This window comes from Haliaeetus leucocephalus, unplaced genomic scaffold, assembly GCF_000737465.1.
Source record: "Haliaeetus leucocephalus isolate CR32 unplaced genomic scaffold, Haliaeetus_leucocephalus-4.0 Scaffold616, whole genome shotgun sequence".
Classification (NCBI taxonomy): Eukaryota; Metazoa; Chordata; class Aves; order Accipitriformes; family Accipitridae; genus Haliaeetus; species Haliaeetus leucocephalus.
The window spans coordinates 3162743-3233791 of NW_010973052.1; the positions used below are offsets into that span (position 1 = coordinate 3162743).

Below are 71049 nucleotides of genomic sequence, written 5' to 3' on the forward strand. Positions count from 1 at the left end.
TCTTGTACAAAAACTTGCACAGTGGGAGTCTGGCAGGGACCTTGTAAACCATGAAGTACAAATGCATTGCATAAATACTGAATTAAATTAATAAAATCCAGAGGCTACATCCTTTGGCACTTTATCATAGGCTTCAAACTCAAGAGATCTCTGTTAATATTCAGGCTGTTAGAAACAAGCACAATGACAGCAGGAGTAAAATAGATTTAGAATAGCAGTACAAGGCAACGTTTTTAATAGTGCAAATGATTAACTATTGGAATGAGTTATTTAGAGATGTGCTGAAAGCTCCAACACTTTCATTCTTTAAATCAAGAGATGCTTTTTAACACAATAACAACTATGATAAAAGAATTGATGCTTCAAATGTAATGGCCTTTGTTTTACAGATAGTCAGTTGGTCAGAGCCACCTGTTTTGGAGAGGAAAGTTACCCACTTGCATGCTTTTCTTCTAGGTATTATTACTGACTTCTTTTTATTTGTTTGTTATATTTTATGTTTCCAAAAGTGCATTGCAGTTCAGTCAATGCTGAGAGCTCACTGTGCTACGTGCTACCTGAAAACAAGGTGTGAGACAGCTCCTGACAGTCTGCATTGACAGGAGACTGATGGGTGGGAACAAAATTAGAGGTACAGACTTGTTAGGCTTGCATCATCTCAGAAGAAGGAATGAGAAAGCCATAATCCTTGAGAAAACTAAACCTGCTGGCAGGATCCAGAAGCTTTAATCAAGAGGCAAGATAGCAGCCACACCCAGGACTGCCTGTCTCCAGTAACACCACTGTGTTTTGGAACCAAGGAGTGGAAGGAGTGAGATGTTCTGCATTAAGGGTTTGGCCAGACCCATTAGATGGAGGTGAGGTTCCAACCATGCCCCCTGGCTCCGACGCCCTCCGTGCTGCTGGATTGGCAGTGGAGATGCACACATGGAGCCCAGTCATCCCAACAGCCAAAGCAGAGAAGCAGGCACTGCAAGGGTGTGACTTCCATCACCCTATGTGGTCAGACGAGGCTGAGATGGCATCCTCCAGATGTGCCTTTGTCTCTGCACCGGCTGTAAAGTGAGCCCAGGATGTCCACAGCTGGTCAGACAAGCTTTGGGCAGGACCTAATGTACTTCTGCCACCACAGGGCTCCTTTCAGGCCTTGGCCTTGCTACTGAAGTACATACTGCAACTGCTGCTAGGTGTAAACATAATATATTTTCCACATATGTGGCTTCTTGGCCAGTACTGCCTGGGGAAAGATTCAGATGTGAATAACACAATCACCAGTCCTAGGATTCTGCCACTGCCATGAGTACAGGGCACAGCTTCTGCCCTTAGAGTTCACACAATAGCATCGGTGTACGACAGCCAGGACAAAGTATTTCCTCTAAAAAAACCAAACACAGCAGTGCTTTTAGTCACACTAACTGACAGCAGGGTGGGAGGAAGTACTGGCCTTAAATTAGTGCTTTAAATAAATAGGTGCCTGGTTGGGACTGCAGGTTAAATTACAATATTGCAAAACCCAAAGCCTCTGGAGAGCAGACCTAGGAGCCTACTAATTTCAAAAACAGCTCAGAAGAAGAGAAGAACTGGACTTTGCAGCATCTTTGCTGGGATCTGCTGCATAAATGTCTGACTTGACTGTCTTGGGAGATGGTACTAACTTGTCTGTGGCTGTGTAACACTTGTCATATATCAGGCTGAGGAGCAGCCAGTCCCCAAACACATGGTTCATCAGATGATATTCAGGGTGCACTCAGCTTCAGTGCTGTCGTGTCTCATATCTAGGTCTCCTTCCACTCAGTAAAACTCAAGATGTCAGGGTAGGCATTATGGCTCCCTGGAGGATGCAGCAGAACAGAAATCACAGAAGCCAGCACATTACACAGGGACCCTCTTAAGCTAGACAGTGACTAGTGACAAAATACAAGGCTTTGGCACTGCTTTGCAAAGAGAATTAAAAGTTGGCATATCCTCAAGATCTGTAGCCATGAATCCTCTCCCAGCTGCAGGCACTCAAGGAAAGGTAACTTTGTTCTCTCTCTCTTAAGCTCAGTATCAGCATCTAGGAGATTGAGGTTTTAGTCTTACCTCCATTGGGATGCAGCAGAGGTGTGGGGTCAACTGTCTCACTCCAGTAAGAGTGCTCCAGTCACTGTCCTGCTGCCCTGGGCTGCTTGCTATTGGACTTATAGTCACCTATTCACAAAGTCAGAATGTGAAACACTGTCTGCCCTTTAGTTCTGTAGTGAAAGCACAAGAGCAAGAGAGTGACAGTCCAGCCTGGACCATGCTGCTTACAGTCCCTCTGAGCAGCAGCTCCTGTGCCCATGCCATGACACAGTGCTCCCAGTCTCCTCCATGCAGCACCCAAATGAACCAGAACTCCCTGGAGAGCACCCCAGCCCTCTACCCTTCCTCCAGCACAAAGCCACTCCACATATTTCTAACTGAACATCCTTACACCTGATGGGGAGTGCTTTGAAGCCTACCTAGCACAGATTATAGATCTCATAGCTGGTAAAGACTGCAGGAGTTGGAGTTGTTGGAGTAGGCAGGCTCCAACACAATGAAAACTTGAAGGGGGTAGAGATGTGAACAGTGCAGAAAGCACATTCATCGCAGGCCAAACATTCTTGTGGAAGCCCTACCCCCACAGGCACCAGCTCTATGGGTGCTTCCCTCCACAGCTGCTCATTGAACCGTTGTGCTGTGGTGGGACTCCCCACTGGAGGGATGCAGCACCTTGCACAGGACCAGGACTCCTCCTCCTATTCCTGCTTAAAATTGTACCTGCAAGGATGGCAAGGCAAAGTTACTAAGGCACGCTAAGGTAGTACTGGATAGGAGCAATGAAGTCAAGCTGCTTCATGTGTGTGTTTTTGCAGGGACAGACATGAGATGTGGCTGCTTGCACCATGTTCATGGCAAGTGACAGGCAAAGGAGAACAGGAAAGGGAGGGAGGGGAATGCAAAGTTTGGTTTCAGTTACTAATCCTCAGCAGCAATGTTACAGAAACAGGCAGAGTCTTGCCAAGACGAGGCATGTCTGCAGACGCGTTTGCAGCACACACCTCACTGTGCCCTGAGTCTCCAGGGGAGCATGCAACGCCCTATTCAACAGGCCTCCTGCTTCTGCAGGTAGGGCTTTGCTTACACCCACCATGGAGCTTCATGTTCAGCTGAAGGAACCGGTCACCACAATTCCTGAACCAACCAACTCTGCTAACTGGGTTTTCATACTCCTAACGAGCACTAACCATTTAAACTTCAGCTGAACACCTTCTGCCCCTCTGCCCAAAGCCCAAAACACAGATCAAAACCCAGGAAGGGAACAAATTTTGCCAGGCTCATCTCATCCAGGAAGGGCTTCAGTCACGGTTACTGATCTTGTAGTAAAAGCCTGCCTCATCCCTAGTCTGTGTCCCACAGCAGAACTCAGTGTACAAGTCTAGCTCAAATAGAGGTGATGGTTCTGATGGCAAAATTACACGGCAAAGCCCTGTGGGCTTTGTAATACAGGACATCAAATTTCATAGCCTGCTCTTACATGGGATATTGCATCTATGGATCACAGAGCAAAAGCCTTTGGTCCATTATCCATGCTTTTATAAAGAAGGAAATGCACGGGACCTGGGGAGAGGGGGTTACTTTTTCAAGGTCCCCAGGCTAGGACAGTGCTGGGAAGAAAATACCAGTTTCCTGAGCACCAGCCCTCTGCACTGACACAGCCCCACATAAGCAAAAGGCTCCCTCAAGACCTCAGCAACTAAATACCTTGAATTTGCAATCAAGAGCTAAGGGAAAATCAACCTGGTTGATCAACTTGTAGGTCAAGAGTTCATTGTTTTCCAAGCTGTTGTTCTTTGTTTTCATCTGAATCAGAGTAAACTCGCTTCCGCCCACATCTGAAAGAAACAATGCAAGTGGTTAAAACTCTTCCAAAGCCAGAATTGCCTCGCTACTGGGCGAACCCTTTACACAGTGTGCTATTTCAGTAACTAAAGGATAACTAAGGATAACTAAAGGTTATCACAGTGGTTAAGAGAACTCACTGCTGGCTGATACCAGCTAGAATCCTCTTAGGTAGGAAAACACGATACATTCATATGGCATCTTTGCAAGAGGTGGGGACTGATCCTATGACTGACTTTCTTTTCAATTGAGCTTGAGGACTGCACTGGCGAGATGTTACTGGAGAGGAACCTCAGTTGGGTTTTAACTTGGTCAGGATGACACTTAGCTATTTTGCTTTTCTTATAAACCCTTCTTTGTATTCCTTGTTTGAAGACCTGAGATAAGTTACGAGAGTCTGTGTTTTCATCGTGGCTGCTCTATTCCTCACAGCCTGATTTACAAAACATACTTAGCTGCATTTTGAAGCTTTCAGTAACAGAAATTTTAAATCCAAAAGGATCTCATCTAACCTGACTTCATCTTTGGAACAAAACTATTTATATTGTTTTACCTCATAACCTTAACATCTTCTACCTGCCTTTGTAATATACTAATGTAATACAGGGCAGGATTCTCTGAGATTGCCCAAGATGAGTGAGTGAATCACATCCCAGATGAACCTGTCACTGTCCACTGAACAGAAAAGGAGCCTTAAAGATTTGCCTAGACTAGATACCTCACTTACCTGGAGCCCTGTGAGAGTAATCCTAAAGTGAAGGGAGAACAGCACATAAATTGAGGACTGACTCAGGCAGAAAATATTGATAAAGAGCTAAAACAGAGAAAAAACTTGTAGAGAAATGTGGGTACCGGATCCTGATGCTATTGCTAAAAGTTACAGCTGCAGCTGGCTCTTACATAGACAAGTGCATCTCCACTCCATCCCACCCAATAAGCTCACTTGTGGAATACTTCACAGGTGTCTTTGTTCCACATCTACATGGAGAAGACAGAGGGAAAACAAGCAAGTCCAAAGCCAGAGCCACCGTGGTGTGTGGACGACTGGCTCTTCCTTCCATGTAATGCCAGTTTTTCAGAGTCTGGGCACTGTGCTACTGAGACTCCTCCCAGCCAGACTGAGTCATCGTCAGCCAGCATTAAGGAAAGGATAAAATTAGCTTAGCTATTAGTAGAAATGTTTGGCTAATAAATAAAACAGTGGGACATTTTTGCTTAACAGTGAATGCAGCCATAGACAGAGGTATGTCCTGGCTGCTTGCCTGGATGTAAATACTGCATGGCTAAAATTATTTGCTTTGTCCAAGCTCAAAAAAAATAGATTCAGTAGAAACAAGAGAGCCTCCATGGAGCTGCGCGTGCATCCAAGACTGTGAGGCCAGAAAGCGTGAGCTGTGCGCGTCTCGCGGTGTCACTCATTCCTCCAGCACCCTCCCTCCCCACGTCCCTAAGTGCCTTTCGGTTGACATCATGTCTCACGTTGAAAGAGCACTGGGATCTCAGCAGAGAGCTGTGTGCATGGGGAAGCAGACAGAGGAAGACACAGTAAATAGAACATGCATTCAAAACCAGTATGTTGGACCTGCAGCACTGGTCCAGCCCGTTTAATGGCTGGCAAAGGAACCGCAGTCTGCCATGTTTCATGAAGGTCATCACTGCCTCGGGCAGGATCCAGGTCTTCTCACCCTGCTGACTCCCAGGATTTTCCTTCCATTGTGAATAGGTTACAAGGTTTCTCCCTCGCTGCAAAGCAGGAGTTCACACCCGCTAAATCCACCTGGGACCAGAGCACTGAAGGCATAAAGGGAGACAGCAGTCAGGGGGCTGGAATGGAGCACAGAAGCAGAAAATTGGAGAGACGGTGCAGTGGGAGGTGGCAGGGAAGAGGTTAAAGGCCAGGACGACTTTGTAAGCATGGAGAAGCAGCCGCACAAGGTTTTTACTGCCCCATGGCAGCAGGGAGGGTGTGACGGAGAGCTAAACAGTGCAGGATGGCCTCATCGGAAAGCAGCCCCCGCTGACTCACCGGCTGAGTCACAGCCTTGCCCGGCCTCTCTTCTTTTCCCAATCAAGGAAACAGCAACTTCCCACAAACTTCTTTTAAGGTTGCCATTCAGATGCTGAGCATTCCTGCACCAAGCCTCTACTCTTGACAATCCCCTGTGGCCTTCTCTGCCCATAACCCAGCGGGAGGCATGATCCTTCAAACAACACGGTGTCCCAAGGGAGGAAAAGTGCTGCGGCCTCTCCTAAGCAGAAATGGGATTTACTGCTGCTCGGCCCATGCGAGCTGTGCCCTGGACAGCAAAAGACAGGCTTTTACAGGAAGGGAGGTAAGAGGAAAATTCAAGCTGGGAGATTTCCATTCTGGCACTGAACCTCTGCCCTGCTGGGGGAAAATGCTCATGTTCATGGTACCAAGCTGCTTTGAAAGAGAAGATTGCACGCTCTGATGCTGTACTTTAAGACTGGGCAGAAGGTAGCCCCGCTGTCTACAGTGGGAGACACAAAAATTCAGGAAAGAAAATTGTCTTGACTAAATTCCCATCTGGATTCAGAAAAAATCAGTGAAAAGCAACAATTAAAAGTAATGTTACATATGGAAGAAAGGAGAACCAGATAGCAAAGAGCATAAATGAGAAGCTTTAAAGAACAAAAAAAATGACATAGGAAATGGGGAAAAAATTACTGCATTGACAAGGCTAAGAGGGAGTTTTTAAAGTCCTTTAGGAACATAAGAAATCTTCATAACGCTACAGGCCAAGAAGTAGTTGAGGAAAACATTAACAAGGTTCCAAACAGGCACAAGGTTTTTATAAATGTTTTTGTTCTCTTTCAGGACGCAATGTCTTTTGCAGCCTTGAAATAAGCTCAGAGAAGGACCAGCACTTAGGGGAGACCTGCATCCTAGAGCACTGAGATAACTAAAGAATGTTGGCCTCCTGGTGTGATCCACAAACAAATACAAAACTGCACTGAGAATATGTACAGGTACTATAAAGAATTTGAGATGGTAACTAAGAGGCCACACCAGCGACACCAGCAAGGGATTTCTTTTCAAGACAGATGCCTTTAACGCAGCCAAACAGGTTTATTCATCTAAGCTCAAAGTCTACAGGGAATTGTCTAATCCAGAAAGCAACAACCCTGATAAGGATTCAAGAGACACCACAGACACACATTTGGACTCAAACACCCGGTGTAGTGGTGTGGGTAAAAGTGGCTAAAAAGGCCAGTGGGATTCTCAGATAAACAACCATGTAGAAAGCTGGAGGAGGAAAGTGATTTTATCTCTCTAGTTCACATTAGCGGAGCTGATGTTGAAACAGTTCTTATATTTTTTATGTTGATAAACCAGTTAGAGAGCAAGAAAAAGCCCTCAAATAATTGGTGGGAGAAAGAAAACAATTCTAAGAGACTAGAAGAGCCCAATCTGCTTACCTTATCCAAAGGCAGTTGCAAGACTAGACTACAAAGTATAAATACCTGGTGAGAAAACAGGCTTTTAAAATTACCAGAGAAAGGCACAACAGGCACCCGTGGTTGGGAATAAAGCCAACTGAAATTAAAAATAAGATGCAGTTTTAAACTGTGAGGATAATTAATCACTGGAGGAAATGATCAAGGGAGGTGGTGACTTCTCCTGCTTTTCATGTTTTCCACGCAGTACACAATACCTTTCTAAGGGCTGCCACAGCCAAATTGCTCAGCAGAGGAATAACTGAGGGTGCATCCTTGGTGCCAATTACTGTGTGAAAAGAGATCCAAGGCTTAGCCTGCCACAGGAAGAAAGAAGTCTTCAGCCTTGAGCTGTTTTGTGATTAGAGCAGCCATGGGAAGGGGGAAGACCTGGGGTTTTGTTATTGTCTGCTTGTTTACCTTATCTGATGACATTTTAATGCATAAACTCCAGGAATTCCCACTTGCTGCCTGCACCATTGAACTTGACTAGTGCTCCCTTCTACATACATGCTCTCTTTTTTAAGGAATCTTTAATTCCTTCCCTTATGCTCAGCTAGTCAGCTTCAAAAACACGGGGAGAGCATCCCTAAATATCAAAGCAGCCTAGAGCTGCCTGACTGATGGGGCAAAAATTCTTCACATGCGGGGTCAGCCCTGCTGGGAAAGGACTATAGGATGTGCCCTGGAGGGGCTGAGAGGCTGATAGTGATATCCATGAGTCTGGACATGCTTTGAGAATTACTGGATGAAAGCTCTCTGAGCACTTGAGTTGGGGGATATATCTATCAGGCCCCAGTGAGAGCATGATGCTAAACTTCTTAGACCCAAACTAAGTCCAAACAAGTTCAAAACTGGGCAAAACTCTGTATGTTTAGAGATCTTTAAATCCCAAAGTTGTGGACCTGTGAAGGTTAGATGCCTCTGCAACAACACAAAGTAGGGATTTTCAGGAGTCTGGACTCAGGCACCTCTGCTCCACCAGTGTCCTTCTTCAGTGCCCAAGGCTTCTAAGGAAACCAAACCCTTGACCATAAAACGTGTCTGTAGCTATTTGTACTTCACATTGATACAGGCAAGTTGGGGGAAGGGAAGCACTTTGAGGAACAACTTTGTCCACAAACACTAAGCCATTCCTTTCCTGTTTGAAGAATCATTGTGTCTGTTCAGAGCAGGGACTGTGCCAGTTTTTTAGCTCTCATCTTCAAGTAATCCCACACACAGGGAATGCTTGCCATTTACTCTAACCCAATAGCAGAAGTCTCTTCAGTTCCTGAGGTCTTTAATCACAACTTGATACCTTCTGCCAAACGGATATTACAACTGAACAGTAGGCCCTGCCTTCAGAACAGGTTACTGAACAAAACCCCAACATTCTGCTGCACCACGACAGTCAAATTAGCATAAGGTGCTGATTTAAAGTCCACAGATTTATAATCTATGAATAACACCCACCATCATAGGATGATGCGCTGATTTCAGGCTGCCGTGATCTGTAGCTCAACACTACTCAATTCCCGACCGACCAGCTGGAAAGCCAGACTCCTCTGCGAGGTTTGATCTTGAGTCTAAACTGCCTGTAGTGAAAGAAATCATAAACCCATTTCACAGGGTGCGGACTGAGGCTTGCAGGTAAGAAAATGCAAGGGTGGATACTTGGTTCCTGACAGGTGTAGCTCTTAGGAAATGACACAGTAATTATTGTTACTATTTACCTGACTTCTGAGTGAAGCTTCACATTTATGACAAGTTAGTTAAAATAACTGGTTTCTTTGTATACCAAGGGCCCACTTCTTCCAAGTGCTTTCTCTGTTGGCTCACTGACCTAACGGGTGAAATTTACATTGTTGCTGTAGCTCTCTGGCTAGCAATATCTTTGGGGACCTCTTGTGGGCTCTTTTCTAAATTGCATGTTGGGTGAAGAGCGCTCAGGAAAATGTTTCCGTATTAATTGGTAGATATATCAAAGAGCCTTTCACTTCACATGCCTTCATGTGGATTCGCATTAGTTTGATAATAAGATGCATCTAAAAGCAACATAAAGCACAGGAAAGACACTGCATTTTAAGAGGGGGAATTTAATCCCTGAGTGATGCTCATTAAATGCATTGGATTTCTTTACAGAGACAGCAGTGAATATACACCATGTAAAGGAGTTCTTTGTAAGGGGGGCGGGGGGAGCTTGCTGACTGACCGTCGGGCTTGGGCTGATGTTGCTAATACACACCTCTGAGCAAAGAGAATGACTGAGGTATTCCCTCTTCCTCCCTCTGCCATTGTTTCTATCCCTCCCCACCATCCCTACAAGGATCCCAACCCTATCTCCTTAACCCTTTCCCTCTTCCACGGCCATCCCTCATCCCTCCTCGCTTCAACACCCAGGGCAAGCGCTTTGAAGCCACGAAGTGCTGTTTCACATAACTAGTACACCGCCCTTTTCCAAGCCTCCTACATCAAGCAAGCAGCCTCTGGGCAGACTCCTCCGAGACAGGCAACTCGCAAGTCTAATCAAGACCTAATTGATGAGAGAAGACCTGCCAGTGGCTCACAGCAGCAGGTTACAGTTAGGGCTGCACTATGCCCTCAGACCCTTCACCCTAACTGTCCCCTGGCCTTCCCCCAGGGCCTGCCCGGTCCCCACGCACCGGCCAGAGCCCGGCGGCCCGCAGGCCGCCCAGGGGAGGCCTTGCCCGGGCAGGGCCTGCGCAGGACCCAAGCCTGGTGGCACCTCAGGGCAAGGCCCTCTTCCCGGGCAAGGCCGAGCCCGCAGGACGGGCGCCCCGAGCTCCCTGTCCCGAGCCGGGCTCGCCCGACCCCGGTCCGAGGGGAAGGAGGGCCCGAGGAAGCCGCCATGGCTACGCTGGCAGCAGCGCTGCCGCAGCGCCCGCTTCCGCCTCGGTAGCCGTCATGGCGGACACGCTCGCCTCCCTCACGTGACCGCCCCTCCAGCCCTCTCTATGGTAAGCCCTCCCTCGGTGGCAGCTTCCGCCCCGCTGTGTCTCTGGTTCCCGCGCGGTGCCTTGTGGGCTCTTGGCGGAATTATGGTGGTGGCGTAAGGCCCGGTTGCGCAGGGCGGGGGGAGGTCGCGGTGTAAGTACGCGGGGAGGCGGTGGGCGAGCGAGCTGGCCGGGGCGGGGAGGGAGGGCGTGCTTGGGAGGGCGGTGCTGGGGTCCCTGAGGGGGAAAAAGGCGGCCCTGGGCGAGGGGTGCTGGGGTTCCTCTGAGGGGACGGGCTGCGGCTGGGGCGCGAAGGGGGCCCGGGGGCAGCTGGGGCGAGCGAGGGGCAGCGTCTTTGTGGAGGACAGCGGAGCGTGGTTGGGTTGGGGGGGCGAAGCCCGGGGGGGGGAGGCGGGAGCTCCAGCCCCGCTGCTGCTGCGGGTCGGGGTGTCGGCGGGGGCCGGAGCTGGGGGTCGGGCTCCCCCGTGAGGGCGGTGCGGAGGGGCCGGCTGTGGCGCGGCCCTGCGTGGCCAAGGCAGTTCGGCTCCAGGCCGGGCCCGGTCGCTTTCTCTTGGCTAACAACCCCTGCGTGGCCGGTCCTGTCTTCGTGTAGCGCTGCAGAGGCCTCTCCGGGGCTGTGTTTCGGAAACCTAAGCAGTCAGTGTGACGGTCCCTGAGTGGTTTCGGGTTGAGCTTGGGTCCTTTAAGGCCGAGCCGAATACAAACTGACTTAAGAGAAGGAGGGACAGTTTCCAGGGGATTTGTTAATGCTTCATGAAGCTGTGCGGCCGCATTAGATGTGGTTCTTTATAATTTTAACACTGAAGTCATGTGTTTTGTGATCTCATTAAAAGTGAAAAAATAACAAATAATGCAAGCAGAGCATAAATAACTTTTTGTGTATCACAAAAGCATATGGAGCAATATCACTTTTTTTTCTTTGCTTTTTAATATTCTTTAATAAGTTCTCTTGTCATCCTTTAACATCCAACCTTCTGGTTGGTAGGACTGGTGCCTTTATGTATCTCTGCAGATGTATCTCTCTTGTCTCTTGTGTATCTTTAGTCTGTGGTTAACGAATGTGTGTGCCTTGGTGCAGCAGGAATGAGCATAGTTTCAGACAGTAGATTTAAGATGGCGCTGGTTGATCATGCAGGGGGGTTTGGCATTGGTTAACCATCTTAAACTCTTGGCACAGTGGTTTGGGATTGCAGGGTCTCCAGCTCCTGTCCAGCAGCGCTGAACACAGTGCATGCTGACAGGGTGTCTGCGTGGCTGAGGCTGGTCAGGGTCTGTTTCACTCCTTTGCCACAGAGGAATCGACAGTAGCGTTTCATTTTTTAGGACACGCTAGCAGTATGTGAGTTCTTGCAGTTTCTAAGTGAGAGCTGATGAAAGCTTCTGCATTTGTCTGAGCTTTTTTAATTGCACTTGTTTACGTAAGGGTAAAGCTGTCTGCTACCAGGGAACATTAAGCCTAGCCCTTCAGAAGGTTTTGCTGGCCAGCTGGAACTCTGCGCAGGTTGGTCCCAAAGGACTGTGCTGCAGTATTAATGACAGTGCTGTGCCTGTGCTAGAGAACTGAACAGGGCCATGACGAGGGCTGGAACATTCAAGTTGCATGATCTTCATCAATATATAATTATCAACACCATCCTAGGCTTGGTATGGTCTGTGTCAGCCAGCATTTCTGGTGATGATACCTAGATATGGTTTGGGGAATAATGGAGGGGTCATTCCCACTAGGCAGTCTTTTTTGGCTGTCATTTTTCAGAAGGGGAAAGAGTTTAGTTACAAGACTATACGGCTTGCCTTAAGGATAGGAGACCAGCTTCTGGCTGGTTTTATTTACCTTACAAATGTAGGTTGGTATTTTTAGGTTAGAGTCTGTATATCATCTTTCAAGCATGTTGGAAAAGACTTTGTTTTGAAAATCTGAATAGATTCTGTCAGTTTTGTCAAAAAAAACCTCCTTAAATTTCGAGGACCGTGAGATGAGTGATAGCTGGTATTCTGTAGTAGGACTTGTCATTGTTTCTACAGTGCCAGGAACGAAGTAGCTTCTGGTGAATGTCTTCCACTGTAAGTTGTAGTAACGGCTGTCTTTATTCTTTGATTCTGTAGCACTTAAAATGACAACAGCAGCGAGGCCAACATTTGAACCTGCGAGAGGAGGAAGAGGAAAAGGTGAAGGAGACTTAAGTCAACTATCCAAACAATATTCCAGCAGAGACCTTCCTTCTCATACTAAAATCAAATACAGGTTAGTATTGGTTTTTTTGTCTTATGGCAAAACAGGCTGGGAATGATTTTTTTATTATGAGTGGTACTCTGAAATTTTCGCAATAGATGTTGCTGTGCTTGACACTGAGCAGGTGCCAGAGATTGTGCGACAGGGTTGAATGAATGGGCTGAAAGTGTAAGTCTCCAAAGCAGACCTAGGAGATCAAGTGCATTGCAAGTGATTGGAGAGGTTTAATTTTAGTGGTATTTATTACTGCTTATGGGATTGAATTGTCAGAAGAAGGTGAGCTTTGGAGACCAAGCATTTCAGGCAGTGGAGTGGAAAGAAAGTTGTCACTGGGAGTGAGCCACAGAGGGTGCTGCACTTGCAGAGCAAGATGGGATAAGAGGAGCGAAGTTGAGCATGTCTTAAAAGCAGGAAAACCACATCATGTATTGGGCAAGGAACCACTTGGGAAGGGCATTAAAAGGAGGCAGGGAAGTCATGGAATAGCACTCAGGTAGTAGTACGTGTTGGAAGAGCTGATGTTAAACACTGCAGGTGGTTCATCCAGGTCCTAGGAGAGGAAATTGCTTTAATCAGTGGGAAAGATAATGGGATCTTAGGAATATTTTCCTCTGTTTGAAATGCATAATAAGTCTTCGTTATCCTTTTGAAAGATTAAATGAAATCTGGAGTCAATGTGATACAGACGCCTAGAATTTAAATTAAATATGTCAGCCTAGAAATGATCTTTTTATGGAACTGATGTTACTCTCGTCAGTGGAATTACTGTTAAGGTTTTACATTTGCACTTTTTTGTGCAGATGTTTACCCTTTCACGTCTTTCCTCCTGCCCCTTTGTTTTTTAAGAGTATGTATGGATAAGGGAGTTGGAGTGTTTTGGAGAATGGCAAAATCAACAGCACAAAAAGTGCTGTCAAATGCATTTTGTTGTTATGGGAAAAATTGCTGGTGTGGTTTGTTTGTTTAAACAAAAGCGGTGTTTGGAACACCAGCCTGTTGCTTTGAAAGAAGTGTGTGGGGACAAATATGTACAGGAATATACAATGTATGTTTTAACAAATCCCTCCATGTGCATGAGAGAGAGAGACAGAGGGGGCATTAAGTGTCTTCTGTTCTTTCTCCCAAATACCTAATACAAAGTTGTCTTTGTTAAATTGCCAGGACTGCATCATTGCAGGAAAAGGTCAGTGTTTCAGTCCCACTCATGTTCACTTGAACGACACAGGGTTTGGGGGGATTTTGCAGCTATATCAGGGATTCCAAGTTCAGGTTTTTAATTACAAAAGTAAATGAAATACTTCATCATAAAGACAGGCTGTGCACACAATGTGTTTACAATGGCTTCAGTCTGGGTTTCTTCCAGGCACTCTTATTTCCAGCACTGGGTTCACAGAAAGGTGAAAGGAGTTGCTGTTTGTTTTTATTCATTAGTTCTTTTCAAGATTTCCACAGAAAATTCAGTGCTCTCTAGGTGGAACTTATTGTGACTCAAATATAAATAGTCTGTTGCTTTTGGCCATTGTGTGTTATATAAAAGAGGGAAAAACATGTATTTGCAATGTGTTTCACTAAAGCTAGTGTTTTGCTTGTTCTCCCAACTTTTTTAACAGTCATGGGAGATTATCTGGTATGTCTCTTGGAGGGGAAAAGGTTTATGAAAAGTTTGCTCTAGCCTTAGAGACTAGGTTTGCAGCAGCAACTTCGAGTGATAAAACAGTGAGGAAAGTTGACCATAATGCTTGTGGGTGTCTGCTAGGACACTGGGCTTGAACTGCTGGAGAAGGAAGATGTAGATGTAGTCATCCTGGTTTTGTAGGAATTTATGTATGGTCTTTTAATTTATTTGAGAGCCACTGGAAGGAGCCTGTGTATGTGACATTGCGTGTCTGTGTGTGTGTGTAATGCATACAGAGAAGGGGGCTGATGAAGAGAGAATAAACAAACACATGTCTACATGGTGCCCAGTTCTTATTCTCTATACTTACCTGTTCACCCCAGGATTTATTGGCCTCCTTGAAAAAATTGCTCCCAGCTGCAGACTGTCAACTTCAGCAATTTTTCCCCCCTCATGTTGTTTTAGACAGACCACTCAGGATGCTCCTGAAGAGGTCCGTAACCGTGATTTCAGAAGGGAGCTAGAGGAGAGAGAACGGGTCGCTGCAAGAGAAAAGAATAGAGACAGACCAACCAGAGGTAAAAACAAAGAAGCAAAAATCTTAATACCTTTGTATGGCATTGTTCTTGCACAAAACTTGGTGTTGTAAGAATTTTGCAGGTTGCAGAAAGCATGTTATGAGAGTAGAATTTAGGGTATTGGTCTGATAGTTCGGAGCTGTTGACCTGCAAGGGAATGTCCGCTGGCTTTCATGCTGGCTTCATGCTAGCAGAAATCTAGGCCAGCCAGTAGAATAGCATAGGCCATCGTGCAGGCCAGCTGATACTGTATGATTGTAATGAATTGGCAACAAGTATGTACAGCTAATAAAGGGCTTTTTTTTTTGTACTTGGACAAGCGAGACAGAAAGGAGATGGGGAATGACTCATCTTCTAGTGTTACAGCACCAGTGTAACAATAAATCCCTTTTTAAAGTATGCAATTCTGTTGAGATATAGTGAAGTGATAATTAAAATGAAAATCAAAGGGGGTTTTGAGAAATACTCGTTTTTAGTATTAAGCTTGACAGAATTTAGCTACTTTAGGTTTAGCTGTGAAGGTATTGTGAGGCTGTCAGATTCACAGATGAAAAGCAGATGTGGTTTGGACCAAGCTAGCCAACAGTAATGCTTTGGGGTGGTCCTTGAATGGGAACCCTCCAGTTGGATATATAGAATAAGGATATTTCTCCACACGTTTTTCTTCTGCTATTCTTTCTTCTTGAAATAATGACTTCAAAAAACTTCTGGAGGCCAAATTGTAAGTTTGGGGATGTTATTGCTTCCCTTGAGGATACCTACAGGCAAGGAATTAGCATGGGCATTAAGATTGAGAAGTGAGAAAAAAGTAAGCATGAGCTTGTATCTCTTACTCTAATGCAAGACTAATTGTTTGTGAAGATTTTTGCTTTCTGACATTAGATTCTGTTAAATGAAGTGACTTAGTCACCTTTCTTTTTAAATCTTATGCCATAGAACACACAACATCATCTTCTGTGTCCAAGAAGCCTCGGCTAGACCAGATTCCTGCAGCAAATCTTGATGCAGACGATCCTCTTACTGATGTATGTATCTTTTTTTCTGTCTTCTTTCCTTTCATTGTCCTGCCTTCAGGATTCACCATTACTAAAATATGTACGTTTAGGTCTGCTAAAGATTAAAGACGGGTTCCAGCATATCTTCCTTTCACAGTTACTCTACTGTGGTGGAAGTCCAGAGTGGTTCAGAGGATTCTGGTCCATGCTGTAATGGTATTCTTAGAAAGCACACAAAAACTAGGGAACTGAAAATACCACTTGAAGTGTGGGAAATGGGTGACTTTTTAGATTTGGTCAACTACTGGGTTAGTTAGAATTCCCCAAAGGTAGAACTGTTGAGATACACTGACTGTCTGCATGAGCAATGGATTCTTGCTCTTGGCTCCTCTCCTCATCCTGATGTCTAGGATTTAGGTCTAAGGCTTGACAATAAGCTCAGGGTTTTTTTAATCCTGTTATATTTGGTCCCAACAATATTGGACGGGGTATTCGGGCACACTATTATAATGACTTATGTTGCAATGATTAGTGGGGACAGCCGTTCTCTAGAATCTGTCAGCTATATAGCATTTGAATTACAAAAAAATAATTGCAGTCATCCAAAAAGCACAAACATGTTTTTGTCTTGACTTTACACGAGCAAATAAACCATTTGTATTGTATTTGCTGGTGCTACTCCAAGCACCCAAGTACTTCAGAAATCAACCAGCAGCAAATTGCAGCCTTAGCTGGGCAGACCAGGACTGTTTTTATTAAATGAAATGAGCAAGCTGCTTCTTGTTTCCTTTTGTTGCTATTAGGAAGATGATGAAGATGAGGACTTGGAAGACAGTGATGATGATGACACTGCAGCTCTTCTGGCTGAACTGGAAAAAATCAAGAAAGAACGAGCTGAGGAACAGGCTCGAAAGGTAAAATCTCGCCCATTAAAGAGCATCTGTTTTTTGCAAACTGGTGTTTATTAAAACTGGTGTGCCTTAAGTACTTAGGATGAGTGAGAACTGGTAAACCAACTTAAGTGCCCTTCAAAACTTGTGTCAAGTGTGATGGGTTTGTTCTTATATCTAATAATTGTTGTCAAGAATTATTTTCTTTAGTAGACATACTGAACATTTTACTGACTAAAACATTTTATTCGCTTTCCCAACACTTTGTAGAGGCAGTGAGTCAAGATAATCTTGCTTCTCGTATGCAAGTCCTTCTCTGAAGACGGCTATCATACCAAACTATATAGTTGTATTAGTGAGTTACATACTGTCCAGTGTAATTTCATTTGTTAACTAGCTTTTATGAAACAAGAAATACGATTTTTATTTATGAAATAAAAATCTGTGCTTTTTGATGCTTTTTCTAACGGCTGCAAGTTTTATACAGTAGTTGCTGTTTCACAGCACTGGTGCTGTGCTGCCTTGGCAAGAAGCACCAGTTGTGACTATAAGACCAGAACTGTTTTCATGTGATTATACACAGGTGAGTTTATTTGAGAAATGTTTCCACAAATATGAATAATAATATGGCAGTCTTTTCAGAACTTGGAAGGTCAACTCACATGTAGCCTTCATACCTCCCTATAATCTCTCTACAGATAGAAACACCATGTTCTGCCCTTGAAAGGGGAGGGAAGGCCCTATAGTTGAGATTGTTTTCTCGTGAGCGGGATGGAATCCTATGCTGTTGGCTCCCACACCTCCTTGGTGTAAGAGATTGTTGGGATGCAGTGCGTTAGCAAAATCCCTGATTGATGAATGGACTTCTAGGGATTGTTTCTGGAAATAATCTGTGTTGTCAAACTAATCAGGACTTAAGATGAACTGTAATAGCTCTAACATTGTATTGCAACAGAGTTTATAGAGTCCAGGTGTTTCATCTGCACTACTGAAATGCTCTGCCTCTGGTGGTGCAACAGGAGTGGTGGATATGTGCAGCATTCCCTCTTCTGCTTTTAGTAAGCACTTTCTTCCTTCGAGCAGGGCTGAAATTGTTTTAGTGCTTTTGAAAAATGTTGCATGCTTCAATTTGAGTAGTTTTGTATGTTTTTATAAGTAGATTCTCCATTAGTGTAAAAAACAAAAAACCCAAAGCAAACAAACAAAAACCCCATCCAACCCCCTCCCTCAAACAAGCTATCTGTCATCTTTGTATAAGGTAATCTGAGGTGTTTTTTAGAACATGCTGAATAAACATATAAATGCTGATTAGGAGGGTAATCAAAGGCTGCTGTGACAACTTAATGTTTTGGTGCCTCATAACCTTTTCTGTAGTTTAACAGACACGCTTATAGTTTAACGTTTTTCATGAATGTTCTCCAGTAGAGTCAACTGGCAGTGAATAGGGCATAGCATCTAGCAGACGCTAGGAACAGCTAGGAGAGGATAATGTTTTAACTACTGTAGGCAGCAATGTAGTGCTTGCCTACTCTTGGCTAACAGTATAGAAATTTACCTTTAGAATCAGCAAGGCCTGTAAAAACAGTGAGCTCTGCAATTTTGGAGTTAAGTACTTTGGAAGGCTAAAAGCTGTATCATGCTGCTTCAGTGCAGAAATTTTGCTGTAGAAAACTGTTGATACTTGATTCTCCATCTGGCCTGTGAATGGTCTTTTACATTAAAGTGTGTCTGAAAGTGTTTCTCATCTCTTTATCTAGGCATTTGAAGCACACCATGCAGCAATGAAATTGTGTTCTGCAGTAATAACATGGTGAAAATTACTTAAAAACACTGGCAACAATTCTTCCATGTATTCCTGTGTGAAATGTACTAAACTACAAATTAAGGGTAACAATGTGTAGGAAGGACTTCTACGTCGGCTTACTTCAGCTGTCCTTGCACAGTGCTTAAAATGAAAGTTTAGTTCTGTATGGATTTTTCACTTTGCCTGATAGTTGAAATTATACATGTAGATTAAACAGCATAACTTGTCACATTTCAGTGTAGAAAACTTGCGTTAGGAAAATAATGGTAGTAAAATACAGCACAGACAACCAAATGCATGCTTCCCTGTGTGTAGAAAACAGGAGTTATAATCTCTATGAAATTCTTATTTTGTCACTAGAGGGTGCTAAAAGCTATGAAGTATTTAGTATAGCACTTGCTTTATTTTGCTGTGTCCAAACTGGTATTATTTTTTACCTTCATGAATGTCCTCCTTCCCCCAGAAGCAGGGTTTATAATGTCCAATGCTGTGTGCATACTGAATACATGCACGATTATCTGAAATGAATATGTTTTGTTTCTTCCTAAAAATTAGTATTAGTTATTTGTTTGCAATAGTGCACACTATCGCACACTCACTATGTACTCTGTTCATCCTTTCAGCAGCTGGTTGCAGATAGGCTTTCTTAAAAATTGACGTCTTCCGTAAATAGTGGGTGCTCTATAAGTGCTCGGAATTTTATTTTCTTGGGTTTTTTTGAGAGTAGGAAACTTAAGACTACGTTGATGGAAAATGTAAAAACCAAGGGTGGGTGTGGCCTTGGAAAGAATCTTTAGGACTAAAGGTCTCCTTAGGAAAGATCACTTAAGTATGTTGGCTGTAGGGGTGCAATCTGTTTAGATTATGCCTTGTTTTCCACGGCTTTGAAATAAGGTGTTACTGGCAAAGCATTTTACAGCCATTTTATATAAATCCCTTTTCCCTTCAGATATGTGGGATTACATATTATTATGTCTTCCAAACGGTAATTTAAACCTAATTTTGTAAGTAGCCTTATATTAGTCATCCAGCTGACTTGAGGATAAAATCTCATGTAAAATCTTAATTATGTAGTCGCTGTTAGTCCTAATCTGTGTACAGGGATGGTTTATCTGCTGAAACACTGCTGTCCCTAGTAGGCAGCATGGGTAAACTAGTGGCAAGGCAAAGGGAAACTGCAGAGTGAATGCCTGTTCAATCTTCTGCACATCGTTCTCAAATCTCTTTGTTGTTATTAACATGCATCTGCATCTTCTTGGAACGTGCCAGGGTCCTAACAAGATAAAGTGGGTAAAATACAGTAATATATCCCAAATTTGTGCCATATGTAATTTTTTTCTGATACTTTAGTTATTTTTATTTATTAAAATGCTAGTCCAATTATTTCTGAGACTTCATTTAAAGTAAACTATATTTTTTGTTAACTGTTCTCACTTATTGCTTTGGTGTCCAGTATTTAAGTTGTCATGAAAAGAGGCCTGCTCCTTTTAAAATGCATCTCGGGTGAGACAGCAGTTAAAAACAAAAGATGGGAATCTGCTTTTTTTTCAGATCAACATGCTCTCTGTTAACTTCCGTTATGTGGTAATACCAATTTCCATAGAAATCCTCTAAATCTAGTTTTGACAAATACTAGTATTAAGAGGTTCTAACTTCCTTCACACTCGTATTTCTCTGTAATCTGTGAAGCAAATAGTTTGTCAACCAAATAAGCAATTCCTGTCAAAGCTTGTTAGCTTCTCAAAATCCTTTAATTCCATTGAGTTCTATAGAAACATTAAATAAATACTATGAGTATTTTTAAAAATTGATTGAGCATGGGAGTCCCCCTGACTTTTCTCACACCCTCCACAATTTTAATCTCTCAGGTTGACGCTAAGGTGACCAGGAAATGTTAGTTTTGAAAGCCATTTCTGTGAAATAATTCTGAGTCTGTCTAAAACTGTACAAATGCTAGGTCTGCTGTGTACATGAACTATCCATGGGTAGGTTTCTTGGAAACATTTCAATATTCCAAATTCAGCATTACAATGCTCTTGAGTTTCAATTTTCAAGCACTTCCTTAAAAGGTAGATTGAAATAATTAAAAACAAACCTCAAACCAGTGAGCAGCTGAATGTACGTGTGCAGTTCCAGCAAAGCTATTTAACATCCATTCAGTTTTTGGTTTGTTTTCTTAACAGTTTTATTTCACCAAGTGTTTCTCTATAACTAAATATATTACTTTACCAACAGTCAGAATAGATCTTGGCTCTGTCCTGTGTTTTATTTGTGTCACAGACTTTCAAATAAAACATTAGAAAATGAATCTTGGTAAATATTAACCTTTTCACTTAAATTTTAAGGGTCTAACTAAAACTAGAATATCAAATCAGTGATTAAGAAAGAATTTCAGTGAAGAGGCAAAAGCAGATGGCAGAATATGTTTCTTCATTAAATGTTTGAGACATGCTAGCAATACTTACCCTTGCCAAGAGCTAATGATAATGTCCCCTCCCTTGTGGGCAAAATGACAACAAATCTGCGTATAGGCACTGCAGTTGTGATTACTCTGCGCTCTTATTTTTTGAAGTTTCAGTCAGTTATTTGAATCATTGTATTGCATAGAGTTACTAAGTTGCATGGGATCGAATAACTGGGGTGGATCTCTGCATTATTAAGTTTCTTTCCCTGCTGCTAAATGCAGTTCTGTCATAGTTTGTCATTCAAAAATTAGCATTTAAATAAGGTTATGTGATTTTTTTTTTTATTATTATTATTATTTATTTTTTCCCCAGCCTTCAGTGAAATGTGGGTGTTTCATGTTTTCTTTCAGCTACTCAACATCTACAAAAACTGATACAATGGAGTCATTTCAGGAATTTCAGCACTTTCTGTAAAAGTGATCTTGCTCTGTGCTAAGGGTAGGAACTATACTAAAAAAAAAAACAACCCATGGTAACAATAATGTTTTTCTTTCCTTTGCGGTCAGAAACAAGTATGCCAAGGGACTGTTATTCTTACAGCAAGATAAGGAATAATTGTTTAGTTAAGGTTAATATAGTTTTGTCCGCTTTTTTTTCCCCCAGCTGTGATGCCACGTGGTGAGTTCAGTTGTACAGTGGAGGCTTGCTGTGAGATCCGATTCTCCATCTGCTTCCTTGGGGTATGGGACTCCCTCTGCCAGTCCAGTCTTATTGCCCACACAATAATATTCCTGTTCTATTGCTTCTGCCTCTAACATGGTGGTTACAGCATGGTTGATATGTGATTCATCTCTGCAGATAGCTGGTGCAAGACGCTGCCACTGAAAAGCGCAGCGCTGCTGTCTGTAGTGATGGAATAATCTGTATCGTGGTTTTTTTGCTAAAATGGCTTAGGAAGAGAGTTGTATACCTCGTCTTGCTGAACGGAAAGGCAGGGAAAGAGGCATTATTTTAGAAAAGGTGGAGTGAATACAGAGGTATTATTTTCCCCCTTAGGCTTTCCTTCTGTTGTGGGTTTGTTGTATCCATAGTGTTTTAGCTTAATAAGCCTTTGTTCCACCACACAAAAGAACAATGTAGGCTTTGGAGCAACCAGAGCTGCTTATTTTGTGAACAGCTGTGCATGATTTGCCTCAGAGGTGTGAAGCTCAGATGGCTATGAAGGTTATGTCTGGTCTGTTTGATTTGATACAACCCATGCTCCATCGCCTGGAGTGTCCCGGCTTTCAGTGGAGGAGTGGGCAGTGGAAGATTTATGTGGAAAATTCTGAAACATAATGAAACCCTCTTTTGGCTGGAGATGAGGGATTCTGCATGCAGCTCTGGCCAAAATGTGTAACTTAGCTTAAGTGTAAATGTCAACTTTACATCACTAGTATTTCCTCCATGTCATGTCTTAGTAAATTACCTTTTTTCAATTTTGAATACCTTCTTTGGGAGGTTTTAGTGAAGCTAAATAATACAAAAAATCTTCAAGACTAATCTTCAGAATTAGCCTGCTTCCTAGAATTTGTAGCAAATATGTTGAAAAGTCATCCAGCCTGGAACAGCTTTGAGTGATTGAATTCCATAAATAATTTACTATGCATGCCAAGTCTTATTTGTAAAGTGACTAAAAGTGGAGATGCCTTACTCAACAGATCTGTTTCCTTTCAGACTCTAATCTGTTGATCTTTAATTACAAAGATAAGCTTATGCAGTTTGTTACTACTTCTAGTTGTTCTGCCTCTCTGGGTCTAAAAGCCAGCAGAGTTCTGTTTGTGAACAGAGCTGAGAAGCAGCGAAGGGTTGCACAAAGTGCCCAGGGGCTTTGGACCATCTCTTACGTGAATATGGAAAATCAGCATTTGAAAATAAGATTCATAGATATTTTCTGTAACAGTTGTCACTATAAAAGAACGTTTGACAGCTTCTGTTAGTGTTATGTTCATAATTGTTTTTAATAATTTAAAAGGTGCAAAAGTAAAATGTAATTGTGAAATTCCCAAGATTGTCTCTACCACTTCTTTTGATTATAGTGCAGTTTTTGCTACCCTCCAGTCCTCTGGAATTGTAGTTGACTTGAGTCAATGTAGTTTTTTGCTAGCAATTAGTTTTAGACATGATTCAGTTGAGCTTGAAATACCAAGTTGTTGGGGTCAACGTACAAGTTAATGTATCCCAGCTTCCGTGGTGGTACAATGGAGATGCAGTCAGTAGAGCCTGCAGCATGGTTGGTCTCCTCTGTGTGTAATTTAGTGTGAGCAGAAAAACTGTCTTGACTCATTGTATTCTCTAGATCTCTGCTGAGATGTGAGCTCAGGTACTTACAAGCAGATGTCTAGATGTAGGTGTCTTAATCTGGAGCTAAATCCTACACTTAGTCTTATACCACTACTTGTAGTGTAACGCTTCTTAAAAGTGTTATTTCAGTTTTGATTTTCTTTTTTTTCTTTTCTTTTTTTCTCCCCTATCGCCACATTTTATCACTTCAGTCTGATAATGCTTTTTTCGTTATCAGAGAGCAAACTGTGTCAGGCTAATTGAGGCTGAAGGATATTACATAGGTTATGTAAAGCAGATAAAAGTTAGGATGATGCCTAACATGCCTTTTTAAATCTTACTATAGAAAAATTAAATGTGCATTTGTGTGTAATAAGAACTCTGGAGTACTATGTGCATATTTTTTGTGATTCTTAATATTGGCCTTATCTTCCTCTAGTGATTCTGAATGCTTACAATTCAAATGACTGAGTGCTTTTCACTTCTCTTCATGCATGGTGGAGAATGCTGGAACCATCGGCTTTGTAGGAGCTGTTGAGATAAAATCTGAAATGGGGGAAGGGAGGGAAGAACAACTGTATTTCTCCCCCAAAAGATGCTGACTGACTCCAGTGGACTTTTGACCATCGAAGAAATACTGTGTGTGGAGTGCATTGTAGTTCTGTCTGCATTTGTCAGTGGTGTGTGGATGCATTTTCATGCATCATAAAAAAACAGCATAAGATAGTTATGTGTGTCCCAGCTAAAGTGGTGCATGATGCACAGGGTCAGTAACTTTGGATCATGGCTGAGGTTAATGTCTTAGAAATTTGAGGGCAAGACTGGGCCATGCTCTGCATGTCACCTTGAGAAGAGCTCCCTGGAGTTCAGCTCTAAAATGGAAAAAATGCTGCATCTGTTTGCATCTGTAGGACTTGGAAGCAGTTCTGTCTACAGAGGCATTTTTCAACAGGGGAGTATTAATTTCTTGCAATGCTCTTACTAGTCCTACCTTCTCTTGAGTATAGTGCAGTATGAAATTTGGGGTTGTAGCATTCTTACTTGCTTTTAACATTTGTCCCAGACTTCTTGTTTTTTCAAAGTCTCACTTTTAATGGAGCATTGGAGATTAAATTTAATGGTGCAGAGCCTACCTTATTTTGGACAGCACAAAGAACACTTCACATGCTTGCATCCTGTTGTAAATTTGCGTAATGGTCTTAAACAGAATCTGATCGTCTCTTTGGAGGTACCTGAAAATCAATACTGATTTTTTTGCTTGTACCAATATCCTAGATTTTGCTTGGTTTCAAATTAGTACTTTGCATGCATGTGCTTGTATCGTAGTCTGAGGCCTGCTTGACTTCTGGTGGGAACACATGACAACTGCAGTAAATCAGATTTCACTGCTGTTGGCTCCTCCAGTTACAGGGGAGGAAGATGGTAAACCAAAGGTTGGCATACTGTGCAGAAGAAGCTGCATATATTTTTTTGTCTGTAATCCACAGAGGAGAGAAATGTATAATTTGAATTTGTATTTCTAGTATGGGGGGAAATTGCTGTTCCATATCCAGTATTTTTGCTCTCTGTGTTTCCTTATTTACTGGGGTGGTAATAACAACTGAAGTTGGAATGCAAATGTTGGATTTAGAGCTGTATTTGAAAATGCAAAACTTTAATTTATTTTTGTTAATAACTTTTAACTGCTGTGGATTTTGTTAAAGCTCCATGGCTACAGCAGCAAGGGCAAGTTTTGCCTATGTGCATGTTTTAATAAGAGCATTACAGGGCTTGACCTGAAGGTGTACCGTGCTTTTAAGCAATATGCCCTTTTGAGGAGCTTTTCCCATCCCAGTGGCAATTAATTGCAGCTGGTTCTAAATTTTATTTGTGAGAAGCACTGTAATGGTAGGTAACTAAAACTTGGGTAGATTTTGAAAGGTAAAATCTTTACCAGTGATCCTGCATTATCTGGTATTCGTATGTATGTTAAGTTGGTATTGTTCTGAAGAGGATTGGGGTGTTTTATAGGAATATTTCACATACCTGATCAGTCCAATGGAAAAACATTGTAAATTGTAGATAGTTTTAGTAATATATCACTTAGTATTGATTAAATGTTTGAAGCTAGAGAACTCTGGCTAGCATTGGTGTTCAAGTTTAGCATTTAAAACTTGTAAACGCTATCATCAAGAAAAACTATTCCTCTTTTGCGATCCCATAGCAGGCCTCAGCCATGAATTTTCTGCAGTTTGGGAAGAAAAACCCCAACCTTGTGATCTCTTTGTCTTTAGTTTATATAATTTTTAAAAGCCATGGTTTGAGTCTCCTGCAGTGCTAATGAGACTTCAGTGCATTTTTAAACTAGCATGGAGCAGGAGACTAAGGAGATCCAAATTTGAAGAGTTGTTGGTTTTGTTTTTTTTTCTTTCTGGTACTTTCATCAAAGAGCAATCCTTGTAATACATTTGAAAGGTTGTGGAAAATACGTTGATGTAAAATGAATATTACACATTCATTTTGAAGTCTGTGAACATTTAAGTCGCTAAATACATTAATACAGCTTGGAAGCGTGGGCAGTGAAATCTACTTTGTGTTGCCTGTAGTGCAGTGCTTCACTTAGGCTTGAGATACATGCTTTTGACAGTACAAGGAAAAGAAAATTTTTCTGCTCCTTAATATTGGAACTCTTAAATAAACTTATGACATCCACTGCTCAGTTTCACCTTGGATTTCTCAATATTCTTTTTAACTGGTCACTAGGGAAATCGCAGGTGTAAAACCCAAGCAGGTTGCTGGAGATAGAGAAGTTTAAATATGCTGTAAGGTTTCTTCCACCTAATGAATATTGTATAATGTAGTCTCTTTTCTCATTAGGATAAAGAAAGTCTTTTAATCTGTATACAAGTTTTAATATAATAAATATGTAAATGGTAAAGCTAGAATTTAACTGAATATTTGATGGAACATCATAGCTAAGTAGAGCAGATATGAGTGTTGCTAGATTGACAGTTTATTAGCAATGTTAAGCTCTTTAGAGTATCTCTGCTTCTATCCTTATGCTACTCGTATGCAAGTGTCAAATGCTCTGAAAAGTCGGAGCTAGGAATTAAAGCTCTGTCTGTGTGACTGTTCACAGCTAAATAATGTTTTTCTCTAACAACGAGATGAGAAAAGTGGCCTAGAAAAGTAATATATCCATTTCTGATTCTCAGGAACAAGAGCAAAAGGCTGAAGAAGAAAGAATTCGGATGGAGAACATTCTGAGTGGTAACCCACTGCTGAACCTTACAGGACCAGCACAGCCTCAAGCAAACTTCAAAGTGAAGAGGAGGTACTGTGCAGTCTGTACTGTGATATCCATCCCCTTGCTCCCTCTCGATACTCGGAGTCAGAAAATGTTATCGCTGCCATTGGTTTTTATTTCCTTCCTTGGATCTTGTCACAAGCAGTGTAATGTAGAATTGGGATACTGATACATGTAGTGATTGTCTTGTGCATTTCTCTGAACAAATAATCCTGCTACTTTGTGTTTAAAAAAGAGAGATATTGAGAATTGCATTTGTCTGACATTGCATAATGATACAAAAAGTAACAGGACCGAAGTTCCTCAAGAAATTTGATGTTATGCTCCCCTTTAAGATCTAGCTGGTTTGGGGTTTTTGTTGTTTTGGTGGGTTTTTTTAGCATAACTAGAATTAATAAATAACAGTATTTTTCTCAATACAGTTGTTGTTTTCAGATATTCCCATTACTGTTGCATTTATCAAAATAAGGGCCGTTAGATCAAAGGGTTTTTTTCTGCTCTGTTCAAATGGTCATTATTTTCTGTAAAGATAAAAACCCCTTTAATTTACTGATACTCATCACACTTTGAACTCAGGAGCATGTAGGAGATGGCTTGGATTAGAAAAATAGATCTTTTTTTCTTAAAGACTAAAATCTAATCTTAATGACTAGTTGCTCTTAGTACATTCAAATAGGAGAGCCAAACTTCATTTATATATTTTTGTAAATTGCACCTAATTTTCATACAAACTTAATGAAGTTAAAAACTTTTGTTTTCAGATGGGATGATGATGTTGTCTTCAAGAATTGTGCCAAGGGGATAGACGAAACAAAAAAGGACAAAAGATTCGTGAATGATACTCTGCGATCAGAATTTCACAAAAAGTTCATGGAAAAATATATCAAGTAGTACAGTTTTATGTGCAGTGGTGCTGAAGGCCTTGGAAGGTCATGGTTCCCTCCCTTTCCCTCAGAATTCAAGGCTGAATATTTGGTCATGAATTCCCAAATGCTTTTCCAAGATCATCAGCCACTTCATAATTAATAACTGCTATGTATCTGGAGTTTTTATTCCTGCAATATGTTTTCCTTTTCAGTTTTAATTAAATCAATTTGTGTTTCATGAATGTTTTTCTGTTCACGTGCATTTACTTTTACTGGCCTCCTTGTAAATGGTAGAAGAGAGAAGCTGGTTTGCAATAAATGCTTATAATTGTTTAAATTGCTTTCCAAAACAACTTGCATTTGTAGTGATGGTGATTTGTAACTCATGCAACTTTTGTAAATGTGAGTATTATCAAAGATGGGGAGTAGCTGAGTATGATAACCAGCGTGAACTGAAAAAAGCTACTTTTGGTAGAAAACTGGACTTCCTCTTAATAGCTAGTTAGAAACTTAATTAATAACCTTCCTTTTTAGTTTCTTCTTATTGTCAACCAAGTTACGGTTTGGTGGGTTAGCTCCAAGTTCTTAGCAGGCCTGCTTTCTGGGCTCTCTTGGCTCAGCACTTCTGGAGCAATCCATGTAATGCTTGGGGGAGCCTTGAGTGGGGAATGCTCTGTGGAACCATGGGGGTTTTTTCTGCTTAATTAACCATTGTAGTGCTCAGTCCCTCAGCCACAACCATGTGGCCACAAGGTTCAGTCTGTGTGTGCATGGTTCAGTAGGAATAGTGTTGTCAAACTTGCAAGTGAGTGTTTTTATTAAACGAGTCATCTCCTCCAGATACCATAGTACACTTTGTTTACTTCTGAAACGTCCCATTTTAGCACTTAATAGGACAGTATAAAATATGAATGACTGAAAAAAATCCCAGCTATGAAGGGATATTTTTTTCTCTTCTTCTGTTGTCTCGGTTGCATTTGAAATCTTGGCCAAGTGATGCACTGGATATGACCCTAACATTTGCAAAATGTAGTAGTTGCTTCTCTACCTAGAAGGCTACAGTGGCAGAACTCAGATGCATTTATGTAAAATTCTTGCCCTTTTCGTTGCCTGTGTTATAGTCAGTCTAGTTCATTCTTACAGACACTGTTTCATAGTAATATTATTATTTTCAAGCTCTTAATTTGAAAATATATATGATATTCTTTTTAAGAGAGTAAATTTAGAGCACATTGGTTTAGATTTTTGTTGGGCTTGACTCTGGTATCCTGTAAAAGCTTTCACTAGCCTTAGCTGTATTTGCCACCCTGTCATTGAGCTATGCATAGTGTACATATTAGCCAGCAGCTAATACCCATATTTACTTGGAAGCGAGATTTTCAGCATGCTTAAGGTCATGTGAGCTCCTACAGCTACTGGAGGAATATGTGTTTGTGTTACTTCTGCTACCTGCCTTATGACAGTAATGATTCTTGGGAAGCAGAAAAATGGGTGTAGTTTGTAATTCTTTAAATTGAAGCTACTAAAATCTTGGTATATAGGCAATGTATTTAGAAGGGGGGGGGAAAAGTTAAGTTCTGTACTTGTCAGGGTCCAGCAATGGAGAAGCCAGCTGCTGCTTTAGGTCTGATCTAACAGCATAGTTGTCATGGCAACAACAAAAAAATACATTGGTCTCGCAGTATTACAAGAGATAATCAGTGTGCCAAAGTGAGCAAGTGAGCATACGGTTTTGTTGGAGAGGGAGAGACATAGTTGAAATGCCAGTTGAATGCCTTCATGGAAATCATAAGTGCATAATGCCATCATTTGTGTTCTTGAAGTAATGTAACTCTTTTCTTAGAGGAAATAATACTTTTAAGAAGCCAGATGGCTGGGGTTGGATGAGGTTTTCTTCAGATATGCAGGCAGTTGTTCTCCATACCTGCAGGAACATCCCTTTCTTAAACTTTTGCATAATGCATAGGTGTACTCAGTCATTTTTTTCCAGTAGCGCTCTCTGTCCCTGGTTCTGGAGAAAGAGCTGTAGGGACCATATGGCTCCGGGCTGCAGCTTTATTTGAGTTTTTTTGCTGGCATTGTTGTTCAGCTCAACCACAGAATTTGCAGATCCTATCTCTAACCTCCCCCCTCAGAGCTTTTGTATTTTAGCTTCCTGCAGTGTAAGCTGACCCACAATCTGAGGACTCAGCAGTACACAAACACAACATGATAATTAAGGAATCTCAAGCCTTATCTCTTGGTGGGTTTTGCATCATTAACTACTGAATGTTCTTCACCAGTACTGGAAAACTAAAGCGCTCTGTGCTTTTTGTTGAGTAAGAGCCCTGTGTTTTCACTATTGATGCTGTATTGATGTTTAATTTTCTACTATCCTTCTTGTACTCATCTAGGAAAAGACAGGCTGATCATTTGTTTTTGTAAAACTGCAGTGTGACTGTGAGTTCTTAAAAAAATCAGACCATGATGTTCTACACCTCTGCTCCCAGCATAGGTTTTTTTCCAGGAGCCTCTGTTCAGTATGACAAATAACTTTCAACAAAGGCAGTGGAGCTGGCAAGGCAGCTGTTCCAGGAGGTCAAGTGGAAGAAAGTTAACATTCGGCACTTCAAGGAATGCAATATTTTACAGTTCCTAGCAATCAGGATTGTTTAATCCTGTGTTATTCTAAGCAGCACCTGAACTCACTGTAACTGGTGGCTTGAAATAAAGCCACTTGCTTTATAAACAGTTTCTCCCTTGTTTATGGTTATCTTTGGTATGGCATTGGAACTGAAAACCAGGATCTATTTTCCATAGAGACTAACAGTTAAACTTCTAAGTTGTTTTTAAAAAAGCTTTGTCTTTCAAAATTTTTCTTGGAATATGTTTTATAATTCTAAAGGGATTAATAGTATGAGGAATAAAGCTTAATGATAGTCCTCCAGCTGGAAATAATTGTGCTGAGTGTATACAAGGTTTAAAGTGTTTAGCATCTACTTGTCTTCCTCAAGGAGATGGCTGAATATTAAAGGCTTCGTATTGCAATCAGCAAAATCATTATCTGCATTTTTCAGGATTTCATGTAGTCATAGGTACCATCCTATGAAGGAGACTTAATTTAAAAAAAAAAAAAAAAAGGGCTTTTTGGTGAGTTCCAGTTCCTCCGTTAACTTGGGTTTTGTTTGAAATAAAATCCTGGGGCAGAGGTGATCTGGTACTTGCTCTGTTTACCTTTGAGTGCCTCACGGGCAGCCCAGCTGTGCCTGGTGTGGTGACAGCCTGGTGTCTCCTTTCAGCCGTGCATGTATCGCTTCCCATCGAGCTGCTGAAATTTCTCTCTGCTTTTTCCTACTACTACAAATACCTTAAAGTCTTTCATGCTGGAGGAGAGATCTGAGCACAGGGTCAAACCATCAAATGAATGGGGGATGTTGCCTTGAAGTGCTTCACTTCAAAGGAAGATCTGTAGGATTCAAGCCTTGAAGGGATGTGCTGATGCTCAGAAATTGCTTCAGGCTCAAGTGTTTATTCATATCTGCAGTCATGGCTAGTTGGAGCCTGAAGCCTTAATTCTCTTCTAAGGAGAGTCAGAATCACATGTAGGGGCTTCTCTGATTTTCGTGCTTTCTCAGTGCCTAGTGCTCTGCCATACATATTCAAGGGGAGGGAAAGAAAATACCCACAGAAATGTCTCCATCCATGGAAGTCCTTCTTCCATCTCCTGTCAACTTTTAGCATGAAATTTAGTTAGCTGTTGGTCAAGAACAAAACTTCCTGCCAAAATTTGTCTTGCTTATTTAGGAGAAAAGTTTGGGGATTCTTTTTCCAAAGAAATAAAGTCTGTGTTTTGTTTTAAGTTCAGCTACTTTTTTCCCTAGGCAGACTGACATGTTGTCATATTTAGCAATAAAAGCAAATATAGCCTCATTGCTATACTTTCTGTCCCTCAAGATATGGTTCAAGCAGAGCGTAAATAGGCACATTTGGAAGAGTCATGTTTCCTAAGAAAGGCTCCTCTGAGCTCTCTTTTTGAATTGGGGGTAAGCAGAAAGAAGAATAATGTTTCCATAGGTGTTTAAGTCACTCATTTTAAATAAATTTAAAAAAAAAAGAAGCACTGAATTCTTATGTTCTTAATCCACAGATACATTTTACCATTGTACTGCTTTCCTCCTTTGACTGAGATCTTACAGGTTGGCTTTTATGAATTTCAGACTCAACTGTTTTCTTGTTATAGGTGGGCATATTATGGGATGTAAGTGAAGAATGACCATGATGCTGTGACTGGCAGGGAAATAAGATTGCAAATGAAATAGTGACTATGTCTAGTTTTTAAATTGCTTTAGTTCAGAGAATTGGAATATACCTAAGGGATGCAATAAAAGTGTCCATGTGTAGTATGGCATTTTCTCCCCTTTGTAGCACCTGACCAGCAGTTGAGGAGCAGCTTAATGTCACTGATCTTACCAAAATTTGATCTTTCAAGTGGGAAACCATGGCTTGCTGAGTTTAAAAAAAAAAAAAAAAAAAAAAAAAAATTGCTGGGAATTCTAACGTGCCTAGTGCAGCTCTAATGAGAAGGAAGAGTCATCTAGATCTAAACAAATTATGTCTCCTAATCCAAATCCCAGTTTGCCACCAACCCTAAGAAATACCTTCTGAAGTAGAGGGAAGCAACACTGTATGGGAGGAGGAAAATGAAAGAAAGAAGTCTAATTTCCTATCCAGATGCTACTGATTTCAACAGAGAGCAAAGAAGATGATTTCTAAATTATACTATAATACAACTTTATAGATAGCAATGGGGATCTGTTATGATAGGTTTTATGGAAACAAAGGTTGTAAAGCAGGCTGTATTCTGAAGAGCCTAAATGCTCAGAAGTTTGGGTGAAGGGCAGGATTGAGACAGACTGTTCAGTCTCACAAAAAATTGTATTTGGGAGCTGAGTGGTGAGCCCCCTTTCTGTCGGTACCTGCCCACTGCCTTACCTACAGATCTGCCCCTCCTCCCAGCTCTTTCTTAGAAATACTCTGGTTAAGGGGTTGGGCTATTTCTTTATTTTTTAACTGAGTGGTTTTCAGTGGACAGGATTTGAAGCAGCTGGTCTTCCTCCATTGGAAAAGGTTTATTTTTACTGCACTGGGAGAACAAGCTGGAAGTTTGAGCTGGATAAGGGTGGAGGACAGATCTGCCAGTCGGTCTGCTTGCTTTCAAATGCGGTCCCCTGGGGTTGATCTTTGTCCTTTGGGGTGGCTTGGTTGGACTTGGTCGCACACGAGTTGTTGGGATTGGTGGGGTGCGTGGATGGTACGTTCTGCTGAAGCATCACGTGCTGAACCACTGCCTGGGTGGGTGGCTGAGTCCTAGCACTAAACTTTTGGATATTGTCATTGCAGGATAAATTAACTCTCTGAAATAAAAGTCTGTTCTGACTGAAATCCACATGAATCCTTCCTCTGGTGTGCATGCATCCTAGATGTCCTGTGTTCGTGTGGCCCAGGTAGGAGCCCCAGATGTGCCATCGTGGTGAGACCAGCACAACTCAGAGTTCTGTGAATGTTCTTGCTGAATTTGTCCTTCTGGTACAGACCAACATCATGAAAATGTCATGGTCCCTTTGAGGAGAGGACGACAATGGGCTTGAACAAAACCAGTCATGTAGCCTAATTCATGACCTAGTTTGCAAAGGCTGATACTCCGGTGTGCTGTTTACTAGCCCTCAAGCTTAGTGTCTGATATTCTCGGTCTCCTCCCTTGCTCTGGAGAGGTGCTGCAGCTGGAGGCTGCTCTGAAGCCAGGCAGCGATGGAGGTTGTCGACACCAGACAGAAGAGTGGGAGAAGTTGGGGTCCTGTTGGGTTTCTTTCTTCTGATGAAGTGAACTGTCACTTGCACCTCTTAAAGGACTCTGTTAAGCGACCTCTCCCCAGTAAAACCTACTCCTGCTAGCAATATATAGATTCATCACATTTCTTACGGCAAGGCTTGTTTTGGGCAGCGCAGGAAAGGTGGTGAACATTGTGATTTATTTTAGAAGATGATACTTCACTGGAGTATCTTTCCAATTTAAAACTTTTAGGGTTGAATTTGCTTCAGTTGGAGGCACAGGTAAGCTGATGGTAACAACAATGAATCATGTTTTTTAGAGCTTTAGAAATTATTCATAGATGTTGAAATCTATAGCTGTTTTATGCCCACATCCTCTTTTAATTTATGCTTGCTTTTCAAACACCAGCTTTTTAAAAATGGATATTCTCTCTTTCAATGCAGACAGTGAGAGAAGGAATAATTTCAGAAAATTCTAGAGCCAAAGAATTTTTTAAAAAAGCAAATTAAAGTCCTTCTCTGTGTAGTATCCGTTTCTGCCGTTTGTTCCAATAAAGAATAAAACCAAGATGGTGTTACATAGGTGTTAGAGCAGGGGATGGTAATCAGGACTCCGGAGTCTTATTTCCAGCCACTAACCCAGGATGGTGGCCTGGTTTTCATTCCCCTTGATGGACTTAACACTGCAGAACTTGTTATATTTGTGGAGACAGGCATGAAGCTAAGGGGTGAAGAAATGATTTCAGCCCTACCCTGAGATGTGAGGAAGGCAGGGTTTGGTTTTTGGCTCTGCTGCAGTTTGTGTGAATTTGCAGGAGTGGCTCAGGCACGTAAACCCTTCCAGTCCAAACCCTGGTTCCAAGCGGAGAGCAGGGTGCTGGCATCCCAGCTCTGCCCGGTTCTCTTCCCGCTGAAGGGGGTGCACCTTTACCCGTGTAGTGCTGAACCATGGGGAACAAGGGAAGGACCCACCTTAGAGCATCTGATAGCCTCAGTGGTCGCAACAGAGATGCAGGAGGTCTGAATTAGTATTGCTTGTGGCAGGGGATAGAGGGAGGAGTGCTCAGCGTTGGTCCCTTGGGTAAATTCATGGCTCATGCACCCACGGGTCCCTCAGTCTGGAGGCTGTTGGCCACCCGTGGTCCTGCGGCAGGACCCGGGCAGTGATGTCTTCTGCCAGTCTGGGTGGAGCACTGAAGTGAGGTGAAGCAAATACAGACCCCGGTGCAGAAAGGTGCATGCTGGCATAGGCAGCAGCTGCGCCGCACTTCTGCGATGGGCAGTGGTCGCAGTGGGGCATGCAGCCACCCTCTGGGATGTGCCTGGGGTGGCACTAGTCCATCTGGACTTCAGCTTTCCAGGTCAAACTCCTGCAGGAGGACAGAGCTTGGGACATACCTTCGTCTGCTGAGCTGCCCGTTAGCCATAGCTGCAGAGCATGAGAGCGTGGCTGGATCTAGACTGAGAATGGGGAGTTAGGGCCTTTGGCATTAAGATTTTATTAAAATTACACATTGTCAAAGGCAACATTTTTGGTCAATTAGCAGTGATCTCAAAAACATATTTTTAATTTTACTCTTCCTTTTATTAGAGAGCCACTAGCAACTGCTGATTGCAGCTGGGAGCGTTTATGGAGAAAGCCTTCCGTTTTCATACTCCTGCAGCTTGGCTGGCTGGCTCCTCTTCGGCATTTGTTGGTTTGGAGTGGGTTTGTTATTTAACTTAATCCATTTTTTCCCCAATAGTTACTCCTTGCCAAGAATATCAAATCTGACAACCGGAGCAAGCATGTTGCAAGAAAACGGAGAGATGCCATGAGGTGCCTTGGTACAAGGGCATGTGAGGAGGGACTTGACAGAAGACCTGGAGGGTGTTTGGACCATGCTCAACTGGAGATGGACATAGTTAGAACTAGCAGATGCAGAAAGCTAAAGGAAAAAAAATAAAATGGTGAAATTAAGTGAAGGGAAGAGATCAGGAGATTGGAAGGAGTGTGACGGATGACCAGGAAAGTTGAGCAGAGTAACATAGACAGAGAGAAGTTCTTCCCACCCCCGTAATGGGCCTTAGCCGAAGAGGTGATAACTCACTAACTAGGACCAGATGGACTTGTTTGTCTGCTCTCGACAGCTCAGCAGAACTTGTTTCAGCTGCCACAAAGGATGAGTTTCAGAGTCTCAGCACAGATCGTTGCTCTTTTGACAACAAGTTCAGGGGCCTGTCAACAGGTTTTCCAAAGCACTCAACCTCTGCAGGAAAATGCTGAGCAACATCTGAAACTGCGGTCAGTTAAGAGGCGAATGAAAGGGAGCTGGGAGCTTTTGAAGATCTGATTTCTGTCCCGGGATACTCGAAAACCAGTGCTCTGAGACATTAATTCTGTGACTGGCATGGCTCTGGTTTTATCCCAGTGTTACACCGCTGGCTGCGGTGGAGTTATTCTTGGTCCTTGCTGCTGTAAATGGGAGAGCAAGACCAAGATGTTTCTAAATACTTGGAATTCTTTTTTTAGTGAAATGTGTTTTCTAAGTGGAAATAGCAATAAACCAAAGACTTTTTTGGAATATCCTGAACATCCTAAGAGTCAGCCACATCTTTTCCTGCCAAGTCCAGGGAGTCTGGTGGGATAAGCTGCCCCACCAGCCACAGGGACAGTGAATAACTGAGTGTCTGAGAGCACCAGCTGCAAACCAAAGGTGGCAAGCGGGGCTCTAGAGGGATGGGTTGATACCGAATGGCATTATTATGGGACTAACCCAGCAGCTGCTCTTCCCGAGGAAAGAGATCTGTCAGCAAGTTGAAAACTCCCCACAAGTTTTCTTCACTGATGCAGCAGAAACAGAGGGGACATGGGGACAGCAGAGCGGGGGTGTGAAGGACGCAGTGGGACCAGGTCTTCAGCTAAGCCAACTTCTGCCAGCAGAACATCAAGTCCAGGGCTTGTTTTCTACTCCTGGCTTTTAATTCTCTTCTTTCTTCTGTAATGCCTAAATTTTAAAGAAAGGCAAAGCAGCGGAGTTTTTTTTTTTTAATCCAGCATTCAGTAGGACAGAATATAGCTGGTAATTTTAAAGCAATATCCAGGGAGCTCACAAAGTATGAAGATACGCCCAAGCTTTCTCTTCCTTTTTATCTGGGACATCTGATCTGGGAACTGAGAAAGGCTTGATATCTGCAGGTGCTGCCTTGTGCAAGACAACATGAACTGGCATTGGACACTGAGGCTAGAGAGAGCTTTGCTGTAACAATTAATGTCCATAAACCAAACACAACAGATGCAGCAGGAGTGGTGGCTCCAGCTCATACGTGTCATCTCCCATAGCAGATGTATCATTGTCTTCTGGTGCCTCCATGTCAGTATTACCGTAGGAAGAGTTGGAGGGGGAGAATGAGGAGGAAACATAAACGTGACACTGTCACAATTTGAGGTCCTGAACTTGTCCATGGAGCCGCTGCCAAGCAGAGCGCTAGTGCAGTGAGCAGTGTGTCTCGGATGTGACCTGGAGCAATGGTTGCGTTCTTGCATCGCAATTTGGTTTTGCCACTACCCTGTGCTGCCATGTAACCACAGCCCTGTCATGGCTGCTTGTTCCTTGATGGAGTTTCTGCCTTTGGTTGGTCCTGTCGAACACTGTAGTTGTCTTTTAAGGCTGTCTTCAGATTGACTGGGGTGGCGGAGACTTCCCCATTAGCCACGATTATGCTGAAATCTAATCTGGTCCTCTAAAACACTTGTAAGCACCTCCTCGCTCATCCTGGTGGATGTGATGTGGAATTTTACAAGTGTGCTTTCCTTTCTGTCGTGAGGAAGTTCACAAATGGAGTCTGGGACATGTCCCTGACCAGGACCTCTGTAGCTCCCCAAGAGTGCGAGTGCATGCTGGCATACATGAGTGAGCATCAGGCGGGACAAGGTAGCTGCTTTATCGTAGGAGCTTAAGCCTCAGAGGGAGGAGTATCTATACAATGTGGGTCTGGTCCTAACAGAGTCTCTGGGAACAGCTGGGATGCTTGTTGGCTTTGGTAGGGCAGCACCGTTGGCTTCACGCCTCCTTGGAGGTTTACGTTCATGCAGCACTGAAATGCAGTTCCAAGAGCTAGCTTTTCCCAAAGGGTAAACAGTCAGAGAAGCTAAAATCAGCTCCTGTCTCTGAAAAAGGGTTGAGGCTAATTGTAAAACTTGCTGGTTGCCCTCAAAAGCAAGGACTGTGCGATGGCTGTGTCGTGAAGGAATTGTGGTGGCCTTGTCTGGTAGAGCAGAAAGGGGAGCTTGGGGGTCTTGCTGGTTGGCAGGTGTGCTCACTGCCTGAGGAGCAGGAGAGGGTACCCCTTGATGCTGGTAAGCCTGCAAAACGGGTATGGTTTGACTGCAGTGATGTTGATTGAGCCAGGTCAAACATTCAGACCTCGTGATAACTGGCGTACGGGCGTTAGAGCGTGCTGGATGGGGAGTTGCTATGGGGTGGGGTGGCTCTGCAGGCCTGCATGGGTTGCTTTCACTCTCTTTCCCTGGCTACCAATACAGAGGTACTGGAGACTGATGGAAAGCACACGCGGCTCTGAAAAACCTCTTTGCAGTTGTTCTTGGAGGCAGCAGAAGGGGCAGCGGTTGTGATTTGGGTGCAGAATGAGAGTTTCAAATACTGCACGTCTGGGGAAGGAGGAGAGCCCCACTCCAACATGCCGCCTATGCTCTCCTCTACCTCGCCAAGTTTCTTTTGGAGGAGCTAAGCAGCTCTCGTAGGGCTGGAAAGCTGAAGACAACACCCAAAAAGGGGGATATGGAAGGAGAAGAGAAAGTGCAGCAGTGCTCCCCTCCCCTGAGTCCTTCAAGTCATCACTTTAGCATCGAAAGGAGAGGCTGACCAAGCTGCTTTCCAGGACACCCTGGACCACAGGGGACAATGCCATTCCCTGGGGGACACATGCCGAAGCCCTCTGGCATGGGTACAGTGGTGGTGGGGAAACCCAGCACACTGCAACCAGCCCTGCAGACCCTGGCTCCCCACCCGCTGGGAAAACTCATTTTTAAGAAGCTGCCTTGAAGCCTTCTCATTTATTTTCTCCTGGCTGCTTATTTATGACATCTTAACAAGTTTTGAGCTGTGGTGTTTGAATTCCCCCAAGTCCCTGTATTCATCATTATGCCACCACCTTGTTTCTTCTCAAAGCATTTTCACCCAGGGCTACCCACTGGGTTTCCATTAGCCAAAAGCTGGTCCCCACAAGGCTCCCACCATGAGCGGGACTCACAGGGGGGCAGCTGGGAGGGCGAAAGCCTGTGTGAAAACACAGGGTCATCCCTTCTCCTCAATGCCAGGCACATGGAAGGAGTCCAATGTTCCTGCAAACACCCCAGAATTTTTTTCCTTGCTTTGAAGCCTTCAGATCCCAAAGCCAAGCCTCAGGCTCGCTCGGCTGCATCTTTGCAATCCTTTAATGCTACCCCGGTATGACACGGAGATCACAGGGAAGACAAAACAACCTCGCTTGCCCATCAGGGATATCTCTTGCAACGGCCTCTTTGTTGTTCCAGCCCACGGGGCTCTTCTGTGTTACAGGCTGTAAGACACAGCGCAACGGGTCAAGGCAAGGCCAGAGATCCCAAGAGAAAGAAATGAAAACAAGCTCCTTTAATATAAACTATATGTTTCTTGTCCATGCTCAATTTACATGCTGCATTTTTGACTCCTCTCTGATGAGTGGTGTTTATCTGGCAGGGGACAACTCTCATTAGCAACGAAGGGCAGCATCAGATTTTTCTTTGCCTTGTTTAAACAGTATCTTTTGCTTGTGTTTTCCTTTTAAAATGATTGAGCAAATGGCTCAAAAGCGACTGAGGCAAGGCTATAGCACCCTGCTCCCTTTCCACATGCCTCCAACTATTCTAAAAGTTTGAGGGAAAATAAAACACTGAGTCAAGTAAAACATTTCAGCTCGCTGATTCAGAAGGGTCAACGAAAATCCATATCCAGGAGACAAAAAAGAAGTGAGCTTTCAGCATCTATCAAAACTGCTGGCTGGCATTTATGAAAAATGTTGGGTCATGGTAACACAGACTAATATTTTAATAATATTTAGAATAATCTCTGTTTACGCAGAAGTCGCTTTTTACGTGAAGGTCACTTCTATTAAGTCAGTATCTTTTCCAGGAATAGAACCATCTTTCTTTGGAAAACCAGAAGTGCAAAAGCTGTTATTTATATGACTTGCCAGTTCTGGTACTCTTCTCAGCCCCAGCGTGGCTGAGCGCTGGAGGGGCAGCAAGCAGGGCAACCATCGCCCCATTGCACTAGTCCATACCCAGTGCTAAACCTTCCCATTACCTCCCTGTGCCAAAGAAATGCTCTTTTCCTGACTCATTTCCTCTCCCCGCTTCCCTTTGATCACCCTCTGGAGCCGAGCATCCCACCCCAGGCCAGCTAAATGGAGGAAAGATTTGCTTTGTTGGCTTTCAGAAACAATGAGCTGTTTTCGGAGCTGAAGGGACTCCTGGCAGTGCTGGCATCTCACCCAGGAATCACCGCATTTCTGCCAGAGGCAGGTCTCTCCCCGCTCAGACTTCATCCCACGCCAAAGTCCCTCCCTGTCCTCCGTGGCCTCTGTCCCCCTGTGCTGGGATGCTCTGGCTCAGCATCGCCAACGGGAAGGCACAATCTTCCTCCCACGCAGCAGTGGCCATGTTCCACATCTGGATCCAACCTTGAGGACCTTGATTCAGTCTTTGCTGACTTCGAGAGCATCCAGCACTCCTCTATTTTTGGCACTGCATTTCCAGAATCACCTTGTGCATTTTGAGCATTGAAAAATGTTTATCAAAAGTCATTAGCAGTGTCACAGCGGCCAGTGAGCAAGAAAGCTGCCTCATGCTTATGAGGTGGTAAACTTAATGGCTTGCCACCATTAAACCAAAGGCTCCACAGCACTGCTCCTCCTCCTCCTCCTCCCCTGGTGTCCCCTGTATGGGCTGGGGTCTTGGCTTCTCCCAAAGCCCCATCCTCCCTTTGCCTCCCGCAGTCCCCACAGCCAGTTGCTTTGCACTGGTCCTGCTGCAGTCCCCACCTCCTGCTCCTCCAGAGCACGCTTCGTTGGACCATTTTAATAGCTCAGGCAAACGCCAACATGTGCTGGTGCTCCTGGACCTGGGGAGACGTGTCTTGAGCGTGCATCTCCCAGGTAACGTTCAGCACCTGCTTCCCACCATGTTGCCTGACCAAGATGGTAAGGCTGGACCAGAGATATGGCATGGATGGATCCTGCCAGCCCGTCTTACCAGGACATGATTCATCCCCAGCGGCTGTGCCAGGTGAAGATGCGTCTGGGACACGGAGGGACAGCCCGAGTGACCCAGCAGGAGTGGGACAGGAGCTGTGGATGCCCCGGCTCCCGGGGTTGCTCCCTCCCATACAGCCACATCCCCACCACCTAGTGCTTGGGCCAGTTCTCCTCCACAGCACTCCTGGGCCTCACAGGCATTATCGTTAGTTTGACAGGTGGGGTTCTTTATTTTTATTCAAGTTTCCACCATAAAGTGAGGGCTGTGCTTTAGCTGGCTGAGCTGGGCTTTTCCTACCACAAGGCCAAGGAGGTTGGGTGTTTGGGTGGTGGCTCAGGAGCACATACGGGTGTTTGAGAGTGTATTGGGTTTGCATGGCAAGGTGGCTCTGTGAGGAGCTGCTAGAAACTTCCACAATGTGCGACAGAGCCAATGCCAGCAGGCTCCAAGATGAACCTGCCGCTGGCCAAGGCTGAGCCCATCAGCAACAGTGAGTAGTGCCTCTAGGAGAACAAAGTTAAGAACAGGAAAAAAGTTGCAGTGCAACAGGAACTACAGCTGGAGAGAGGAGTGAGAAGATGTGAGAGCACCAGCCCTGCAGCCCCCCAGGTCAGTGCAGAAGGAGGGGAGGAGATGATCCAGGCGCCGGAGCAGAGATTCCCCTGCAGCCCGTGGGGAAGACCATGGTGAGGCAGGCTGTCCCCCTGCAGCCCAGGGAGCTCCACAGGGGAGCAGATCTCCACCTGCAGCCCGGGGAGGACCCCACGCCAGAGCAGGGGGATGCCCGAAGGAGGCTGTGACCCCGTGGGAAGGCCGTGCTGGAGCAGGCTCCTGGCAGGACCTGTGGCCCCATGGAGGGAGAGAGGAGCCCACGCTGGAGCAGGTTTTCTGGCAGGACTTGTGACCCCCTGGGGGATGCACGCTGGAGCAGTCTGTGCCTGAAGGACTGCAGCCCAGGGAAGGGACCCACGCTGGAGCAGTTCATGAAGAACTGCAGCCTGTGGGAAGGACCCAGGTTGGAAAAGGTCATGGAGGACTGTCTCCCATGGGAGGGACCCCATGCTGGAGCAGGGGAAGCGTGAGGAGTCCTGCCCCTGAAGAGGATGAAGCAGCAGAGACAAGGTGTGATGAACTGACCCCAACCCCCATTCTCTGGCCCCCTGTGCCGCTGCGGGGGGAGGTAGAGAAAATCAGGAGTGGAGTTGAGCCCAGCAAGAAGGGGAGAGTCAGGGGAAGGTGTTTTTAAGATTTGGTTTTATTTCTCATTATCCTTGGTTTTATTTGATTGGTAGTAAGTTAAATTGATTTTTCCCCAAGTCGAGTCTGTTTTGCCCATGACGGTAATTAGTGAGTGATCTCTCTGTGTCCTTATCTCAACCCATGAGCCTTTCATTGTATTTTCTCTCCTCTGTCCAGCTGAGGAGGGGAGTGATAGAGCACCTTTGGTGGGTACCAGCCTGGGCCACCCCACCACAGAGAGCATGAAGTCTGCTGGGGTAGCACTGGAGGAGCGTGGGCTGTGCTGATCTGGCCCTGTGCCTTTTGTATGTGGCCCGTGGCACATGCCCGGAGCTGGGCTGTGGTTTCACCCTGGGCAGAGCTGGCTGGAGATCTTCGCACCGCAGAGAGCCAACAGGCAAATAATTTTGTGCTGTGGACAACTGGGGGCCCAGCATTTGAGCTTACCCCCTTGCCCACCTTTTTGGGGGGGTGTAACATCCCAGGTGGGGCTGTTTTAGCATTTGCACCCAGCTGGTGGTTAGGTACCCGCCTGCTCCTTCGGTGCAGAAGTACCTCCTGCACCTGGTGTGGAAGTCTCGGGGGGACAAGGTCCCCCAGGCTGCGCCTGGCGGGTTGTGGCGGGGGGACACCAAGGGGTGATGTGGCCAAGAGTGAAAAGGAGGGTCTTAAACCTAGGACCAATCCAGGGCCCTCCAACTCCTCTGCATGGATTATTTTTATGGCTCTGTGGATGAAAAATAAAAGGTTTGTGATTTACCCACTGCCTAAGACAAGCTGGTGAGCCGGGGAGGTGCTTTGGGCCGGTCTCAAGGACAGCAAGTAAATCCACTTAAGTGGTGAGTTTGCTTCCAGCCTTGCTGGCTGCCCCAAGGCATGTAGGTGTGCTGGCAGGAGCCAGGACCAATTTTGCACCTCCAGGGGAACGGCACGGATTTAAGGATCTGGCTCTGAGCACCTCCCTCCCTGGGGATGGCAGGCAGCTGTCTCTTCAGGGTGCCGCAGAGGTAGGTCCCTTTGCCTTGGGAAAGTGCTCAGTGATCCTTGAGTGGATTTTTGCTGTGGAAATGTTACATACCATGACGCATGTGCAGCTCCCTTTTCAATTCTGCTCTGCCAGGCAGCAGATCGCATTGCCATGTTGCCTATAGCAACGTCTTCTGGTTGAAAATAAGTGAGCTGCAACAAACAGCTAGGTCTGCTGGCGGATATGTAAGAATGGTTGATATTATTACCATTATTATTATTGCTATTACTATTATTACTACCACTATTATTTATAGCTTTGGGGGCCTAACAGCAACTGTTTTTGGTTAGGGCTGCAGTGGTGTGCAATTCAAAAGCAGCATCACTCAGCACCTCTGCCAACCTCAGGGCGCAGCAGCCTGGGGCAAAGGGACGAGGTCACAGCAGATCTGATTCTCTACTCTTGCTTAAACAACTGCTTTTCTTGGCAGGGATCTGGTGGGAAGAGGCCTACAGCATCAGTAGGGAATCCTTTTTCCTGGAAAAAATATATATGTGTCAGTGTGTCCAGGGCAGTTGGACAGCACAGCGTGACACCGATGCTCAGGCTGTGTGATGTGCTGCTGGTCTCTGGGGATGGTCCTGCTCGGCAGGGTCCCCGCTCACCAGCTCATGACTGTTGCTGCATGACGTGCAAGTCAGAGGGTTTTGGCAGAAAGTGTCTGCGGGTGGGCTGAGCTGTGCAGAAGTGACTCATGGCTTTGGATGCCTTGGTTTCTGGGTGACCCTCTTTTTGTTTTATTTCACTATGCTCTTGGTTTTCATTGCTATTTCGTGTTTCAAGGAGCTTGTCAAAGCCTGTGGCTCAGTGCTCCAGGTGTGTGGTGGGAGAGGTGCCTTCTTGTGGACTCTGCATCCAGGCCATGGTGAGCTGGCAAATAATAATTAACAATAATTTGTTTCAGAAGAAGTTATTTTTTGAGGAAGAGTGCCCAGTGATTGGGGGGGTGGACTTTGACCTCATAAGCTTTCATTTTTGATCATTTTCCTGTTGACCTTTAAGCAATTTACTTTGCTCTCTGAGGCTGAGGTTACCCACGATTAAAAGAAGGATGTGGCTCACACGTGGCTCTTGCCCTCCCCTCCCAAATGCTTGGCAGGCTCAGGTTTCCCAAGTGGGGTCAAAAGTCATCGCACCAATCCACAGCTTTCCTGGGATTTCTGGTTTGCAGCACATTTTGCCCAAATCCCCTCAGAGCCTTCTGGAAGGAGTCTGGGAAAGCACTGAAATCTTCAGGGCACCATCTCCTACTCCACCGCTCTGAGACCTGTTGACCACTGCAGTGGTGTCCACCCAAGGAGGATGGAAATGGGCACCCTGGTCCCTGAGGTGTGGTTGTTCAACACATTCTCGCTTCAAGGTAGGGAGGAAAAAGCAAATCCATTTAAACAGCCTTTTGGTGGTTTCCATCCATTCGGGGCTGGTTTCCATCATGCCAGCTCCCCGCTGTGCTTTGGTGCTTGGTCATTCACTGCCAGGTCCCCTCCTGAGCCCAGAGACATCCTGGCCAGGATGGTCCCAGGAGGGAGCCAGGGTATTTACAGTTGGAAACACGGGGAGAAAACATGTCCCATGGTGTTTTCTCTAAGAGCAGCAAATTCCAGAGGTTCCTCCTGACGCTTCCTCCTAGAAACGAGATTAAAAGAGACACTTAAATGAAATCCCGGTTGCCATGGCAGTGGATGCTCCTGACAGCTTCTCCAAGGGCTTCTTCACACTGGGCAGCAGCAGCAGGGAGGCAGCTCCTGTTACCAGGACGTCCCTGGGCTGAGCTGAGCACTGCACGGTCCAAGTGTGGTGCATCCCCCAGTGTCACCGCAACAGCTTGGGCACCTTGGCCATGCAAGAAGCACAGCAGAAACCTTGGGTGCTGGTGCAGTGCAAGGTGGTAGCTGGGGGTATGCTTCAAGCCCTTGTGATCTCAGATTTTATGCACGACTCGTTCCGCATCTCTGGGATTCAGTTCCTGCTATGTAACATACAGGTGGCAGAATAAACTGGGGGACATGCAGATGCTCTGCTGATGGGGACAGATCCATCCCTGAAGGAGATTACTTCCGACCCTCCTAGAGCAGGCTGGGGTGGGAAGTGAAATGCCGAGGAAAATGAAACCGCAGCTGCAGGGCCCCATCCCAAGGGTGATCTGGTAATTCAGCATCTCCCCATCCTTCCCCCAGTCATACTCTGATAGAAGGCAAGAGGATCTATCCAGCCCCTGTCCTGCAAGTGGGAAATGTTGTGCCACCACTTTCTTCTCTGTTTTGGCATGCTCTGCATTGCTTCCTTTGGCCCTGGACCTGTCCCTCGAACGTGGATGTGCCGTGTTTCTTCCCTTCTGTGCTGTCTCCTCTGAAAGCAGGAGGCTGCTCTTAAGTGCTCGACACTCCTGTGAGGGTGTTTGGGTTTTCCAGGGCACCATCATGCTGATGGCTCAGCAGCGTCATCTCTCTCCAGCATTTGAAACCAGTATGTGTGTCTCTCTCTCTCTCTCTATTCATAATATCTGCCTGTCTGCTAGGGGGTATTGCCATTATCCATGAATTCAGGCTCTTTGCCCTATTTAAATTCATCTCATTTCTACTATTCCACTCCACAGGGTCATTCAGTTCCTCCAAAATGATATGCAAATCCTTTTTCGGGGAGTGAAAACTATGACGTTTATGTTACAACATTTTATTTCTTGTGCCACTGGCATTGCCAGAAATACTAAATGAGCCCCAAGACTGAAATTTGAGTATCTCCACGTGTTATCTCCCTCATAGCCTGAGAAAACCTTTACTGAGACAGAGCACTGGGATCTCCCTTAGTCCATTTGCTACCCATCTCACAGTTTCCTCTCAGCAGGTATTGTCTCCTCCATTTTACCCAATAATTTCACATGGGACACCATAAAAAAAAAAATTGCTAAATTCTGGTGAGATATGACTGAATGCCTCTCTTTTACCTAAAAGATCAGTTATTCAGGAAAGCTTGCAGAATTCTCTGGCAAGAATTTTGTTTGGCAGACGTACTGTAGACAAGCAGAGCTATAGCTGCCCAGGGCATCTTTCTTGCCTTTCTTAAATTACTATTTTCCAGCACCGCTTCTAAACCGCCATAGATTAATTTCAAATACTTGCTGCTGAACTTGCAATTTCATGGCCATTTCTTCCCTGACTCTGGGATGGAGCTGGTCCAGTTCCTCCAATTTGCATGCATCTAGCTTTCTGAGATTTCCTCGCCCTTTAGATGTGGTCGTTTCCATATCCTGATGTCCATCATCCATCTTCAGTTTGGCCTGAGATTCAGCATCCTCTTTCTTCCCAAAGCCTGACACTGAACAGCCACCTCGTTTGAGGGACGTAGGTTGCTATCTTTAGACTCTGCCACACCCTGGGCACGCAGAAGCCACATTTCTTTCTTCTTTTCTCATTTATGACTCATGAACATTTTGCTAGTTGTTTTAATTTCCTTTGCAAGATCTAACACAGCTTGACTTTGTCAATTCTCATGTTACCCCTGCACTGCCTGACCTTTAACATAAAACTCTCTTTGCTGGTTAATCCCTTTTTCCATCTATTGCAGGCTTGTGGTTATTCCTAATATTCTGTTTGTGGTAATTCTTCATCTAGTTAAGGCTTTGGTCTTTCCCCTGAGAGGTTTCCTCTCTTGCCTGGGATTGCATTCCAGATTGTTGTAAAAGTCCAGTTGATTTCCCTGATTAATTCCCCTAATTTCTCAAAATTCCCCCTCTGAAAAAGTTAGCAGCAAGTTAACTTCTTTTTAGTTTAAACTGAAATACCGTGGGGGCACTTGGAAGTGCCTATAGGTACTTGTTTGGAAACCAGGCCCCATCCTCAACCTCAAGGGCAAGGGTGACTCCGATCTGGAGCCTCTCCCCACTCATCTTCTGGTCTGCTTTTCCTCTTCATTGCTGTCATCTAGTGAAGCTTTGTAATCCTTCTAATCCACAGGAACAGGCATGTTTTAGGAGCTTTGAGGCTTACTGGTCTTGGAAGGATGAATTTTTTGGGACATCGTAGGTACGAATGGGATGTCAAATAGCTACTCCACTGCTGCAACAAGTTAGTATCTGCTGGTAATCTAGGAGGAACTGTACATGCTGTCAACCTCTCTCCAGTGGTTTTCAGCACCGTAATCGAATTGATAAATGACAGAAGTATCCTGAACCATTTCATCCTCTTTTCCATATGTTGCTTTAGTACCATCCAAGGACCTAGCCCTGCTCCTTCTCTTCTGTTGGCTTTCTGAAGATAAGATCAGGCCCTTAGACCATCTCCGTCCCATGTTTTGAAACCTGCAGGAACGTGCTCTGCCTCCACCACACTGGGGCTGACTCCTCTGGCCTTTTTCCCAAGCACATGATTCTCTTTACAGTTAAGTGGCACACCACTAACTTGGGGCCGAAACAAAGATTAATACAACTGAGAACAATTTGCCTCATTGGTCTGGAAGAAAAGGTTTAGAAAGAGACTGGAGGGGTCCCACAGAGATGTTTCAGCAGCACAAGGGGGAACGGCTGCAATGCTCCATGCTGCCCAGCAAACGATGCATGTCATACAGGTCCCTTCCAATTCTCCCTCCTTCTGTGATGGTCTGCTAAGGGAAAACTTTGGTGCATCCAGCATCCAACAGGATAGCCCCTGCAAATGCATTTGGTGATGGGTGGAGACTCCACGGTGCTCCCCGATGGTCCCACGGGCTGGCACAGGGGACACACGGAGCGGGGTGCGGAGGAGATTGCCAAGGGGATTCTTGGCTGCTGGTAGGTGCCCAAGCAACCCTGGGGCTGCTGCACCCTTCCATGCCACCTCTGCCGGGATCAGGAGGGAGTAGCCATGGGTCATGATTTTTGCACGTGATGATAACACAGGGCTGCCAGGGGGGTCTGGGACCCCAGAGGAGGTCCCACCGACGGATGCTTGGTGCAGGGTGACACTGGAGCTGCTCCTGGGGCAGGGCCCAAAATGCCATTCCCCTCCCCAGTGAGCTGGTGGTGAGCCTGTGCGTCCAAAAACATCTGTTCTACTTAGGACTTCAAGTGCATTTTTCACGTGGGAAAAATGTTGTTGCTGGTGAAGGATCCAAGGAGAAAGCCGACGTGTGTCGGCTGAAGGCTACCGAGTGCTGGGAAATGTTTGCTCTAAAGAGGTGTATGAAATTCCTCTCTAAAACCAAAATGAACCTGGTCTGCTGTAGCTGTTTTGGGTCTGAACAGGTCGACTGGGTGATGAGGCAAGGAGGACTTACGCACCCAGAGGCTATGTAGTAAAATTGAAAGTTTTCAAATGAAGCCCAGTTCTTGTGAGCGTGTCATCCTGTTTTCTCCATGCAGACTCAAACCTTGTGCTTGGGATGAGATTTTTACCTGAAAAGACCTAGGTTTGAGCTGGTGTGGCCACAGCCAGTGGTCACAGGGGGAGAACATACAATTTACTCCTTGCATGGACATGCAGCACACTCTGGAATCAAATTCTTCACCTTCAAACTCTTCTTTTGCCACCTGTGGTGAACAAATTTCTTCTTATTCTTATTCTTAGTCTTTTATTCTTATTCCTATTCTTGTTTTTCTTATTTTCGTGTTCCAATTCCTATTCTTATTTGCTTATTCTTCTTCCTCTTCCTCTATCTCTTCCTCTACTATTGCTATTCCTATTATTATTACCACTATTACTGCCATTACCATATTACTATTACATCATTGTCACCATTACAGGCTGGAGCCACCCTTCGCACCAAAACCCAAGCATGCTGTGTGCTGCACAAACACAAAATATCCATGACCCCTATCCCAGAGCCTTCCCAGTTTAAGTGCCAGGGAAGAGCAGGCAGGACAGGGCAGCGGGGGCAAGCGGCTCCCGCGCTGCTCGGGCGCATGGGCAGACCCCTTGCTGCCGGCTGGCTTTGCCCAGGATTTGGCACGTGGCCACTGGAGAACTGGCACCAGGGACCTGCTGGTGGTGGATGGGGACAGGGACGGGGGAGGCTGGTGGTGCAGCCCCAGCCGGGGTCGGGTGAGGCTGCGGGGCCCCGCGGGCAGGAGAAGAGCCAGCGCATGCAGCCATCTGGGTAACACGATAAGGAGCTCATGGCGTCTGAAAATAAAGGCTCATCTGTCTAAAAAAAGCCTTGTGGTGGGGGTGAGGAATTATTTAACACCTAAGTGAAAAGGCTCTTACTTCTGCACCAGATTTAGGCTCAGGGGACTTGTACAATGATTTCATTTTAAAAGCAGAGGCTCACCGAGCTGGTGTGTCGATGATGATGATAATAAAAATGAAATATTATTATTTGCAGCTTCAGACAGTGTTTTTGGGCCACGACACATAGCCCCACTGTGCAAGGCACTGGACAAACACCTAAATGAGGGCAGCCCCTTCCTCCCAGCTGTTCAATCTTAAAACTAAACAGGGAAACGTGGGGAAATGGTGGCACACGAGGTCCTGAACACCTGGGCTTTCCCTGCCTGTTTCTGGCAGGGTTGAGTCAGAAAACGGCGTGGGAGGCAGCAGGGTGAGAGGGATGGAGCAGAGCGGCAGGGTGGGATGAGCCTGCCAGCCCGCAGCGGCAGCGCGGGTGAGCAAGGTGGGGGACGAGGACCCGTCCTGCAAAGGACCAGGGCATGGAGGGGGAGCGTGTCCCTGCAGGGAAACAGGGCGTGCGTGGGAATGTTTCCCTGCAGAGGAGCAGGGCATGGATGGGGACAGCCCACCGCAGCCCCCTCTGCTCACCCCACTCCTCACCGAGGGAACAGGCAGTTCTGCTGCCCCTGGCATCATGCCCACCCCAGACCTGGGTTTGTGCAGGTGGTGGCTTCAGCCCTCTAACCCGCTTCAGCCCCAAACCCGGCTGGGACCAAACCCACACGACACGGGCTCCCTGCAGGTATGGGGCGAGCGTGTCCTCTCCGCGGGCCCTTCTTCAGCCCCTGTGAGAGGTGGCCGGACCCACAGGCCCTGGGTGTTCCCCATCCCTGCATCCTTTTTCACCCAGTAGCAAGGAGGGGAGAGGCATGCTGCGGCCGGGGTCTGCACCTGGGTGATGGGCTGATCCTGCTCCTTCAACAGCCCTGGGGCAGCTGGTTCAAGTGCTCCATGTTCCCCATGGGGTCAACCAGGTCCCACTGCTGCTTTGATGGGCTCAGGGTGTAGACAGAATCAGAGCAAAGACATGGTGGCCACCGGTCCTCCAGTAAGAGCAGAAAAACCACTGGATTTGGTGCTTGGCCAGCTCATTTCTGGGTGTGCTATGCATTCAGGTGGAATTCATCCCCTGAGCAGCAATTTCGTTTGTGCACCAAGTTGCAATGCGATTCTAAGAGCGAACCTACCAGAAAGGGTCTTCTTAAAAATACTTTGAATAACTGGGCCAAGGGAGGGGACCTCCATCTTGTCATGCCCTGTGACACCTTTGTCCCTCGCGGCGCTTCTTCCCAGTGGGATTTCTCCTGCTTGGGTTGATCAAGTCCCAAACCAGGGACTGTCGGGGGGATGTCGGTTGCCGCTACAGTCGCCCATCCTTGCCCTGAGCCCAGCTGTCCTGTGGGAAGCTTCGCATGCCTGGAGGGTCACCGGCTGCCCACCCTGCTTCTGCAGGGGCCCGAGCGTGCTCCCAGGGCACATGGGCATGGGGGGGGCATCAACTGGGAGTTAAAGAGGCCACTGAGCAGCCAGGGAAGCCACCACGATGGCCAGGTGTGGGTATGACCTCCTAAAAGAGGTGGTGGCACTGCCATTCTCCAACTTTTACCTTGCTGATAGCTCCATCGCTGCCTCTCCAAGTGGTACCCGGGAAAACGCAAGCTCCCATCCAGCACTGAGCTTTGCTGTGTGTCCTCAGCCCCCCACAAGATGGGGGGGCCAATGCGGACCTGGGTCTCATCTCTCATCACTGCCCTGTTTTTCATCAAAGTGGAGGGCGCTGGCAAAGGACCGAGGTCCAGGCTGCAGCAGGGCCACGCAGGGTTACTCTGGAAAATATGTGCACGGTTATTTTATTCATCTAAAGCTGAAGTGGTCGGTATGAAAGAAAATAGCTTGTGGTCTTTCATACCCGAGTCAATGAATTCCTGGGCCTTTTATAGCTCAGGAATGCCGGGCACTCTTGGTTGGTTTTACAAGGCTGTGAAGCCGCAGCTTAAGGTCTGGATGAACATTAATCACGGCGGGGACGATGACAGCTGCTCGTGTTTTACCCAGCTTTCAGGCGGGTATCGCACTTCTGCACACTGTGCCCTGTTTTCCCCATTTGCTTTTGTCCGCAGAGAGAGGAGGTTATTACCTTCAGGCTTGTGGGACCACTGTGTCCACCAGTTTTAGTGCTGGGATTCAAGGGGTGGGTCCATGCTCAGCACATTTAGTGCAGTGCCAGCATGGGATGCAGCTCAGCACTGGCCTGAGGCACATCCCTGCACTTTGCTCCCCCCCCCCAGGCTGTCGTTTGAACAGCACTCTTGCACCATGGCGGTGAGGAGGAGTGTTTCCCAAATTTCCATGATCTCTGTAGTAAGAGCTACAGACCTGTAAGATGATGGGGGTTTGGGTCCACATGCAGTTATCTCTCAAGCCCCCATCACTGCAGGCTGACAGCCAGGCAGGGCAGCCCAGCACAGACCCCACCACATACCACTGATCTACCAGGGCTCTCCCACCCCCATGCTGTCTGCTTTCTGGGTGAGCAGCTCATCCACCACAGGGTACCCAAAAACGTGACTGAGGGTGGTCCAGGAACACAGCAGGATGCTCAGACCCAGCCCAAATTGTTGGGTTGCATCCAGACCCCAGACTGGGGATCCCGATGGCAAGCAGACACCTGGCAGCATCCTTCCTGCCAGCGACGGATGTCTGCACTTTGTGCATGTTTCACTGCAGCGTGCCTTAAGTCCAGCCCAAAGAGGTATTTAATGATGTGAGAAATCACAGCTTTTCCCGAAGAATGCACGTCACCGCTGTTTGTACGTTTGCTCCTCTACAACGTATGGAGGAGACAGCCCTGAACATGGTAACAAACCAGAGCAGAAGAGACGTCGCAGCTGTATAGTGCACTGAATCCAAGTGAATCCTGAAAAGGTCTTGTCATTTTGGGTGGGACTTGACTCATGATTTTTGAATGCTTCTAAATGGCAATTTTGTTAATATTTTTAGCTCTTCTGAGCTCTCTCCCTATATATGGCAAGTAAGGACACCACCGCCCAGTACTTACTTTTGGGAGTATGCAGTAATCGGGGATTTTAATGTTTAAGCAAATTGACTCTGGAAGTTTGCTTCTTTGCATGTTTTTTCTTGAGGTTAACAGGCTAAATGTACTTAACCTCGAGACAGCATTACAGTGATGGCTTCATTTTTTGGCTGGAGCATCCATGGTGAAGACACAACCCAAAAATGGGATAAACCCCCTCCTTGTTATACCTGAACACAGCTGGCCACAAGGCTTTTCCCACCCTAATACTGGTTTGGTGTCTGTTAGTTTTTCTCCCATGGCCTTGAAAAACCAAGCTAAGCCCCAAATTTTACTGTCAAATCTTGACTTGAAGAAAGTTGAAAAGCCACAATCTCAGCAATCACCAAATTTTTGCTTTTGGTGGTAAAGAGTCAGGGCACTACAAATACTTCCAGCTGCCGTGTCTTGAAGATGGAGTAATCAGATGGGTCAGGCTGACCTGTGCTCGCACAGGGAACACAAGGTGCCAGGATGTGGGTGAAGCAAACAGCTGCTCAAGTTTCTGCAAAACCCCTGGATCTTTGCTGACACACTCCTGCCCAGGGCAGGTTGTTTTTTTAATGTGTGCGAGGATTTGGAGAGAGGAGGTTGGGACAGGCAGAGGAGAACCCATAGGAGAGAGATGCCCTTAATGGCTTTCATGCCTTTCATGCCTGTAGCTCCCTGGGACCTGATTCAGGAATTTTCTAACAGACGCTTTCAAGACCATGTGAGAGCCTGCTGAGCAAACCTCCCTTACTCAAAGCCAGACACTTGGGTAACTTTTGCTCCCCTCCCCCTGTTTATTTCAGTTGCATAAGCAAACATACAAGCAATATTTTCACTGGGCCAGAGCATTCCCCTTGCCCGCACAACAGCTTGAAATGGGATCTGATCTTTATTCCTTACTGAGGACGTTACAGTAATCCAAGAACATCTAGATCCACAAGGTATTTAGGTATCTCACTCACACTGATCCAACACCTGTCAAATAGAGAAGCCCCAGACCCTCAAGAACAACAACAACAACAACAACAAAAATCAGTGGGAGTGCTCTGCTTAGCAGGAATGTAGGGCTAAAGGATCTTCAGATCTTCACCGAAGTGTCTTACTAAGTTTCCACCCCCATTTCCTGCAGGTGAAGATGATCTCCCTAAAATCCTGCTCTTCTTGCTTGGCAAAGCTCTCAGTTTGATCCTCTGCTTTGCAGACCCACTGATTTCGTGCCCACATACACCTACTGGTGGCACCTGCTGTGGGGCCTTTCATTAACAGCTATGAAAAACAGAGAAGATGCAACCTTAAAGTCTCCGAGGTATCACTTCTTAGTCTTAGCATGTTGTGTGCAAAGCTTAGTGAATTGTTAAAAAAGTCCTTTCTTCTTGGGGACTGAATATATTCACACTGGAAAAGTGAGAAAATAAACATGTTTATACATTTATTATATACAATATTAAGGCACAAGTTTAAACAGCAAAGAATAAGAAATCTTTGGCTGACCAACAATATCAGTATTTGCTGTGGGTGACACAAAACGTTCTTCATTTTCTCCCGTATGTACAAATAACCCTCCAGCTGTACAACACTGTACACCAACTTCTCTATACAACCAACAACAATAAAAAATGACAGTATTTTACAACTAGTTACCAACATCACCTGGAATGGCTACAGCACAGTTTCCCAAAACACAAAACAGTTCAAAGAGCTGGGAAAACCAGCACAAATGGAGTTGCGCCCCTCTGCTGAGAGGGGCTGATATATGGCAGTAGTACTCCATGCAAGTCCTGCTAGTGCTCAGGCTGGGGGGAGACCCACTGGTCCTCCAGACCTTCCCTCCAGGAAAACTAACATCTCTTGGGTTCAACACAATTGAGGAGAGTGAACCTTTGGGTTTATTTGAACTGTCTCCTACACCGTAGCCTCTAATGAACAGTTTCCCATATGTGACCATGAATCTGGGGCAGCATCAATTGTGAACACACCTTTGGATACCAGAAACTGGCAGGACTGTGGTCTCCATGGGAGGAGGAGGAGGAGTGCAGTACTCTAGCCGACTTGGAGAAGCTGAGCTGAACTACTACCAAACATAATTGAAAGCCACATCACGCACGCTGATCCAACACTGTTTCTGCTGGATGCCTAGCTGTCTGCCTGTACACAACTTAAACAGTTTAATCAAAAGAAATAATACAGCTGGTAATAAAATGCTTAGGGACTTCCAAGCACCTGGGTATCCTTATTTCTTGGAGAAAAATGATGAAATGAAATATTCACCATAGTTTTACTTGTATTCCCTTGCTTTGTCTTCCTCCTGCCCCATTCCTACCACAGACACTTGAGGGAGGGCCATGGAGGTGGGCCACACACAGACCCAGCTTTATGCAAACACTTACAACGTTTAAATTAACTTTAAAGAAAAAAATAAGATTCTTTTACAAGGCATATATTAAGCTGCGTAACATCTTCCAAGGGTTTTACACATTTGGTTTCACAATGCAAAGCTGCTAATACTTGAAACACACAGTTCGCTTGCCCGCACAACCTACCTATCACTACTTTAACAAGTGCAAAAATCAGAAAGAGGGCGACACCAACATATGTCTAATTCTATGTACACGCAAAAATAAGTGCATAGATTTAACATAGCAATTTTGTTTTTTAAAAAAAAAGGTATCAGCCAGGCAGTACTGAGCGCAAGGCTCTGGCCCCTGAAGGCTTTGAGGTTGCAAGGACTTCAGTTTTCAACAAAAGCAGAATTTAAAGTGCCTGGTGTTTTCACAATCAAGGGCTCCAATTCAATACCTACAGGAAGGGGTGACCTTGAGACAGCCCTGAGCACACGATTACTTCCCACTTTTCCACTCTAGGCAGCTTCACATAAAATCCCATCACCCTTTTTCCCAAAGGTTAAGTTCTTCTTAGTGTCATTACGGTCCACCACAAGGTTCAGGAACCACAAATCCAATACAAAAATACCTCACAGAGGAAAATTTCCCTATCAGCATGTGCAATGCACGAAGCAAATGGTATGCCACGATTAACACAGCTGGAGAGTTGGCTGTCTTACAGACAGTTGCCACCTCTTACGGAAATCAGGGACTAAGCTGAAAATGAGAACTGTTCCATTCTGGGTAAAACAAGGCTGAAAGAAACTGCAGGTCAGCAGAGAAAACAGATGATCCTCATGTACTGCTTTGCAGTTAAACCCTTCCTGACCTGATCCTACACCCTTTAATGCCCAGTCCCACGTCAGCTTGAACGGCAGGTTTGTATGCTCAAGGAAGGTAGGATTTGGCTGTAGGCATTGAAAATAAGGAAAAATCCTGTTCTTACCACAAACACACTGATTCTTCCACTACTATGAACCAGTGCATGATAAAAGGCATCTTCCGATCTCACATGCAAACCCAGCTTATCTCCACTGAAAACACACCCGCACAACCCCCCCCTCTGAACGAGCTCTGCAGTGCACAGCCCTTCGGGGAGCTGCTGGGATCCTCGCCCAACTTTCCCTCCTGAAACCTTCCCATCGTTACAAAAGGGATTGCTTCAGCGGGGTCCTCCTCCCCCCCTCTAGGTTCATCCTCCATGGGAATTCCAGTCAACAACTGCTCCTACCAAAAAAAGAAGTCTCAGCAAGCTCTGAGGTTGCAAGACACGAATATTTGCACTGTAAATCCAGCTCCAAGAGCAACACTTGTCCAGCCAGGAAAGAGGCACCTGACCTGCCTGCCCAGGAAAACCACACCACACCACTTCAAACAAATACTTACAAGAACCTGCAGTGTACACCTACGGACCAATTATTCACCAAAATTAAGCAGTGAATACTTTTGAGAAATGACTTGATACTGAGGAAGATGCAAGTTTCTCCTGGGTTGTTCAGAAACTCCCTCTCACTTCAAAAAGCACCAGGATTTCGCTCCCTGTCCCAGCTGCAGAGAGGCAGGAAAACAGAGCAGCAGTGTGCACCCAGTCTGTAACTTCGCTACCTTCTCTTTACACCAGAAAATGCAGTTTCCTTTTCCCTCAATGATCCCCTTCTCATGCCACCTTCCGTTTTCAATACCCCTTTCTGCTCAGAAAATCCCAGATGTTCATTTCAATGCTCCTCTTCAGCACTCCTGCTTTCTTGCCTGGTCCAAAGTCTCAACATATCAGACTCAAGCTTCGTTTCGGGCACAAACTTTATCTTTCTTCAAACTCTCAGGGTTAGTTTTTAAGGTTGGCACACCGAGGACCATCTTGGACCTGGCTGTATGCACACAAAACCCCAGAGATGCCGTCCTCTGCTCAGATGAGGACTTCCATCATGTCCGTATCTGGAAACTCGGGCTTGTGGAGCAAGCTGCTCACTCTGCCTTTGCTGTCAGGCGGCTTCCCGTGGCTGGAGTTCTCTGCAATGGAAAGAAGGGAAAGCTGGTCTTCAGCTCAAATTCAACAGCAAATTGTTCGAAGCAAATATAAGCCCATTTTTGGGGGGGATGACGGTGAGGCACGTCTTAACTGTATGTCCTACATACTGAAAGCCAAATTTGATCAGGAGGCTGAGAACATGTAATGCTAAATTCCCCACACAATGACAGCCGGTGTGTCAGTGTGCACAGACCCCAAGGGCAGGCACAAAGATGATATTTAAGAGATACAGACCAAAGTACCTCTCTAGCGCTGGCCCTAGAGAGAAACGGGCATTTGTGAAAGGTCTACATCACTTTAGCAAGTTATTACTTGTCTTCTGATCCACAGTAGCTCTCCACGTGTATACTCCTATTCTGCATCAGGTACAAAATTTAGGAGTTTAAAACATCATGAAGGCAGTACACAATCAGGTAGGTGGTTTAATCTAAAATGTATTACTTTGTGCCAGTGGGATGGGCTAAGAGAATGTATATGGCCAATTGTCACAATATATGATAGCTGTTGTTAGGTGTTTATCTTCGTCATAATAGTTCTTGACAGTCAAATTCAGGGAGAAGGATTCTTAGTTTCTTACAAGCAGGAAAAGATTGAGAAGCTTTTTTAAGAGTACCTGGATATAAATTCCAACCTGGACTGCTCAAAACAGAGTAATCCAGAGTTTCAAGGAACCAGTGATATTCAGCCCTATTAATGATACATGGCATGTTTTTAGAGGGAAGGTTTGCTTTTGAGACGAGATGAATGTGCAGGAAAAAGGCCTTTTCAAAATAATGTGTGTAGAATAAATGTCTCCCTTGCTAGGGCTGCAAACCAGCAGTTTCCACCTTTAAAAAATAATTAAATTGTATTTCTTTAACCTCCCTCCCAAGAAAACCCCCTCCACTTTCTCCTTACTATTTCCCCCCCAGGTTTCCTTTAAAAATTAGGGAGAAAATGGTGCTTTCACTAACCATGGTTTAAGTTGAAAAAAAGAGAAGAGTCTGAGTACGTGAGCAGGTGTGTTGTTTTCAAGGTGTGAAGCTCCATAATTTTATCTTTGGCAGCATGAACAATTGCATTTGTTGGAAACTCTGCCTGCCACAGCTTAGTGGAGCTTTACAGAAGCTGCCAAGCACAAAGCTCTGCAAAGGCAGACCAGGCAGCCTTGGAAAGTTCTCTCCCTACAATTTTAGTTTCCCTGAAGAAACCTCCTCACCACCTTACAAATTGTGAAGGCATCACCCCGCTCCATCAATACTGGGCTGTCTCTGGGGGTCTGCTAACAGCCCTGGGGGTGCTGGCATTTCACACCGATGCGGGAATCCGGCAGAGCTCACCCAGTTTCTCGCCGGTCACTCGCGTCCCTGGGGGCCGTGGGGCCGGGCTGTGCGATGGGGTGGTACCCAGCCGTCCACGGCCGGGGAAGGAGGCTGCGGCGGGCCAGAAGAGCTCAGCGCTTTTGTCCGTCTGGGTGCTGCTGTCTTTGCTGCCTGTCTTCGCGTGGGAGGCCGCCGGCACTGGGACGGGCATGCAGGACAAGGAGGGCAGCGGAGGAGGCAGTGAGGGGCCCGATGGGTGGTCGTGGTGCTCCTTCCCCAAGAGCAGCCCTGAAAACACAGGGAGGTCAGTCACATCGCAGCCCATGGCAAGTGCTCTGGAAAGGAGCCATCGGGGCAACGTGTGCTGTGGCCGAGGCACTTCTGCTCAGCTCAAGCAGAAGGATTAGGACAAAGTGATGGATGAGCCAAAGCTTAACCAAAAACTGGGCTCACCTATGCTTCCCTTCCAGATCTTCTCTTCCTTCTTCTCTTCAGCCATCTGGTTGCTGGTGAGCGAGGTCTGGCGCGAATGCACGCCTGTAGCAGCAGCGATGGAGGGGACAGACCGAGCTGGTCGTAGGCTGGCGCTGTCGGCTTTCCCAGGGTCCTTCCGTGACCGTTGCTGAAGGACCTTGATCATGGCATCCTTCTCAATTATTTTGGCATGGAGATTCTTTATTCTGCCAAAATACAAATGCTGTGATACAGGAATGGAAAAAGGGTTTATATGGGCAGGTCTCCCCACCTTGGGGCAGCAGGATGGGTGCCCGCGTACATGCCCTGCTGCTCTGTCCTCTCTGGTTTTCAGCGGCTCGGACAAGGCAGCTCCCACCAGTTCCTCTGAGGATAACCATGGACTTCAAATAGGCAGTGTTTCTAGCTATTAAGCCAAAACTGGGAACTCCTTTCTGCAAGGTTAACTGAATCCATCTATTGCTGTGGCTTTACTAACCCAGCAGGAGCAACAGGGCAGTATCTTGACCAGGCTGCAGATTGCTACCTTCACCAGAACACAAACACACAGGGAGATTCCACCACCATAATACATCGGGGCCACATCTGGAAACCCTCCTTTGGCAGTCTGAGTTAACCCCATGGTTCCACTCTGTCATCAGCTGGAGTAAAGACCTGCTGAAGTGAGTGGAAAGGTTCCCTTCGGTTTCTCTAACAGCTGGACTGGGCTCTTGCTTCTCCCTCACCGCTGCAGAAACAATCAGCACACAGTGTGTAGAGCCGAGCAAAGCTCACTACTTCTCTCATACAGACCCTGAAGACTCTCAAATCACAAACAAATAGGATTATCTGAGACTTTTCTCCAGTAATGATTAACACCAAATCATACCGAAAGACTGCAAACCACATTTAAAAAAAATATAATTGTACATGTACAATATGACAGCCAGATGACTATAGCTTGACTGTGATGTACAATATATAGTCCAATGCAGCTGCATTTTGTGAAGCAGTGAAAGCTAAAATGCCACATCTGGAAAACCTATATGTACAAGGGAGATAGCTAGTAACTTCATGTTGGCATTAGTCTTCATAATCAGATGTCTAATTTGCAATGAAACCACAAGATCCTAATCTATCTTTAATGAAGCCAATGGCAAAACTCACTGGAAGCAGAATTAGCTTCCACCTGTGAGTGGAAAACAAAACCCAAACCCAGTAAAAACAGTCACTGATATTTTCCACAAGCAACAAATATACCTTTTTATAAAAGTGTCTGCAGACCAGCGTTTTTGTAGGGAAGCCAGCATTGAAGAACAGATTTTAAATAGTTTTTCAGTAAAAAACTAGAGGAATACACAAACTTTCTCAAGGGATTTTTACTCATCAAAAGGCCATTTTTCACCAGGAAAAAATTATGGATTAAAAATACTGCCCAGGTCTAACGCTCATTGAACTACATGGCCACATATCCAGTTGTGTGCTGAAAATGGAGAAGTATCTGCAACAATGAACATTACTCTTGCTGACTGCCTGTGCCCAGTAAAGTTTATTTTATATCTTCTACTACTTGTAAATGCATCTTTTTTAGTGGTGCTCATGGTGCTAAATTTTGCAGGTTTGTTCCTAAGTGCCAATGTGACCATTGCACAACTTGGATGTGGGAAACTTAGTGTATGCAGAAAGAGCAGTAAGCAGGCAAGGAGTGAAGAGCGAAGCAAAGGCAAGCCCTCATGTTGCTGATTACGTAGGAGTGGGATTACAACTTCAGCTTTTACAACCAGATGCTCTTGTTTCCAGAGGGGGATTTTCACCGAGATTAAACAAGCATTCAGCTTCCTCGCATGCCAACCTACTTTAAATAGTGAAACAGCCTCTGCTTTGTAAGAAGGTAGTTTTTGGCACAGAGGAGGTCTAACAGGAAGGTAGGGAGGACATTATCTAACAACAGCAACTCTTTAATCCCTGTTTTAATGCTGAAGAGCAAAACTAAGTCAAAGTGAAGCTAAGCCCATCCTTTCCAGGCATGCAGGAAGGAACAGGAGGGCATCCTGGTTTATCTGAGCCCAGCCCAAACACCACGACAAGCAGGTATGGCATGATGGCCCCTTACGTGTACTCCATGTCCTGGCAGCGCCGGTTGGCCTGCACAATCTCCTCCTCCTCCTGCCAGCCTCGCACCTCCAGCACGCTCTCACCGTAGCTGCCGTTGCGCGAGTGGCTCGGGGCCGAGGCGTCCCTGGCAAAGCGGTTCAACACAGTGAGTCAGGCTCCTGAGACCATGAGGGTGGCTTTTGCAGGTGAGGTTGGCACTTGCAAAGAAAACCCCAAACCCACCCATGTTCAAAGATCAAGCTAGCAACGGTTGCCTGCCAAGTGGATGGCTATCTGGCAATGGGTCATCTTGCTGCAGGCTACTCTTGGCTTTGGTTTAGTCATTAACACCATTAATTAACCAGGCTGATGGAAGAGAGAGCATGCTGAAATCATGGGCAACCCCTATGGGGCTAACAACCATCCTGAAGGACAGGGTCAGACATCAAAGGGACTCCTTCACCGGCAAAATGGTCCCAAGTCAGCAATGCTACATCGCAAACAAGAAACCAAATTGTACGCTTTGGAAGTTGAAAAATAGCACTGGAAATGCTGCCTAGACTGGAGTGCGAAAGAAAAGGATCATCCTGAGTCACACGCTTAACCGCATTTCAAAGGGAAATCTCATTTTAGGATGTTCTCAGGGGATTTGGCTTCTAAGAAACTGGGGCAAGAAGTTAATTATCCCATCCTCCTCATCACTGGAAAGCCTCGCTGCAGTGCCTTGTGTGCTTCTGGGCACCGTGCTTTGACACAGACAAACTGGAGACAGTCCAGACAAATGTAATGGGAATAGGAAGGGGTTTACACTAGGACACGTGAGGAATGGCTGAAGGAAGTAAGTTAGTTCAGGCCAGGGAAGATACCAAAGGGGTATCTGTCTTCCAATATTTACAAGGCTGTTACAACATCAACAGTGATCTGTTGTTCATTGTGTACACCTGGGAAGGACAAGAATCAGTTGAGGTAATTTGCAGTAAAGAGGTTTAGCTTAACTATCAGGAGAACCTTTTTAATTTCAAGCTTAATGAAGCAGTGAAAGAGGGGACTTAGGCCACAAAATTTCCCTCATTACAGGGTTTTAAAACTAGGTTAAACAACCACGTTGCAGACCGTGGGATGGATGCAGCCATATATAAACAGTCCCTGCTCGCTCCATCAGTGCGGTGGGGGGGAGCTGCCTTACCTATGCTGTGTAATTCGGCAGCCCGAGACTTTACCGTTGAGGCCACTGCTTGAGTCTGGTGCCTGGATTTGATAAAACTTTTAGACCTGGTCAGAAGGGTAAATCCTGTCTTAACGTGTATCTCACTGGCATGACACCACGGAGAGATGCATTAACCCTGGCGGTGCGACTCAGCAGGGAAAGGCAAACAAAATCCAGCCTTAAGAAAAGATCCATTCCTTATTATTCCCCCATGCTTTCCATGGTGAAGAGAGCCGCTTGCTTGCAGCAGGGCCATCTTACCTCTCCGTCGCAGCTGTGGCCACGGCATTCATGGCAAAGTGCCTGATTGTACTCTCCTCCAGGTACTTCTGTTCCCACTTGGTCATGTCGGCTTCCAGGGCCAGGATCCTCTCCTCCTTCTCCCGCACCAGCTCCATCAGGGCTGGGGCATTGTGCTCCGGGAGGCTGCTCGCCTGGTAGCTGCCCTGCCTCTGCCGGTGGGAACAGTGACAGATATTCACCCTCTGCCAAGTACAGAAGCTGCTGACCCTTTTTTTCCCCCACTTCTCTGGAGCATGCAAAGACATCCCTGTGTCTTTTGACGGGGGCAGGTGGAAACCCCAGGCTAAATCCCTTAGGTTGCAGGAGGACAGGCAGGTTGACCACGTGCGCAACCCCAGGACATGCTTCTCCAGACCTTGCTGATGGAAGTAGAGATCTGGCTGCTCCCTGGATGTGCAGGGATTTCATGGGATACCCCAAGCCAAGGGAATGGGTAGGAAAAAAAGCTGGTAGGGAAAAGAAGCAATGAAGCTTTAAAAGATATTCTTCTTGCTGGGACTTCATCACATGGCTGGGCAGTGCTCGGTATGGACAGGCAGTTATTGCCAGAGGGTTTATATATAAAAGCAGAAAAAAAAGTGACATAACCTAGCTACATGTAACCTATTTAAAACAGCAGCTGGGAAAACACCCCAGATGTGGATTTATGCCTGTCTCTTCTGGCACATTAGTTCCCTTGTACCCTCAGGAGATGCTTTCTGTGGTGCAGCAGGTAACTTTCTGATGGAGGGGCAGAAGAACCCCAGCCACTGCAGGTTGGCTCCCATGGGATGCTGACAAGCAACAATGGGTGTGTAACCCTTTGCATCTACGCTGTGAGGAAAACACTTACCCAGGCAGGACTTATCCCACCCAGTTATAGGCACTTAATTAAAGCACCTAAGCGGTATGGGTAGCTGCCCTGAGCTCCTCTCACTGCTGGTGGAGAGCGGAGGAGGATGGTGATGCAGTCCTTGGCTCAGCAGAGGTTGGGTGGGATGCATGCACACCAAGGGGAGAGGCACAAAGCTCTGGGAGAACTCAGTAGAAGTAAATTTTTTTTTAACAAAAAATGCAAGAGATTTGTTACACTCCACAGTGCCCAGTATTGTGTTAAAGGTGAAACTGTGTCTCGGGAGCACCGGCTTTTCATCCGTGCTACACCATGAACTTCCACTGGCAAAGCTGTACCATCACAGCGCAGTGAGGGCTGCAGCAAGCGTTGCCATTTTCCAAACCACATTTCCTCCTTCTATACAGTTATCTCCTGCTTATGGGAAACTAGAGATACCAGGGGAGGGCTGCAGCCTTTGCCTTTGGTGCGGTAACGACATGGAAGTGCAACACGGTGCAGCCCTTAGGAGCAACAGCTGTGACTCTGCTCCTGCAAAAAATAGTGCTTACACTTCAAATATTGTCAAATCTCTGGCAGGAAGGTAATATTTTGGAAGCACGGTCTGGTCTGTAAATGGCATCTTGGGACATCACAGGTGCCTGTTGTCTTCTGAGTCAAAATCTCTGCCAGCCCTGCACACTCAGCCTGCAACACTAAGAAGTCAAAGGGATTTTTTTTGGTCCTAGCTTATGCATCAGTGATAATGAAGATTTGCGGTTTGGACTCAGTTACCAACCAGCCAGGGACAGAAGAGACTCTGGCTTGCTGTCTCCTTGTGTGCTGTGTCTCTTCCACTGACTCCAGTAAAAAGGAGAAAAAAGCTCTTTTTTTCTCTGCAATGAGAAAATGTTTCAGTACATATAACTTTGATAACTCAGAGAAGACAGCTCTGAAGTAAAAAGTTGGGGCATTTTGATGCAAGATTCACTGCAGCATTGTGGTCATAGAACAAAAAGTATAAATAACAATAGCTAAAATATGCCGAAGTCTCCTCTCGAAGCTGATAGATGAGACATGAAGTTAGAGTATCTTTCTTCTTAAAACTTACTAGAGGGAACTGGTGCAGGCATTTGAGAACTATGGCAACCCAAAATGCAATTACTAATTACAGTGCCAAAAAAAATTTAAAAATTAAGCAATCTGTAAGTTACAGAGGAATTTTCTGCCAAAATGAGCAGATGTAGTCTGAACTCCCAAGACAAGGACTTCCACGACAGTCCATCCCAGTTACTTAATATATCGATTTCTCCCTATATTCCTGCCCACAGAACAAAACCTTTCCTAGTTTTAGTTTTATCTTCATTTGAATTTTAATTGTATTTTTCTCAAATGTTCTTTCATTTACACCAGCGTTAGCATGTCATACCCCATGTAGTTTCTTTGTTAAATTGGAGGAAAGCGGGCTAAGGGGCAACTGAGAAGAGCTATTGCGAGAAGACAGGAACAACAAGCCCATGGTGGACAGGGCAAGAAAGACTTAATGCACTTATATGGCAGCAAGGAAGAGCCAAGATGGATGGGAAGGGTCTCCAGGGAGCAGCAGTGAGACTGATGCTGTCGGAGAGGTGCTGGGGGACCTGCCCTGCCCTGGGGGTGCTGGTGAGAAGGGAATGCTCTCAGGTCTGGCCACCTCATGGCTGCAAACTGGTGATACTGCCTGTAGAGCTATTTCCCGATCACATCCTGCCGGCAGGATCAGCCCCTCTGCTTTCTGGCAGCACAAGCTCTGCGTAACAGCTGCTTTGGTCTCCACTAATGGCTCATAAATAAGGAAGGGTTATTGTAGCAGATGTGCGCAACGACAGAGATGTGAGTGAGCCCTTCAAGAGTTACAAGAGCATTGTGGTTTGCTTATGTTGCTGGTTTTTCCCCAAGCAGTGGTTTGATACACTTAGTACATCTGCTCACTCTCCTCTGGAGCCAATGCCCATGTATTTGGCACGCAGTGCCAGCTCTAGCCTTAAAATCCTCCTTGCAACCTCCTCGTACTTTTTTTTTTTTTTTTTCACAGATGACTGGACTTTGGGACTTGGAGATGGAGGAGAAATAATGAAGGAATAACTGTGCATAAAATACGAGCATAACACTATGCCTCTAAGGACACAAGGCTGCCAAAAAACAAGGGGACATACATACACTGAAATGCAAATGTACACTTCTAGCCCATTCTGGACTGGACTGATATTTAAATAATTTATTGTCTGAAGATGACACCATTTGTCTCCAGATCTGTCATGGGTAGAGGTTTCTGTGAACTGCGTACATCAGCTTTGCCCAGAACAAATACAGCCCAAGCTCTTGCTCACACCAAATCCCACATCATCCTACCTTGCTTTTTCAATGAAATATCAGCCAAAATCCGTGGGCTAAGTCTCACGCCCACGTGTACCGCACCCTCCCTCTCCTCCTTCAGTGTGGAGCTGATCTTGCACAATCTGCGATTGTTGGACAGAAACCTGGAAGGATGTTTTCCCCCAGCAGGTAGGGGGGATACGTGGGGGCAGAGCCCTGCCTGCCCTTGGGCAAGCAACGTCCCAGCACTGCAGCAGGCAGGGCTTGGCTGTGTCCAGCAGCCCCACTGCAGAGCTCCCCCATTCTTTGCTGAAGATCAGGAGTTAGAATCATAGAGTGGTTTGCGTTGGAAGGGACCTTCAAAGATCATCTAAGTCCAACCCTTCTGTCATGGCCAGGGACATCTTCCACTAGACCAGGTTGCTCAAAGCCCCATCCAACCTGGCCTTGACCGCTTCCAATGATGGGGCATCTACAACCCCATCCAAAGGAAAAGCTTAGGTGGAAAGCCCAACGACCTGAACCCAAATGCAAGGTGGCACCTGGCAGGGCTGCCAGCGACCGTCCCTTTTTAAGAGCAACGCCGAAGGTCCTGTGCTGGGGTCCCGCACAGACCGCCCCATCCTCACCTGCTGCATCCGCAGCGAGTCCAGCTCCCGCTCCAGGCGCGTGCGCAGCCGCCGCTCCATCTGCTCCCTCTTCTCGCAGGCTGCCTGCAGCTGCGTCAGCGCCTGCTGCAGCTTCTCCACCTTCTCCACATAGGCCTGCTTCCTGCGCAGCTGTGGGGGACAGGGTGTCAGCAATGCTGGGGGGCACCGTACCCCAACTCTGGGCTGCCGGGACCCTGGTGCACTTGCAGGCATGTATTGGGCTCGAGCATGGCTTTGGCTGTTTGCTTTGGAGAGTTTCTCTAGAGGAAGGATGGTGCCCCTTTGATGGGCAGGGAAAGGGCACAGCAGGCATCGCTAGGGCAGCTCTACCCCTTTCAGAGGGAACACTGCCCAGCTCTTCCACCCATTGGGGATCCGCTAGCCATGAAACCCCCTGGCCGTTTCTAAGCAAGAGCCTTCATATTGGTGGATACTCTTGGGGCAAGCACACAGGCTGGCCTCAGCTAAGAGGAATCCCACTGGGTTTTATCGACTAGCGACACTCGGCACATTGTCTTCACCCAAACAGTCTCTTTTTTTTCAACCCTGCGTATCTGTTCAACGCAGGTGGAACCAGCGGAGTGCCAGCAGCCAGAATTGCTCCACCTGCTCTATTCTGCTCACGGGCTTGGCCATGCCGATATATAGATGTGCTGGCACCTAAAGCCAGGCCCTCCTTATGTATATAATGCAATTACTGAAGGGCTAAACATGACACAAGGATTTTGCAATACGGGGGTTTATGGCAAGAGATTGCTCAAGCAGCATACCCCAAAAGGAATTTGCAAGTGGACTGCAGATGTTCAGGGTGCTCAGCGGCTATCCCCACTTCTTCTGGCCTCCTACCATGCCACCAGGCACTCAGTGACACCTCAGGTAATCGCTGTTGGGGCTCACAGCAGGAACTGGCATGCGAGAGCCCTTGGGGAGAGAAGGCTGCAGACGCCGGACATGCTGGGCATCAGCTGCGTGGGGCACTGGGACGGGCAGCAAAGCCTGTGCTGAAACCTGATCCCCAGCCAAAATCCAGCACCGAGAAGGGGTGAACTCACGGCGGCCAGGCACACCTGGGTGTCTGTGAGCAGTCCTCGTCCCTGGGGAGTGTGGACGCTGATCTGAAAACTTGCCCATGGGGCAGCAGGGTCTGCCTGCTCACCCCATGGGCTGCAGTCCCAACGTCGGGAAACCCAGTTCTCTTCTTCCCAAACCTTTTGTTATGAATTTTCTCTTCACAAGCATGAATAAATTTACCTTTCTAAAGATATCTGCCTTGTAGTAGAGAAAGCAACAGTGCACACAAGCTGAAGCTGCAAACCCCAAAAGACCTTGATGAACCCCAAAAGACCCCAAAACACTCTCATCAGACCCCTTACTCAGAAAGGGAGGGTGAATCAGTTTGAATGCTGGATCATGCAGACTTTGCCTAGCCTCAGCTGGACCCCATCTGCAGCCTGGGGATTAATGGGGGATGCTCGAAGTCATTGCCATGATCGCTAAGATCCTCTTTAGGACTTCTCGTCTCCCTCATTTATTTGCACACTTGTTAGAGACCTGAAGTCTTTCAGAAGCAAAACAGGAGGCAGAAAAAAGCATTAACCCCAGTCAGCACTGGGGAACTATATAAATAAAAGAGGCTGGAGAGGTGCTGTGAGCTGGTGAGGCCAGGGCCAAAATGATATCCTAGTGCCTACCTCTTTTAAGTAGTTACATCACTACTGAAATTAACTACAATGTGGGTTATGATATAGGAGCTATAGCCACAAAATATCTGTGTCTAAATATCTAGGGGATGTAGTGAGAAGTTTGCTGCCTTGTTCCTGGGCATGTGGAGCAAATAAACACTAGTGCTGGGTCCCCCTGGCTCTGCGGGGCTCCCCTCCACCCAGAGTCCTCTGCTTAGCCCAAGACTCCCATGCTGCAAAGTTGGTTTGTTTTTTTTTTACTTGTGTGATGCTGGATTCACCTAGGTCCCCTCCCACTGATTATAATGATAATAAAATCACTTTTTCTTGAAATTCCTCTTCTGCCATCCTAAATTCATCCATGTGACACATGAAGTGAAATACAGGCTTGTTCACAGCAAAAGCGAAGCTTGGCTTAAACAAACCTCCCCAGCCAGAGCCAACAACTGGCAGTGTGACCTTCCTAGCCTGCTGTAATCCAGGCTAACACTTACGGCTCCTGGGGCTTTCCATGAAAATTAATGAGATTATAATCCCCACTAGTCACTGGCAGCAGCACAAAGATTGCGTTCCTTGGGAGCTCACAACTTGGCAAGACAGACATAGCGGTGGCTTCTTGCTGAATGTGCTATTTTGGCAGTAGGAAGGTGCCTGTGCCACCTCACAGCTGCACCAGTGTCGATCAGAGAAGGGAAGGGGGCTCCTCCAGGGTTCCTCCTCGGCAGCAGACCTCATCCGCTCCCCTGTGTCCTGCCAGATGCTGGAGGGTCCATCTGTACCACAGCAGCCAGAATTTGGCTTTGCAGCAGCCCTCTAAGCCCCGGGATTCAACACACTCGCGCATGAGTGAACCTCTGCCCGTGTGGGTGAGGTGATGCACATGCATCCACCGCATTAGAAAACAATTTTGCTGGAGATATGCAGCAAGATAGTTCCCACATTCATAAACTTACAGGGAGGTTCTTGAGCCAATTCTGACCTTTCTATCCTGTCTGTAGATTCATAAGCAAATGAATTTTAAAATTTAAAACACATTTAAAAATCTAAGTACAAAATGTTGTCATTTAAACTAATGGGCTTGTCAGTGCAGTATGCATTTGTAAGGGAGGGGGACTGCAATCAGAAATACATTATACTGAGCTCCACTAGCGCACAGGCACACAGACTCAAATAAAACAAAGCTTGATGGCACCTGGAGAGGTACCAGTCCATCCTCCGGCTGCAAGGTAGTATCAACTCTACCTAAAACCTGGCACATGTCTGTATAATCTGTTTACAAAACTCTCCAGGGGTAGGGATGCCACAACCTTCCCCTGCAAACTACTTCATGGCTTATTTTCCTTTACTGCCAGAAAACTTTTACCCCAATGCCTAATCTGGCTTTCTCTTATGCAATTTAAACAAATTACTTCTTGTTCTGTTTCCAAATTGTGATCTACTAGAGCAAGAAGCATTTAATGAAACAATTCACATATTCACAAGATCAGCAAACTTGCCTGAACACTGCCCTTGTCCCAGGGATTAGAAAAATAAAGATGAAGAAGAGCTAAGGCTAAAAGGGTATAATCCAAGCAAATAAATCTGAGTAAAGATGAATAGGTCTTGGAAAAATATCTGCACTAGGAACATAACTCCAGTTTGGGCTATAGAATATCCGTTCTATAGATAAGAGATTCGAGTTAAAGACTGTAAGAGATGGAGAATCCACTATCACCCTAAGTAGGGTGTTTCAGTGTTAATTACTCTAACTCTTTATTTCTGGACTGATTTGCTCAGCTTCAGCCTCCAAACACTGCATTTCATTATTTCTTCTTACGTTAAAGAGCAATGTTTGATCTGGCTGACCGCAATCCCTTCTTCATGTTCATGCGCATGGACTGGAGCTCAGACACCTCTTCATTTTAATTGCTCACAGCAAAGAAAGGCTTCTGGGCCCCAAATAAATTCTACGGCTGTTTTCTGAACCCTCTCCAATTATTCAGTTTTCTATCCAATCCAAAGCATGGACCAGACACACAATTCCAGCAACAGTCTCCTAAATGACATGTGGTGATAATACCACCTACATATTTTTGAATTAAATCCTGCTACTAGCAGGCACTCAGGATAATGCAGATTTACATAGTACGCTATCTTATGTTAATTCAACTTAGTAGCTACTGCTTATTTCTCAAGCCTTGATTTAAAAAGCTTTTAAACTTAATTACGTTCTGGTGGTAGAAGAAATCTGGGTGGATTTACAAAGCAGTGCACGAGGTAGAGCTCTGTTAATAATAGTAGTCATTTTCATTTGAGTGATTTTGTGTTTCCTTCAATATATTCCAAATCATAGTAAAAATCCCTTGTTTAAGATGAAGGTTCAAAACTTCAACAATATCTGCTGCATATGTGTCAAACTGAGCTCCACAAACACTGGAGACTGTTGAAAAGGTGCACTGATTTAGTGATGGAACAGGCCAAAAGCCATGGAAAGGGAGCACAGGAGCTTGGGCACACACCAGCAGCCACAGATTAGCTGCACTTCACCCAAACTGCATGATACTGCCTTGAACAATTAAAACATGCCAGCTGGGATAAAATTCATTTGAACTCCCCCTAGAATGAAAAAAGCAGTTAAATACTACCAGGTCAATGTGGGTTTGCTCAGGCTGAGGGCTCTGACAGACAAACTTTGGCAAATATCATTGCATCACCCTCACACGTTGTCACTAAGAGGTTACCACTTCCGTAACATCTACCATGCCCCAGGCAGGAGGTTACCACCTCCATAACATCTACCATATCCTGGGCAGGAGGTTAGCAGCTCTCTAGAGGGGAACATTTGCCCTCTTCTCAGCTCCATCAGTCCACAATCCAGGATGCTAGCTCCGATCCCCAGCAGAGGCACATTTCTGTTAGACGACTAGACTAGAAACTGGCAACTGCTAAGCTCTTAGAGACAGAGCCCTAAGGCTGCAAATGTATTTACTACAACCCAGCAGGCACAAGGTAGCTTCTTACACTACCTCCCTGGAAATCTGCATTTATGCTTCTGTTGCCTTCACTGGTGTGTATTCAGCAAGTCAGTGTTACCTGCCAATACCATACTGACAGTCTGTGGAGCAGCCAGCAACTAAATGTATTTCTTTCCATCCCCTGTGTGATGCCACAACTGCGGGATCAGGTGTTGCCACCTAAAAACGTTCCTTTATTCAGCCACTTCCTAATGAAATGCAAATAGAAAACCTCTGGTTGCCTTTAAGGCAAACAGTGTCAAGTGAATTATGTATAGATTACAGGTACACTAGCTCCTGCAGCTACCCCAAAGGGACTGCCCCAAATACACTTGGACGGTAAGCAGGCTTTAATCTAACTAACAAAGGAGCAGTTAAACTTAATGTGATCCTCTTCTTGCTGCTGAGTGTATCCACCGGAGGGACTGGAGTTTTTAAAATGTTTCTAAATAGGAAGTCAGAATGGTCTAACGGTCAGGAACAAAACAGCAATGCCTTCAGCACTTACACAGAGTACCTTAAATCTTCCAGACTCTTAAGTAACCATTAGTTAGCCTAACAGGGGGTCTGTCATGCTGGATACCCTGATAAAAAAACATTAAAATATCACTGAGGTCAATTCACCCTTCATCTTTCCAAGAAAATGAACTGCACTTAAGTTACTTGCACGTATTTGAGAAAACACCTTCCCTGCTCGCACCTGTGGATTCACAGGGGAGGGTGCAGGTAGGAAATGAGGCGCTGAAGGGGAACAGACCTGCCCAAGATAACGCCAGCAGTCTGTGCCAGAGCCTGAACCTCTACCAAGCCTGCTAGGGTAGAGGTTCACCAATGGCCTTCCCCTCACCAATGACCTGTCCACTCAGATAGTAAAGGTTATGTTTCTTTTATTCCCCATAAAACCTCCTCCCTTTTTGTTG

General features: G+C 45.6%; 2 protein-coding genes across 3 annotated transcripts in view; one reads left to right on the forward strand and one right to left on the reverse strand.

Annotated features, from left to right (window-relative positions):
- Positions 1-10357: 10357 nt before the first annotated feature.
- CWC15 (CWC15 spliceosome-associated protein) lies at positions 10358-27856 on the forward strand. Of its 2 annotated transcripts, none has more exons than XM_010578214.1 (7): positions 10358-10455; positions 12426-12564; positions 14633-14745; positions 15682-15770; positions 16544-16654; positions 26356-26474; positions 27209-27663. In XM_010578214.1, exons 2-7 carry the CDS (start codon positions 12434-12436, stop codon positions 27336-27338), a joined length of 693 nt encoding a protein of 230 aa, XP_010576516.1. In that variant the 5' UTR covers positions 10358-10455; positions 12426-12433; the 3' UTR covers positions 27339-27663. The 2 variants fall into 2 exon arrangements, with proteins under 2 accessions (XP_010576516.1, XP_010576517.1); XM_010578215.1 differs by having other exon boundaries at positions 10372-10459; positions 27209-27856.
- A 28301-nt stretch (positions 27857-56157) lies between these two features.
- The window catches only part of AMOTL1 (angiomotin like 1), a 44717-nt gene continuing 29825 nt past the window's right edge, over positions 56158-71049 (reverse strand). The window contains exons 8-13 of the mRNA XM_010578216.1: positions 65434-65583; positions 61597-61787; positions 60148-60273; positions 58035-58261; positions 57600-57869; positions 56158-56261 (exon numbers count right to left, since the gene is read on the reverse strand). Coding sequence (XP_010576518.1) covers positions 56158-56261; positions 57600-57869; positions 58035-58261; positions 60148-60273; positions 61597-61787; positions 65434-65583 — 1068 coding nt within the window. The remainder of the gene's footprint in view (positions 56262-57599; positions 57870-58034; positions 58262-60147; positions 60274-61596; positions 61788-65433; positions 65584-71049) is intronic.

Bases quoted from the DNA above. Each gene is read 5' to 3' on its own strand.
- CWC15 (XM_010578214.1), top strand. From the start codon at position 12,434: ATGACAACAGCAGCGAGGCCAACATTTGAACCTGCGAGAGGAGGAAGA. The intron at 16,655-26,355 runs GTAAAATCTCGC...TCTGATTCTCAG, and splicing joins CTGAGGAACAGGCTCGAAAG to GAACAAGAGCAAAAGGCTGA. The intron at 26,475-27,208 runs GTACTGTGCAGT...TTTTGTTTTCAG, and splicing joins AACTTCAAAGTGAAGAGGAG to ATGGGATGATGATGTTGTCT.